The 67,158-nt window shown below is 37.4% G+C and overlaps 1 protein-coding gene across 5 annotated transcripts; it reads right to left on the reverse strand.

The window, feature by feature from the left end:
* Positions 1–4,633: 4,633 nt before the first annotated feature.
* On the reverse strand, positions 4,634–53,781 carry FKTN (fukutin). Of its 5 annotated transcripts, none has more exons than XM_087419354.1 (10): positions 52,506–53,781; positions 51,122–51,308; positions 46,477–46,536; positions 41,162–41,365; positions 33,904–34,181; positions 28,575–28,707; positions 22,378–22,504; positions 19,778–19,911; positions 18,148–18,275; positions 4,634–9,273 (listed from the first exon to the last, which is right to left on the reverse strand). In XM_087419354.1, the coding sequence occupies exons 2-10, from the start codon at positions 51,224–51,226 to the stop codon at positions 9,060–9,062; spliced, it is 1,383 nt and encodes a 460-aa protein (XP_087275480.1). In that variant the 5' UTR covers positions 51,227–51,308; positions 52,506–53,781; the 3' UTR covers positions 4,634–9,059. The 5 variants fall into 5 exon arrangements, 4 of the variants coding, with proteins under 4 accessions (XP_087275480.1, XP_004423350.2, XP_087275482.1 ...); XM_004423293.3 differs by having other exon boundaries at positions 22,378–22,507; XM_087419355.1 differs by having other exon boundaries at positions 9,088–9,273; positions 18,138–18,275; positions 22,378–22,507.
* Positions 53,782–67,158: the final 13,377 nt, after the last annotated feature.

The following is a 67,158-nucleotide window of genomic DNA, read 5'->3' on the forward strand; positions in this document are numbered from 1 at the left end:
CGAAAAGACAACCTAACAATTGGGAGAAGATATTTACAAACCATACATCTGATAAGGGCTTAATCTCCAAAATATACAAAGAACTGATGCATCTCAACAACAGAAAAACTAACAACCCAATTAAAAAATGGGCAAAAGACCTGAACAGACATTTCTCCAAAGAACATATACAGATAGCCAACAGACACATGAAAAGATGTTCAAAATCATTAACTATCAGGGAAATGCAAATCAAAACTACAATGAGACATCACCTCACACCCGTCAGAATGGCTATAATTAACAAGACAGGAAACAACATGTGTTGGAGAGGATGTGGAGAGGAGGGAACTCTCATACACTGCTGGTGGGAGTGCAAACTGGTGCAGCCACTATGGAAAACAGTGTGGAGATTCCTCAAAAAATCAAGGATAGAACTACCATATGATCCAGCTATTCCACTGTTGGGTATTTATCCAAAGAACTTGAAAACACCAATGCATAAAGATACATGCACCCCTGTGTTCATTGCAGCCTTATTCACAATAGCCAAGACTTGGAAGCAACCTAAGTGCCCATCAAGGGATGAATGGATAAAGAAGATGTGGTATATATACACAATGGAATACTACTCAGCCATAAGAAACGATGAAATCCAGCCATTCGTGACAACATGGATGGACATTGAGGGTATAATGCAAAGTGAAATAAGTCAGAGGGAGAAGGTCAAATACCGTATGATTTCCTTCATTAAGTAGTAGATAATAACAACAATAAACAAACACATAGAGACAGAGATTGGATTGGTGGTTACCAGAAGGGAAGGGGGGAGGGAGGAGGGTGAAAGGGATAATTCAGCACATGTGTGTGGTGATGGGTTGTTTTACTATTTGGGTGGTGAACATGATGTAATCTATGCAGAAATAGAAGTATAATGATGTACACCTGAAATTTATACAATGTTATAAACCAACGTTACTGCAATAAACAAAAAATTAAAAAAAAAATAAAACAATGGTACATAGTACACATTCAAAAAGAAAACCATAAAAGACACAACTACAGTAATTGGTGTTATCACCATTTTAAATGTTAGCCATTCTAATAGGTGTGCAGTGATACCTCATTGTGGTTGTAATTTGCATTTCCCCGATGGCTAACAACGTTGAACACCTTTTTTTTTAAGTTATATTAATAATCAACATTATAGTCCTCTATCTTTACTTCTTTATTATCAATAACCTTTACATCCTCCAGAAAATGTTTTTACATTTCCCACCTTTGGTTAGCAGTTTATACATAGTTTTAGCATTTGTTACATGGGGGGAAACTTTCTTCACTGGAGGAACAGTGGAAGGTATCAAGTTAGGTTAGAAATAAAAGTAGTAGTAAGTTTCAGTAAAGACAGACATTTTCTTTTTTTTTTTTTTTTTAAAGATTTTTTTTTTAGTTATTCATTTTTTTCTCCCCAAAGCCCCAGTAGATAGTTGTATGTCATAGGTTCACATCCTTCTAGTTGCTGTACGTGGGACTCGGACTCGCGTTGGACGGAGAAGTGGTGCCTTGGGGCGCACCCGGGATCCGAACCCGGGCCGCCAGCAGCAGAGTGCGCGCACTTAACCGCTAAGCCACGGAGCCGGCCAGACAGACATTTTCAAAAAATTTCTGGAAAATAATACATTTAGAAAAAGGAATGTGCTAAAATTCAGTATATTTTGTATTTTCGTGTCCAAAGATAAAAATAAGAGCCAAACAAAGTGTGATGAAGCAGAGCTGAGGCACAGGCTGAACTACCCGGAAGCTCTGATTATAGAGTCACTCCTCATACCAACGACCACACAGAAAATGGTTCCTAATTACCAGCTGAGTCAGGACTGGTTTATTAATATTTACTTCAGGAAGATTTCGTGAGGTGTTCATGGGAGAAATTAAGACAAAGAAAAATGGTAACTCTTTTCCCCTCAGTTTTATTGAGATATAATTGACAGATAACATTGTATAAGTTTAAGGTGTACAACATCATGATTTGAAATATGTATATATGTATATATTATGAAATGATTACCACACCGAGTTTAGTTAACAGCCATCACCTCACATAGTTAAAAATTTTAGTTTTCTTGTGATGAGAACTTTTAAGATCTACTCTCTTAGCAACTTTCACATATACAATAAATACAGTATTGTTAACTATAGTCATCATGTTTTACATTACATCCTCAGAACTTATTTATCTTATAACTGGAAGTTTGTACATTTTCACCACCTTCACCCAATTCCCCCAGCGCCTACCCCCTGCCTCTGGCAACCACCAATCTCTTCTCTGTTTCTGAGCTTGGTTTTTTTAGATTCTGCCCATAAGTGAGATCATACTGTATTTGTCTTTCTCTGTCTGACTTATTTCCCTTAACATAATGCCCTGAAGGTCCACCTATGTTGTCACAAATTGCAAGATTTTCTTCTTTCTTATGGCTGAATACTATTCCATTCTCTATATATATATACACCACATTTTCTTATCCGTTCATCCATTATCAAGATATTTCCCTGTCTTGGCTATTGTAAATAAAGCTGCAATGAACAGGGGGTCCAGATCTCTCTTCAGGATAGTGATTTCATTTTCTTTGGTTATATACCCAGAAGTGGAATTGCTGGATCATATGATGGTTCTATTTTTAATTTTTTGAGGAACTATCCTACTGTTTTCCATAGTGGCTGCACCAATTTTCACTCCCACCAACAGTGCACAAGAGTTTCCCTTTCTCCACATCCTCACCAGCACTTGTCATTTCTTGTCTTTTTGATAATAGCCATTCTGACAGGTGTGAGGTGATATCTCATTGTGGTTTTGATTTGTATTTCCCTGATGATTAGTGATGTTGAGCATCTTTTCATATACTTGTTGGCCATTGGAATATCTTCTTTGGAAAAATGTCTATTGAGTTCCTTTGCCCATTTTTAAAATTGGATTATTTGTTTTCATGCTATTGAGTTGTATGAGTTCTTTATATATTTTGGATATTAACCCCTTATCAGATATATGGTTTGCAAATATTTATTCCCAATCTGTAGGTCGCCTTTCATTTTGTTGTTTCCTTTGCTGTGCAGAAGATTTTCAGTTTGATGTAGTCTCACTTGGTTATTTTTGCTTTTGTTGCTTGTCCTTTTAGTGTCATATCCAAAAAATCATTGACAAGACTAGTATCAAGGATCTTTTCCCCTATGTTTTTTTTTTAGGGGTTTTATGGTTTCAAGTCTCACATTTAAGTTTTCAATCCGAGTTAATTTTTGTGAGTGATGTAAGATAGGGGTCTAGTTTCATTCTTTTGCATGTGAATATCCAAATTTTCCCAGCCCCATTTATTGAAGAGACTGTATTTTCTCTATTGAGTACTCTTGACTCCCTTGTCAAATATTAGTTGACTGTAAATGCATGGGTTTGTTTCTGGGTTTTTCATTCTGTTCCATTGGTCTACGTGTCTGTTTTTATTCCACTACCATACTGCTTTGATTACTATGACATTGTAATATAGTTTGAAATCAGGAAATGTGCTGCCTCCAGCTTTGTTCTTCTTTCTCAGGATTGCTTTGGCTATTGCTTTTGGCTACTTGGTTAACACGTTGAACATCTTTTTAATGTGCTTACTTGCCATCTACACATTCTTACCAGTGAAATGTCTGTTCGTCTTTTTGCCCATTTTCTAACTGGATTTTTTTTAAACTGTTGAGTGGTCTGGTTTTTTATATATTCTAGATACTAGGTCTTTTGTCAGATAAGTAGTTTGCAAGTATTTTCTCCTAGTCCACAGCTTGACTGTTCATCCTCTTCTTGCAGGCTTCTGCAGAGGAGCAGTTTTTAATTTGATGAAGTCCAATTTATCAAATTTTTCTTTTATGGATTGAGCTTTTGGTGCAAAGTCTAAGAAATAACTCTTTGCCTAGTCCTAGATCATGAAGAATTTCTCCTATTCTTTTTCCCTGAAAGTTTCATAGTTTTACATTTTACATTTAAGTATGTGATCCATTTTTAGTTCATTTTTGTATAAAGTATGATGTTCAAGTTGAAAGGTTTTTTTTTTTTTTTTGCCTATGAATGTCCAATTGCTCTAGCACTAATTGTTGAAAATGCTATCCTTCCTCCATTTAATTGCTTTTGCAATTTTGTCAAAAATCAGTTGAGCATATTTGTGCATCAGTTTCTGGGTTCTTTATTCTGCTCCATTGATCTACGTGTCTATCCTGTTACCAATACCATACTGTCTTGATTACTGCATTAGTTTGCTAGGACTGCCTAATAAAGTATCACAGACCCAGTGGCTTAAAACAGAAGTTTATTTTCTCACAGTTCTGGAGGCTAGAAGTCCAAGATCAGGGTGTTGGCAGGGTCAGTTTCTTCTGAGGGCCCCTCTCCTTGGCTTGTAGATGGCCATCTGCTCCCTAAATCTTCACATGGTCTTCCCTCTGCGCCTAAGAATCCTAATCTCTTCTTATAAGGATATCAGACATATCGGATTATGGATCACCCATATGACCTCATTTTACCTTAATTTTAGGAATACTGTACCAGTGGCAAGATTACTATTTTACCAGATTGCTTATGAATGTTAGTTGCTATTATTTCTACTGCAAACTTTAAAAATAAACACAAAACATCTTAAGTGATTAGAAAAATTTTATTCATCATCCCAAACTGGATTATATATTACAAATTCTGATCACAATAATAATATTAAAGGTATTTTCAGTAGTACCACAAATTATCTGTACCTGACGATAAAACCAAATAGTAAACTGGTAAGCATACACTGAAATTTACTCATGTTTAAAATATCACTTTGTTTAGAAAATTTACATACATGTTTTTCTGTTTATGAAGTGGAAGGGACCACAAACAGCACATATGATTTTCAGTGAACAAACACATGAACAATTCCCCATGCACTGAATGAGTCATCAGAAGGCTATAAAATCTTGTAATTTTTTTTAATGGTGCATGAGAAAGTTTATTGTTTTATAGAACAAAATACAGTACTTCTGATCCTCCTCATACTCCCTTTCAGCCCCACTGTGAGAGCTGCTCATAAGTATATACAGCTTGGCTGCCTAACAGGTTCCTACATAATCTCTGTGTTGGGTTGGGTTGGGGGATGGTAAGGGGGGCATTCTAAGCTAGAAGTTCTGAGAGTATAGATGCAGAGGTTTCTCATTAGAAAAATTTATACGTGCCTACTTTAGCACTGGTCCTGTATAAAAACTATCACTATTTAATTGGTCTGTTTGACTTATAAACTAATAATTAGGATTTCAGTCTGATGTGGAGCAGCTTAAAATAGCATCATATACCCTGTTGATTCTTGCCTAGTTGAGACAGAAACACAAATCTGGGGGAAGAAGGTGCAAAGGAGTATTGTCAATTCTCCTTTATTAATACTGATATAGGCATTCATCAGCATAGATAATTAAATGAAACCAAGTATTCCAAATTCTTTCCCTCTCCAAATCATGACTTACATCTGATTTTGGCTGGGCAGAGATTTAGTAGCAAGGAGGTGAGAGTTTACTTCCAGGAAAAGCTAGAATATTGAAAAAGAAGTCCGGGGCAGAGCAGGCACCAAATCAAGGGAGGTACAGAGAATGAACTGCTTGGGACTAACGAACTGGGTAGTATATGGGATAGTATAAGGAGACCATAGAAGACAACGGCTTGACCAAGAAAATGAAAATACAAGCTCTGTTTAGAGAAGGAGGCAGCTTGGTAATATCTCTGAATTCATATACCACACAATTGTCCTTTAACGCCTTGATACAATGAAACAATTTTTTTCCTAAACAAATTTAGTCATGCAGCTTTCTGAGTAAGGATTGTGTCCTGAACCAGGTCCTTCAATCCCATTTGAAGAATAATTAGAAAAGAGAGTTGGAAGTAGGAAAGGGAACATTTCTCGAGTACTTACTTAATCCTAGGCCTGATACTAAGCACTTTATATTTCATTTAAATCCCAACTAAAACTCCTTAGAAGTACGCATCATTTCCCCACTTCACTCGTGTGGAAACTGAAGCTAAGAGGGCCCCCCACCTTAAATCCCACATGATGAAGCTGGGATTCAAACCCAGGCCTAATTCAAAAGTTTCTGGTCTTTTATGCCAACATGTGGCCTTCCCTAAGGGAGAAGTCATGGCACTCTTGAGTTTGGCCTCAGCTGTTTCTTGCTCAAATCACTCCTTTCTGGGATTATTTATTTAGCCATAAAATAAGAGGCTTAGAACGAATGTTGCAGTGAGGCCCTGAACTCAAGAGGGCCTTCAAGAGCAAGATGATTTTCACTTGAGTCTTAACTTGTTTTGGGGAAATGGTGGCAGACGTTCTGTCATCTAGTGGTCATATTTCAGAGTTTGTAGCTACAGAATCAAGGATACCTGCTAACCCACTGCCCAGTTTCTCAGGGATGCTCAATTTGGGGAACTGCCGTTTTATTCCAGGGGCCAGATGTGAGTGGCTGCAGCAGAGAGAAGGACGAGCGCTCCCTGCTTAGAGAAGGACTGAGCGGCTCCCTGGCTGTGAAGTGAGAGGCTGTCAATCTTGCCTCTCAGGATCTCTCTGGGGACATCCCTGGGTGCTTAACTTCTAAGAGGTTTTCTCCTGGTAAGCCAGGAAAACTGGACCTGATAGTGCTTAGATTAGGAGAATTATTGTTGGGATACTCAGGTGAGGAAAGAAAAGTGATCTTTTGAGGTGTTGATGGTGGATCCACCTGACTCAAGGTCTCTGGACACTCAGCAGAGTGCAACTGTTAAGAAGCACAGGATGAAGTATGGCTCGATCTGTATCAGGGGCAAGCCTGGCCTTCAGAGTTTGGGGACAGGCTTTCATTCCCTCAAATTAGGGTAGGACCCAAGACCTGAAGCCTGCGAAACCAGAAGGCAATCAAAAAAAGTATTTCAGCAGCCGGTGGTCTATGGAGGGAAGGATATGCAACTTCTGCCAATGGGGCCAAGATATCTTGGATTTTGGACACTTCAAGACCTTGGACTCCAGGGTCAGATAAAAAAGAAATCATCTAAATAGGGGTAGGTAAGACCCCCTGGCTAACAGTGGGAACCTCAATTTGAAATGGGCAGAAATGTGGAGTGTACGCACTTCTAGATGCTGAGCACAACCAAATGGTCCTCAATAAACAGGCTGGATTTTTCCCAGGAACACTATTATTATCTGTTATATTTTTTTCAACCATGAAAAATGAAATTAGGTTCAGCTACTTAGAATTTGGATATGATTTCTATGGACTGGCTTTCTAAGCAAAGAGAAAGCTGATTACAATGGCCCATCATTTTGGGATAAGTTTGATAATTTTTGAAGGTCCCTGAAAACCTGATTATGTTATTTATGAAAAGACCCAATGATTATGCATGGAGAACTCACCATAAGAGAGGAAGGCCACCGGTTATCATTTATCAAAAAAAATTTTCATTGTGTTTAAAATCTGGAGTGCAGTGGTTGTTGGTTACTTTCCCAAAATTTTGTTTTAGGAAAACTCTGTTAGCGCACTCCCTTAGACTTTCTGGTTGCCATTTCTGACACTCCTATTATTCTCTTGTTTTAGAGGAAAATCTGCCAGTCTGGTCCAGGAAGTAGTCCTAAGCAGCCTAGATAAAACGTAAGACTTAGGTTCCTTTCCCAGACAAAGAAAAAGAGAGTAGTGCTCATTGTGCCTCCATATCCCATCTTACTTCGAATATATAATTAAAGTGACTCTTGAAAAGATGAAAGAGACAGAGCCAGCCCAGCCCACTCAGGGATGTATCTTGAGGGGAAAAAGGAAACTGGAGGGTTTCAGAGGGTGGTACTTGATAACGTGGGGAAGTTTGAGTTCTTGCCCTGTCAATATTCAACAGAAAGAACAACTAGGAATGGACACAGACTTTACAAACACTATGATGTGGGGTGGGAACAGTTGCCAGGTTTGCCATTTATCTTCATTTTGGAGACCTGATGTAGTACTGAAAGAGGAGAAGGGACAGGGAGGTTTACATGCCATTTAAATTGGTTTATAGGCCATAAATGAACGATATAGAGCTGTAATTGACGAATGAATACACTGAAGAGTACATTTAGAAAAATTAGAGGTATTTCTATTAATATTTTAGAGTTAACATTAAAATTGGGAGTATAAGGATTATAAATTCAGAAAATATAAAATGTCCATGAATAGCTCATATTTTTACATAATGGACGGTTGAGAATGTCATGAAAAGCAAGTTTGTGAAATCACAACCCTTTCAAAATCACATCTAATAGCATGGTCTCACTTGAATGATTTGTCAACAAGTGTTATCAGAGGTCAGCGGAAATATTCTCACAATGGCTGGAAATCTAAGCATCACACAAGCACAAGCTCTCTTCTCACTTCAAATATGAAAATAATAAGTGTATGAAAATTTACTTCTCTTTGACAAGGCTAGAAATACACTCTCATTCTTTTATAGAATGATGTCCTATGCTCTAAATCAAGTCCACATCAGGTGGCTTGTAAAATGATTCTGCTAGCATCTTTTCTTGATGCCACCTCAAGTCTGATCACTTGAATATGAACTCAGACTCCACAATATTAAGAGCAGCACTAACACACCAGCTTAAATGCTGAGGACAACTCTTTTTAACTAGTATATCCTTCCTTAGCTTTGCCTGGTGAGCTCATCTTCCACTCCAAACATTATCTTACGTTTTTAAAGCATTTACAGAACATATCACATTCTATATGAGCTCTTCAGAGGGTGGGAGTGTTTCCCTCGAAGGAAAATTGGGGTGCTTACCAAAGGGAGGGTAGGAGAGGCAGGCTCTGTCTCACCCATCTCTGCTTTTCCACTGTAACCTAGCACTGTACCTGGCACATGGAGACTCTTTAATAAATGTAAAATGAGAGAATTAAACCAGATGGCTCAGGAGTTAGGAGTCCTTCTGTATCTTCAAACATGTCGTTTTTCTTTGGCTCCTACTTACATTTGACAAATAGACACGTACCTTTTTAAATAGTTATCTACCTTTGTCACGAGGGGAATTCTACCATTTCAACCTCCTGTCTCAGTACAACTGGATAACCTCATCCCACTCAGAAATAGGCCAGAGGCCGTTGGGCTGCACGTTGGGGGGAGAGCGCTTCCAGTCCCATGTCTTCACAGGAATCTTCCAGGTCTTACCATAGTTGGCTTCAAGGTATTCGATGGTTTCACAGGGCACATGAACCTTCATGTCTACAAACTCAGTCCAGCACAGTGTAAACTTGGGGAACAGGTATCTGTGGCAAAACAGAAGCAATGGGGAGAGGGGTTAGGCTTCACCAGTGGGAGTTTCAGCAAAGGAACCCAGCTGCTAGTGCACTCTTGGCTGAAGGACAGTCCTCTCCCACTAAATAGCTTTCGGGAGAGATCCAATGGCCATTTTGTTGTTTGTGATTGCCCAGCACCCCTTTCCTCTTCTAATGTTAACAGTACCCCAATTTCCCTCCCCTATTCCCAGTCCATATGGTTCAGGAGGGGCTGACCCCACCCCTAAGCTCCAAAGATGGGTAAAGAAGACCCAGGCCTAACCAGTGAATTATAGTGACTGGGTCAGGAATTGAAATACACACAAATTACACAAATGAAAGTCAGCCTTGGGATTTCTGTTGGAACTATGGGGAGAAGAGGTGTTCTTTTTGCTGAGGTTTCTGAGCTGGTAGGACGGAAGCTGAGCGCTGTGGTGGCCAACTTTTTCTATTAGCAGGGAGAGCTGTCTGAGACTGAGGTCAAAGCAAAAAGCTGCCAAAAGATGAAGGAAAATGACAGAGTTCAGAAAACCCTGGGCAAGTGCTTGGATTTGGTGTGGCCATTCCTTAAACATCGCAGGTGAACCAATACGTAAATATCCTTTTTGACTATATTTCTAATACTTGCGATTCCTAATACATGGAAGGAGGCACGTGTAGCAGTGAGAGAGAAAACAAAACCCTCCTAGTCAGCCAGAGAACCGGAATCAATCCTGGCAACGTATGACATTCTCCAACAACAAATCACAAGAGCTTGTGCCTTTGTGATAGGTCATGTTAACTCCCGAATCTGGGTTTCACTGCAGTCCCAGATGGCTTTTGATAACCTACTCAGTTTAGATAGTTGAAGGAGAAATTCCCAGGGTCAGCCAGGGTATTTCTCAGACTCCTTTCCTAACTTACACTGTGGTGAGAATTTCACACCACAATACGCGAACACGGTAGGACCCACTAACCTGGCTTTTTGAGCAAAGCTTCACACTCCCACCCCCTCGTTAAATGCAGGAATACACATCTAATGCTTGGATGTACTGTACTTCAACAATACTGCTCTTACAGGACAGCTATACAAGCTGCCTCTTCCTGCTCTGCCTTTTAGTATTTTACCACCCGCTCTTTTTTATCTCTGTTCTCAGCCCCAATCTTACTTTTTTCTTACTTATTTTTAATAGTTTACACATCACTAACTCCCTATCAAATTCAAACTGGTACTAAAAGAACCTAAGTAAAGAACACTAAAATAAACAGCACACATGTAAGGTGAGTCTTTTCTTTCACAACCTAGACTTTCCAAGGATACAGAGTGAGCATGACTCCAAGACGAATTCCCAGGCTTCCATCCCTCACGTGAACCTACTTGTTAGTTTCTGCCTTTCTTTTGTTTCAAATGCCAAAGAACATCTCTAAGCCAGGCCAAGGAATATTAGTTATAATGAATTTAACTCTATCTGTACCAGAACCATTTCGATTAGTAGGTAAGTTTCAGAAATTAAACCAAAACACGTTTCTTAAAGGTACTCTGGATCAGTGTAAATTAAATTCAATATATTACAAAGGAAAGCTAAAACTACCAGGTTTGTTAGATTTAAGTTTATATTATAGCCCTATATTCTGTGTTGGTGTTTTCTGAGAAATGTTTCTTCTCTTCATAACCCGGAAGAACTTTCAGCAATGAGATCTAAAGTGGCAATAGCAGAGATCACAGAAACTTAAAATATCAGAGGATTAAAAAAAAAGCAACAAGAAAAAGCCAGATGTCAAAATGTAATCATATTGTGGAAATGGGCTCTAACTGGGATGTTCTCCAAGGAAAGGTCAGTTCTCATATATTCTGCTCTTGAATATCATGTATTACCACCAGATGAATATAAAGCCACACATGAAAATGAGAGGCTGAACCAATTCTAAAGAAAGCAACACAACCCTTCTACCTAAACCAATGGGTGCTGGCAGTTAATGGACAATCCCAGCTGGCTCCTGTGAAAAGATGGACACAGCACATCTCATAGCTGAGGAAGGAATAAGATACAGCATAGCTCCACCATCTGCTAGTCCCAGTTTTACTCTGCACTCATATTCATGGAATTGCTTATTTTGTCATTAGACATACCCATCCATCACCAGCCTCCACCCTCTCCAATCAGATGCTGGTCAGCAGAATGTCCACCTGTCCCATCCTATCAAGATGACACATTGAAGTTGAAATGAGGCAGAAATCACGGTCTATCTAGTAACATGGGCCAGGAAACTTCTCTCTCTTAAATATTAGCCTCTAGAGTCTCATCAAAGAGGTGAAAGAAAGAAAAATCATAGGTCCAGGATAGACAGGTGGATGAGAATACTACAAATTTTACAAAAGCAATGTTTTGAAAAATGAAAGATTAAGAGCAAAACCAAACCATTTTAAATATATAAACAATGTTAAAATAACTCAAAGACAATTTAACTCAAACGTTAATTTTTGTTCCTAAATAGAAACATCCCTAAACTCTTTTAGGGTTTTCTTTTCACCAAATAACTTTCAATCCATTCAGCAAAAACAAAATTCCAGCTTCCTAGCAGAAGAAGAAAGATAAACAAACAATAAAATGTGGAAACTGATTGTAAAATGGGATTGTGGAGAGGAAGACGGGGGTGTGTGACACAGAACAGCACATGCCATGTATCTGTCCAGGTTACCAGTAAATAATGACTAAGACTAAAGTACACCATAGGTCTGCAATGTTACCTTAGCTTTTAAAGCCACAATTAAGTTCAGCTAAGCAGTTTGTATTTTAAAGCTCTGAGAAAGGATCCAAAATGTGAATAGATTTAAATTCAAACATATGGCAGTCTTAAAAAATATAATTCACTTCACATAAATGAAAAGTCTGCTATTTATTCATGCTGATGTAATCTTCTCTTAAAAAAACAAACAAACAGGGCTGGCCCGGTGGTGTAGCAGTTAAGTTCTCGTGCTCTGCTTCGGCAGCCCAGGGTTCACAGGTTTGATCCCGGGCGCGGACCTACGTACTGCTTGTCAGGCCATGCTGTGGTGGTGTCCCATATAAAATAGAGGAAGATGGGCATGGATGTTAGCCCAGGGCCAATCTTCCCCAGCAAAAAGAGGAGGACTGGCATCGGATGTTAGCTCAGGGCTAATCTTCCTCACAAAAAAAAACAAAAACAAATAAACAAAGCTAACTATATAAATAATCATTATTATATAAGTATCCAATTACCGTATAATATGCATTCAAAGCTCTTCCCTCAATGACTCAATTTTGTACCTGCTACTCACGAGAGCTTTGGAGGTGTAATTAAGACCTAAGACAAAATCTATATGTTGTAAAATGTGAATGCATAAACAGAGTAGGAAATGTGAGCTCATTTTTAGAAAAGCCAATGTTTCAAATATACTTATTTAAAGAAATTATTCAAATTTGCCGTTTTAGCTTTACAGCTAAGTACTAAAAAGACAAATGTGTTTTTTGAGAGCTAAAACTATAGGAACATAGTATCAATCTATGAAGCTGAGAGAACCTATGAGTGGAGATTCAACAACTAACTCTAGTCTTTAACTTCTTGTGAAGCAGAGTGACTGAAAACTGGGGTGACTTGACTTTATGGCTTTGATTCTCCAAAGGTGCTAGGTTGGATCAAGTCATCAATCTGGTGTCACCCTATCATCTTAACAAAACACTAGACTGCACTTTAGAAGACCTGATTTTAGTCTCATGCAGGGCTCAGATCTCACTCAGCCCGACGGATTTACCAGGCCTGAATCTATCTATAAGTCAGAAAGGACAGACAAATCAGCACAAGTACTCAAATAAAGCATGAAAGGGGTATAGGGGGAAAAAAATCTACGGAAATTTAGAGGAAGGGGAGATTATTTCCAGTTAGAGGTACTGAGGAGCAACTTCAAAACAGAGGTAGCTCAATGCCCTTGAATGAGCAGAACCGGGAAACGTGGTGATGTATAATAACCTGGTACTATTAGTGATGTGCTTAAAATCTTGGACTAAACTCACATTTCCAAAGGCTGGGTGTCTAAGTGCAATGTGGTATCTTGGGTTAGATACTAGCACAGAAAAAGGTCATTAGTGGAAAAACTGGTGAAATCCAGATAACGTCTGGAGTTTAGTTAATTGTAACGCACCAATGTTGGTTTCTTAGTTTTGACAAATGCACCATGATAACAATATGCTAACATTAGGGGAAACCAGGTGACTGGTATATAGGAACTCTCTGTATTATCTTCATACTTTTCTGTAAATCTAAAATTATCACAAAATAAAAAGTTTATTTTAAAAAATAAGAAAAAAAAGGCAGGTAGAATAAAGCATGCTGACAAGAAAGATTGAGGAGGCCAGTACAGCTGCTAAGAGCCTTAAAGAGTCAGAGGAAAAATAAGACATTGAGGAATAAAATCTTGTACTTTTACTGGTATTAGAACATTGCCCACTTACCCCTCTATTTCTCAAACAGCACAAACAATAATAATAATTCCACTTCTGGGAATCTATTCAAGGAACAATCCCTAACAAAGCTTTTACTTTATGTACAAAGATGTTCATATAATTATTTTAATAACAAAAAAATGGGAAAAATCTAAATAGAAAAATAATTAAGTCAACCTATTATTAGGACTTTCTCCAAATTCCTACTAAGTCTGCCTAACAAACTTCTCTATTTTTAAGCCACACTTCCTTGCCATTGAGTCTAGGTAGAGTTGATTTGTATCTCAACTATACATGACATATTTCAATTACTGTACTGCTGATAAAGTACTTTAGTATTTATTTCATGGTCTAGATTATGAGATCCTTGAGAGCAGAAGCTCAGTTATATTCACATCAGAATCCTTAGCACATAGCAGTTAGCAAATAAATTTTGCAGAAATGAAATGTTAAATTATATAGAAGTCACACTTGGCTGGGAGTCTAGTCCCACAGAGGACAAATCCAGATTTTCTGAAGATCTATAAAATAAGCAGAAGCTGCAAATATCACAAGGTACAAGGAACCCGCTACTAGCCCGGGGGTAGTAGATTTCCTATCAGAGAATACAGAGGTAGCTGTATTACTCTGACAACGTCAATAAACAAAAAGGCTATTTCCATGGAGGGAGTATTAACAGTATGATAGAGATCGTGGTGACACTAACATTGCGATGGATAAGAATATGGGCTCTGAAGTGACACGGCCCTAGGTCTCAGTCTTAGCTCTGCTTAATTCCCTCATCCATAAAATGAAGGTGACAATAATAAAATCTCCCTTATAAACTTGTTGTGAGGGTTAAATGAAATGATGCATATAAAAGCTTAGCATAGTGCCTAGCACATAGATAATATTCAATAAAAGTTAATTTTTATTATTACCATTATTATTATTACCTCTCAAACTTCTGGCCTCTATTTACATCAGTTGATTCAGATGGGAAGGAAAGAAACAAGCCAAAGAAATCTGGGCAGCATCTGTAGGAACTGTGAAGGGGTGGAATAAAAACTTCACATCCTAAAGGCATAGTTATTATACTCATCACTTTTTATTACTAGTGATTGGGACTCTGGAGAAGAAAAATAAATATAAGAAATCCAGACAATCTTTAAGAATGGAATATAGATTTTAGGTAAAAGAATGGATTTAGATTGAGAACTAAGGATGGAATGAATATGAGACCCGGGAAGAAAATGCTTGGCCAGAGAATAACTAATCCAAGTTACCACTGTGTTGAAGGTGCTATGCTTTGTGCCAGAGCAACACAGTAGTAGTTACAGTAATAGTAGTAATAATATAGTAATGACAGTAGCAGCAGTAGCTAATACTTACATAGTAGTCACTATGTGCCAGGTATTGTTCTAAATGCATTATTTGTATTAACTCATTTAACCTATAAACTCTTAGAAGAAAGCGTTTAGGCTTAAGAATCCAACAGGTCTGGAGTTAAATCTTGGCCCTGCCATTAATGCCCAGGTAACCTTGAGTAAGTTACTTCACTTCTCTGAGCTTTAGTATCCTCATATCTCACCGGGAGTGAGAACACCTAACCCACAGAGATAATGTGAGGGTTATATGAGATTATAACATACGTCCCATAGCGCCTGATACATAGCAGATACCCTGGTAGCTGTATCTTTATTACTGCTGTTAACATTATAATTATTATTAAGTCTTAGGACCAAAAACATCATTCTGAAGGTATGCAGAGTAAAGTTTGGAAGGGGGGAACTTTTTTCTTCCTTCCTGAGTTCCTCTTCCACCTTTTAAAAAATGGTTCAGCATTCTACAATATTGTTAAGCTTTTCTCGGAATAAACTATACATGAATACAAAGTAGACTATTATAAAGGCAAAAAGACCCTTAGGCTAGCTTTAAAGGGTTTTTTTTTCCTCTAGGAATAGTAGTGGTGAAAATACTACAGTTCCTTAAAGTAAATAGTGCTGAAAAGAATGAAAATGGCATATGGCTGGGGGAATCTTCCCAAGAAACTACTCTACACAGCCATCCCCTGTTCTTTTCTCTGCCTTTTAAGGTCACGGTAACATGATAGAAAATCTGGGACTCACACCATCTGTCCAGACAGTTCTATCACTGCTCATTTCTCTTGTTAAATAATCAGAACGCTTCACACTTCCCAAACACTGCTACTATAAAGAGCAGTTAAAGCAGAACGAAAGAAGCTCTTTCTATCCAGAAATGTAGTGGTTAGAAATAAACAGTTCTTTTGAGGCTTGTGGGTTTCAGATCATGTCAGGAGAAGAAAGAAATTCAAGCCTTGGAAGGAAATTTAAGAATAACAGGATTATAATAATGGCTGTAGAAATTATCTTTCTTAGATAAAACGTGACATTCTCATATGAGTTCTCTAAGAATAGATGTGGCAGTTTAATATTGAGATAATTATACAGGTTTCTAATTTGTAAATTTCCCCTAAGACTAAGAAGAGGAGTGGTTTTCTCTACTACTGCTGGTAGTATTGATAATAGCAGCTAATAATTACTCGGCACTAAGGACACGCTTAATTCTCTTCAAAACCTTTTTGTGTATTAACTCAATCCTTAAAACCACTCTATGTAGCAATTTCTATTATTATTCCCATTTTACACTTGAGGAAACTTAAGCACAAAGAGGTTAAATAACTTGCCCAAGGAAATACCGCTGGGAAAATGTAGAGCTGGGATTCAAAAGCAAGCAGACTGGCTCCATGCCTTTAATTTCTATGCTACACTATCTTATAATTTTAAAAAAATCCTCTAAATTATACATTAAATTTGGCATCTTTATCATATTTTGAATAAACAAACTACAGCTGAATGTCAAAAACACTTGACCCCCATTCACCTAGAGAAGGGAGAGTATCAATTACATATTCATTAACTTATTAATTTGTCTTATAATCAGAGCATATCCAGCATGAAGGTGTTTATTGTCATAAAGCAAAATAATTTTTATAATAAAAGTTTCAAGAATTGCTCTGGGGTCCATGCCAATTCGGGAATTTTTTATGACTTTGAGAAAAGGTTTTGGATTACTCTCAAACCTCCAGAACAAGTTTAACCTTACATGAAGACTCCTTGACTGCAAATAAAGATTCAGTAGGGTATATCAACGTACCCAGGAGAAACCAGGCTGAGCCTGGAATTCCTCTTCCAGGAATTCCAGAACATTCACCACTGTGCCCAATGGCTCAAATTTATTCAATGATAGAAGTCCCAATCTCAGCTAGTTGGTGAGGTAAATTTATGCTACTGGTCACATAACTGCCATAATAATGACAGTACTGATAGTAATCACATTGTAATCATAATATTAATAATATTAAATAATAATAACAATGACAACCACCATTTACCGATAACTTAATGAGTGCTAAGTATTATGCTAGGTGCCTCATATGTCAGGTGTATTAGGGATCAGTGGGGAATAGAGGTAAAAAGCATGAACTGTAGAGACAGGCTGCTGTCTGACTCCTTCACTTATTTGCTGTGTGATCTTGAACAAATTACTTAAATTCTCAGTGCCTCACAGAATATCTACTTCCTAAGGTTGTTGTGAGCATTACATGTGTTAACACATGTAAAATGTTCATAGTAGTGCCTGACACACAATACTATGACCCAAATTGAACAGATGGGGAGATTAACGTTCAGAAAAGCTAAAGGCCACAAATTAGTTAGGGTATACTGAGGTTTCCAGGTCTGCCTGACTCCAAAGCCCACGCTCTTTGGGTTCTCGTTCCTATTCATTGTCTCTCTCTCAGAAATGAGAACAGGCCAACTGCATCATAAAAGAGAGCATAGTTACTCTAATGTTATTTTTGTCTTTTCCCATCAAAGAATATGACTATGGCAGCATTAAAAAACAAAGAGAGAGAGGGAGAAATGTTAAAAATGCCAATCTAACATACTGCATTCCATCAATTCTGAGACACTTTCCCCCCAAATTTTTCCATCTGTCAATCATGTGTCTTACAATTATAATTGGCAGTGTTTTTTCTTTCTTAGTAGCACATAAAATAACGGCGCATCTTCCAATCAATATCATCTTACATTTGACAAAATATGGTAACTGTTAAGCCCAACAAGTATCCTCTAAGGTTTTGTGTTCCTTGTTTTGGTTTTCCCTTTCTGATGACTCAGTGGCTTCTAATCATAATAACTCTTTGGACTGACAAACCCAGGGGCACTTCCTCCTCACAGCCTGTCCTTATAGGTGGTCCTCACTTTGCGAGCATAAGTGGGCTCTATGGGTAAGCTGAGAAAGTATTAGCTAACAGTGGAGCCTTAACAGTCTTTTTTTTTTCCTTCAGTTTTTTTCCTTATTTCTACCTTTCTGAAGTTATTTCTATAACCCCTTTTATAAGTACTTAACTGATTCATACTTAAATTTTTTGCCTGTTTTGGCCTGAGTGCCTCCATTCCACATATGGTCAGTCTCTTCATAGAAGAAAAAAATGTCAAGTTTTACATCATCTTTTCCCTGGAAAGATAGTTCCAAGCTGTCTTCTACCTAGGGGGAAGATGAAAACCTTCACAGACTGAAACAAAAGAAATACAATTTTTTAATTAAAAAAAAAAAGATTCCTATGTGTTACAGAGAGAGAGTATTGATTTTCAGACACACGTTTTTTCAGGTTGGAGCACCTGTGAAATCAGGATGCATCAGTAACATGCCAAGGCTTGTTTTCTGTCTTAAATGCAGATAAAATAATGTTTCTTCTTACAACTGATGATGACTCAGAGTAAATCACTTACAGTAGTTAAGGTATCACTCAGCAGAACATCCTGTTCCTGAGCCCCTTTCTGACCAAAGAAGGAACCAAACAGAAATTATTCTCTTTAATAACCAAGTAAAACTATCAGGAAATAAGTCTCTCATCACAATCAACAATCAATAAATAGGTACTTAAGTAAATGTGGTATTATAGAAACTCATAAACATACCATAGATCATTACATTATGTACATGAAAAAAAAGAAGAAATAAAAGTTAAAGGTACAAAGAATTCTGAAAGCATTTCCCTAAAGAAATTTATTCTACAAATAATTATGTTCCCATTGGATTTGGTGCATCTGTCTGTTATAGCACTAATCACATAATAATTATTTATGCATTTTTTTCCTCCCAGTTAGACAGTGAACTCCTCAAGGGCAAGGACTGTAACTTATTCATCACTGTGTCCCAGGCACAGAGCACAGTGCCAGGAAGAGAGTGAGTGTTGAGTAAACATTTGCTGAATGACTAGAGTTCTATTGCTTTGACTGTGACCTCAGGAAAATATTTTATTAAATTTTTTAATAAACTAGAATGATTATGACGAGGGAAGTAATTTTTCAGAGACTAAATATACTCTTACTTGCTTTCTAGGACAACATGTCCCTGGGAACAAGCAATTTAAGAGTAAGGTGATTGCAAGGGATCAAGGGCTTGGGGCATAGCAGTCAAATTGTCTAAAAGGAGATTTCATCTAAGCCACGATGACCTACTCCTAGCTGACCTCTGAGAAAACTGCTATGATGCAGGACATGTGAAATCAACAAGAAATTCAAGTACTGTTTGAAATGATTCTATATTTCCAACCCTTAGCAATCAATGGAATGTTTCATGTTGATAATGACATCCATGCCTAAGTGAACACTGAAATTAAATGACTCATGAGAAAAAATGTAACTTCAGGTAGGGTAGATGGGATTCTTATTTATTATATTAATTGTATATTACATGTTCTATTAATTATATATTATATTGTTGCCTAATTTTATGGCAATAAATTCATCTGCAAGAGTCCAAGATCCTTCTCTCCTCATTGTTAACAGAAAGCCAGATTTTATAATTTTCCTTTAATAGTGCAGAAATCACAAGTGGTAACAAGCTTCTGCTGAACTCATCCTGGCCAACACTGAGTGACAAAATGATGAACGCAACGTTCTTAAGCATCTCTGAGTTGCTTAATATAAACTTTACTTTTGAGACATGTTACTTATGAAGTAAAGCAGATTTTTATTACTGACCTTCCCAAATTTGTGTTTGAGTGGAAGTCCTGCCTCATGAAATGCTGAAATAATATCAGATTTGTAATCCTGTATAAAAATTCCTAGGTCAACATCTTTACTATAAGGAATAATGTTGCATTGCCGATACCATCCTAAAAAAAAAAAAAGAAGAAGAAAACTTTTTAAAAAAATTACGTTTGGAAAAAATTAGTCGTTATTATAATGGATGATCTTTGTAACAGAGGATTTTATTTCACAGGATAAAACTTAGGGTGCTTTACCAATATTACTTGTTAAAAAATTAAATCCCAAACTAAAATTGTGGTTACAGGAGCCACCTGTTGAAGAACCTTTCCTCCCTCCTTCCCCCACCTCCCCCCTCCCTCCCTCCCTCCCTCCCTCCCTTCTTCCCTCCTTCCCACCTTCCCTCCTTCCTACTGGTCTGAGCACACAGCAACCTCAAAGGCTGCCTTTAAGATATGCTAAAAAATATAATTTAATTCTTTTGCTTAACCATTGTCCCTTTCCTGAATGATAATTTGTAGAACTTAACAGCTCTGAACGGCTCATGTCTGATGGGTTATATGAAAAAGAGGAGCAGTATCAGCCTCAATTTTCAGCATGCTGTCAAAATATATTTCTAGGGGGGCCAGCCCAATGGCATAGTGGTTAAGTTTGCGTGCTCTGCTTCGGCGGCCCGGGGTTCCCTGGTTCGGATCCTGGGCGCGGATCTACACACTGCTCATCAAGCCAAGCTGAGGCAGCGTCCCACATAGAAGAACTAGAAGGATCCACAACTAGGATATACAACTATGTACCGGGGCTTTGGGGAGAAAAAAAGTTTGTTAAAAAATATATATATATTGGGGCTGGCCTGGTGGCGTAGTGGTTAAGTTCACGCACTCCATTTCAGCGGCCTGGGGTTTGCAGGTTCAGATCCCAGGCACGGACCTATACACTACTTATCAAGCCATGCTGTGGCAGGCATCCCACATGAAACAGAGGAAGATGGACACAGATGTTAGTTCAGGGCCAATCTTCCTTAGCAAAAAGAGGACTGGCAAAGATGTTAGCTCAGGGCTAATCTTCCTCACACACACACACACACACACACACACACACACTCTATATATATATTTCTAGGTATTTACTACGTATCTACTTCTCAATTAGGTGCTATAGTACTTTCTAAAAAAAACAAAATTTATACCTTAATATTACTAAGGGCTCCTGGGTTTCCCCTATTATCCTTCTAATCCTTCCCACCAGATTATTCAAAAAGTAAATAAAAATCTACGATTATCTTTATAGGCACTGCTATGGGGCAATACTCTTTGGAATTCTAAACTTTAATTTCATTTCAAGACAGATTTTTTGAAGCCTAGGATGAGGTCTCACCTTTAGTTTGAGAAAAATCTACAATCCACATCTAACAAAGAATCATAAACTATTAAAAATGGAAGGCTCCTTAAATATCATCTAGTCTAACTTCCTCATTTTATAAATTCCCTTAAAGAAAGACAACCATGGGACTAAAAACTCAAAATAAACCATGACAAACAATTAAGAAGTATTCCTGATGACAGTCTATAAAACAATATTACTTCAAAAAGTTAAACCTTAAAGTATATATCACATAAATGTGTAAGATGTACTCTTTTTTTGGCTTACTCTAGCTGTAAGATCCTAGACAGAAAGAACCATATGAATCTTCCACAAAGCCTAACAGATAGGAAAACCACATATCCCAGTTTACACCTGTTGTACCAACATAATTATTAATGGCACTCCCTTTCGCTCTCAAAAATCTCTTGAATTGGACAATAAATTATATGGTAATCCTATCAAAGGAGCAGAATTAATTTTTGTACAAATACAGTTATAATCAAGAAAGAACAAATACAGTTATAACCAACTATAGTTATAAACAAGAAGGAATAAAAACAGCAAAATTTAAGATTCTAAATGATTCTAAATTCAAAAGAAGTTTGATCTAAGGTATAGTGCAAAGAGATCCAGAAATCTTTCTCAGAGTCTAACAGCAACTTGCCTTTAGACTCCAGAAAAGTCTACGTTTCCCCATCTCAGAATGAATAGAATGTGGGAAGGCAGTGAGGCCCCATCACTGATACCATCAATGACCTGGAAAAGGCTGATGGAAAACCTTACTACACTCCCTTCAACATTCCTCTCAGTAGAAACTTTTGGTGCAATGCAAGTTGTTCGTGTGGTGTGTAAGTAAAGAAACAGAATAGAAGGGTTTTTTTTAAAGCTAATAACAATCTTTGGGACGGAAATTAAACGCTAATCTAAAGATTACCTGAGAATCAAATATAGTCTACATGTTCTGATATAAATTTTATAGGCATGACTTATAAAGTAAACACATGTGTTTACTTTTGGTAAACACAAACATGGCCTTCCTAATTCTCTTTTATGTTTCTGAAATTAATTTCTTTAAAGAAATCAATAAACCCTTGCTCCATGCACTATGTTTATTCTGTCCATAAATATGACACTTTGAATATCACTAATATTTTGTCATCTCGAGCAGTCATCCCTAAAGCCAAAGAGGAGGAAATGATAAAAAGACAAATGAAAAGCAACGAGAGTTTTACCTAGACAAGTCCCACTGCTCAGCCAGAACCGCACTCCCAATTTCTTCAGTGTTTTGGCTGCTAGTTGCAGCAATTCCTTTGCACTCTTCCGAAAGGCCATAGCTTCCGCAGTGTTATCATCAAGGTACTGCTGCAGATATAATAAATAGTCAGCTATTACAGCCATTTCTAAATTGCTAGAAAGATCTAAATTAAATTTGAAAATTAACCCCATATTATATATTTTTCTATTATAAAATCAGAGTTCCTCGTTAGTCATACATTTATTTTATAAAATAAGACTATAGGAGTAGATTCTAGGAGAGGCAAGTTAAAGGAAAAGGAATATAACCAGGATTCCCAAAGGATGAGACTTATGCCTTTATCAAATCCCTCTTCCACATCACAATTGAGCAGATTGGGCAGTTAGGGGAAAAGAAGGCTTTTATGAGAGCTACAAGCATATCCGAAGCAAAATGCATTTAATGACATTTTCATCATTTGCTGATACAATTGGTCTTTAGAGACTGTACAGTATAGCAGAAAGAGCCTGGGATTTTGTATCAGATTATCTGTGTTCAAGTCTAGCTGCACTTCCTTCTAGCTGTGACTGTGGGCATATGACCTCAGAAGAATGTAAGCTCTGAGGATTTTCATTGATCACTGTACGTCCAGTGCCTAGAGTAGTGTGTGAATATCTGCTGAATAAATGAGAGAATGCAACAACAAACTTCTTTGAGATATGATTTCCTCATCAGCAATTAAATGATAATAATTACACTTTTCAAGATTGCTGTAAAGATTTAATGAGATAATGGATGACAGAAAAATGTCTCACAAATCATGATGTTCTATACAAACAATTATCTATTTAGTCTTCTTGCTTTTCCGATTTTCTTCATTTTTAGGGTGTTCTGGGACTGAGGAAAGCACTACAAATTCTTCAGTGATGTTTCACTACCCATGGGACAAAATCCAAACTTCTTGGCATGGCAGACAGGACAGCTGTCTTCTGGTCCCTGACTACTGGTCCAGCCTCATCTCCACCCTCTTCATACTTCATATTACAGCAATAACTTGTAACTCACCAAATATACCACACCTTTTCAAACCTCTGTGCCATTTTATACATGTTGTTTCCTTTCTCTGAAATGTCCTTGACTAACAAAATCTTTCAAGTCTCGGTCCCACCCTCTGAGAAACACTCTCTGATTTTCCCAGGAAGACGTATGTATTTATTCTCCCACTGCTCCTCTTCAGTTCAACATTTAGAGAGCACAGAATTATGTTTGGTACTAGATATAGACAAAGACAAATGAAATAATCTGTTCAATGAGCTTATAATAGTTACCACCTGTATACACTTTTACTATAATTCTTATCACATTTAATTCTAATTGTTGATTTTATTTAGATTTCCTCCACTAGGCTAAAGATGTAAAGATGGTTCCTTGAGGGCAGTTACTGAATCTCCATCACTGTATGTACAAATTTCGAATGGTGCCTGGCACACAGTATGTAAGCAAGACATATTGATAAATGAAAAAATGAATAAATGATTGACTAAGCCTCTCCCATGCCTACAATATCCTAAAATATTCTGTCATTTTTTTCACAGTACAGTAGGAGCAAACATAGTTCCTATAAGGACTACAAGGATCTTAAGCAAAAAATATCCCTAGGAAGAAAGTGGGGATCCTGAAAATAAGTAGCCTTCTCCAGGATATAGAAATTATACAAGATTCCTTCAAGATGAGAACATCCTCAGAGCAATAACTTCTCTTAGAACACAGGATTGGAATGAGAGACGCATGTTCTTATCCGTGTCGTAGTGGGAAAAGCCTGCAGCTAGGAGACCCGGGATTTAGTCCATGATCAGCCAATTATGACCGTGTAACTAACAGCTGGAAACCTCAGTTTTCTTACTAGTTAAAGGCAAATACTTGCCTTATTTCAGAGTGACTGAAAAGATCAAATTTAATAACAGATAGGAAAACTCTGTGCTCTACAAAAACATTACTCTGGTAGTTACATCCTACCAAGGCTGCCCACTGCATGGACATACTTCCACCTTTGACAGACATACCTTTCCTAACACGACACTCCCAGAAATTCCATTGCTTAGAATTGACCCTCATATGTATTCAAGTATATACATGTATATACCTGTATACCTTATACATCTGTTATAGACTTTACAAATAACAGTATACATACTTTTTTTAAATTTAAAAATGTCTTATATAAAGCTTGGGATTACCATGCCTCTAGAAAAAGACAAAATCCTAATTGAAATATCATGTCACTTTGATCTTTCCTGTTCAGGCAACCTTTCCCCCCACCTTCCGCCAAAATATAGATTAAAAATAATAAGGGGACAGAAAGTACCCACTCGTTTTATAGATGAGGAAACTAAGGCTCAGAAATCTGCCCAAAGTCTCAGAGCAAATTCGTAGAAGAAGGAGGATAAGAACATAGCTTTCTAGATATTTCTAGGCCAGGTGTCCAGACATTTCCATATTCCCCTCTGGTTTTTCACCAGAATTCAACAGACTGAAACTCATTAATTATTTTTTGATGGTTATTGCTAAGACAAAATCAAGTTCAGGAAAATGTATATTATCCTAGTTCTAAACTTCTTAGTAGATTGAGAAAATAATTAAAAGTAAATAAAGTCAGTCAGGAGAGCACTTCCCCTTCTCTTCCCCCTCCCTTCCTGAACTATTCAAAACTAGAGCCCTTAGTGAGGCAGAGCATGAAAGTGCACAGCGATGGCCTGGGATGGGCATCACAGCCTGAGCAAGGGATGAGGGCACCACATGGAGGGGGTGTCCAGTGTGGGCAGTCAGAGTCTGAGCAGGGTGAGAAGTCTGTCTATATGGGGGCAGCCCAGGAGGCGACGGGAACGCCCAAGCAGGGTGAGGTCACCATCCACGTGGGAGACAGGGCAGCAGAAACAATGGAAGATTGAACAAATAAATAAATATATTAAGGATAATAGGAGTCAGGTTTCTCACTGTTTGAGAAGGGAGTCACAAATATGGAAATGAACCCTATGCTGTTTAACTGAAACATAAATTAATTAGACTAGAGATATCAATGTGAATTCATGGATCTTGATGGATATAGAAATAAATGCACACACATAAACACCCTACTCCTGTCACGGAGAGGGCCTGTGTGCAGCAAAATCCAAATGGCAACGAGCACTCCTGGCAACCCGATCATGGCTTCTAAAAGGAAACAGAACTCAGAGAAACGGCTGATTCCAGGGTTACGGCAGGGAAATTGTAAGATGAATCTAAAACATCATGTGCCAAAAAGCAAGAAAATGATCAAAAAATGATGGAGACCTGTAAAAAAGACACAGAAGCCATCAACTCACTAGCCAAATATGGAACAATTTGAGAAGCAAAATAAATAATGAAAATAATGGACTGTAACCCATTCAATAAAACAGGAAACCATGAGTTCGTACCGATATAAACAAATAAATACATTGAAAGTTTGATGAGGATACTGACAATATATACACAGTCTTAAGGTACCTTCATGCCAAATACCTATTAATTACAAAGGGAAAACACAGAAACTTCACTGGGGTGAAGCTAGCAGACAGCACTTTACTCAAGTGATCAATGTGAACGTCAACAGTAACAGGACAAATCAAAACCACGGAGCACCTGACAGGACGTAATGAGAAGAGCACAGCATCACTTCTGTGTTATTCCTACTAAATGTGTACAACGGAACTAACATGAGGAAAAAACAGACAAACCCCAAATGAGGGGTAATTGATCAAATATGTGGCCTATAATCTTCAAAAGTATCGAAGTCATGAAAGTCAAAAAAGGACTGTCAATCTGTTCCAGACTGAAGGAGACTAAAGAAACAGGAAAATTAAACACAGCATAAGATTCTGAACTGAACCCTTTTATTATAAAGGTCATTATCAGGGCAGTTAGCAAAACCTGAATAGAGATTAAGTGGTAATAATCCATGTGTTAATTTCCTGATTTTCATAGTAAGACACGTAGGAGAATGTTCCTGTTTTTAGGAAATACTAAATTATTTGAGGTTGTGGGGTATACGTTTCAAGAAAAAAATGATTTGTATTGTATTTGTCTCTGAAAGTTTGAGAATGTTTCAAAAAAATCAGTATTAAAAGAAGACAGTTCAGAGGCTGCTTTACAAGATCTATTAGATTAACTCATTGCTTGTTTTACACCAGGCATTGTATTTGAGGCTGTTTGGCGCCATCAAGTGGTCAAAAGTATGTATGTTCATCTTAATTTGAAAACAGACCTTGCTGGTATTTTTAATCATGGTTCTAACATAAGAACTGATGAAGAATGAAACATGTAAGAGAATATGGATAAAAATGGTTATCAATCCCATTAGGCATTCTATAGCAGCAATACCAATACATTAGCAGAAGAGAAAAACAAATTAGGGATCACAAGTCTGTCTTGCTACAAGTGAAGGAGACGTTTAACTAACACGATGACGAATGAATACAAAGCTCCACCTGATGCTGTTATGGCTATAAACGTCCATACAGCATTACAGTCTTGCTATGTGAGGTACTCTAAACACCAAAGCCATGAGGCTATGGAAAGCTGGTAAGCCCTCTGAGCATCTGTCATCCATATTCTTCACTCAAATGCTGACTAATTGAGTGCTTGCCCTTAAAATTTCAAAAGCAAGAATGAAACACGGAAGTAAAAAAATATGACAGCATCCTCATGATTTCTCAATATTTTGAAACATTTTACACTGCCTTCCCACAAAGATCAACAAAATGGATCTGGAGAAATGCTTGCTAGGTAATGGAGTAGCCCGAGTAAGTGTCCTTAAAAAAGTCATTTGACTTGGATGACCACCTTAGTCTCCATGCATTTTTCCATAATTGTAGAATCTTCTCTTTGTGCCAGGTACTGTGCCAGACACTGGGGCCACAGAGGTGAATACAATCAGATGGCTGCCATCAACAAGTTCTCATCTTCTAGTGGGGGACAAGACAGACATTCACAGCTCACTGTGATAGCTGCCATGACAGAGGTGGTAACCAGAACCCCCTTCAGGCAGGAAGAGTGAGCGGTTGAGTTCAAGCAGCAGCCTGCATCTCTCCTGCTTCCTGTTCCTCTGTGGTGGGGATGTGATGGCAGCACGTGCCCACCAGAGCAGGCCCATCCGCACACAGTTATTCGTCCAGCTTTTCATCCATGAGGCTGACCGGGTATGTCTCACAGCTCCGCAATTAGGTTTAGGGGAATAGGACTAGGAAGGCCCACTTGGGCTGTCAGGCCCAGGTCCCGGGTGCCAGCACAGCCTACCAGAAAAACCTTGAATTTGTGGGTGTTAGGCACCGGGCCAGTGATGACACAGCTGGTACTTCATTTTCCCATTCTGACCCTGTCCTTGTGTATACAGCTTTCTTGGAAGGGAACCCCAGAAAACAAAGGGCAAGCGGAACGATTAGGGTACCCAAACCCCACTATAAATCTGACTGTTTTCACTGTATCTCTGTTTCATGTCGTCTCTTAGAGCTGAACTTTCATGCCCTTCAAAGCATCCTCATATCCCCAGGGTTAGCAGAGTTCCTGAGAAACAGGCTCTCAATAAATGTTTATTGAATTGAAAGCCAGAGCAGCAGAATAAAGTAAAGTTCAAAAGCACTTGGTCTTTGTGTAGCATTTATCTTCAAAAACCTTCATAAACACACAAAAAATTCATATTCAGTGCCAATCCTCTGAGAAAAACTATATTTTCCACGAAATCTTTGCTAAATCCACATGGCCATCTTCTACAAGCGGCTTCACCCTACTTGGATTGCTTCAAGAACAGAATACACCATCTTTTATCAAGTTTATGGGCTATCCTAACTGAAAGCAGAGGCCGTTGCTAAACCTATCAAAGTCTATCCAAATAAAATAAGGTCTCCATAAATACCCAACCATTCAACTAAGCAAGAAATAGTTTCTTAAGGTTAATGTTTAATCTACTTTTTACAAAATTAAAACAAAACAAGCTAGAAGAAAACAGATGAATCGAAAAAGATGTTTTCTTACCTATTTTCCATAAGTCCCTTCATTTCTCCCCAGAAATATTAAAAATAAACACACTTCCTTTAATTTAAAAAGTACAATAAACCAATGTTACTGCAATAAACAAAAAATTAAAAAAAAAAAAAAGTACAATATTTGGTTATCTCTAACCTGAAAGAATGCTCGAGCTTCTTTATACCTACACTCAATAAACCTAGAGTGTGGTATTTCTTCTAGAAAGTGCACTGGATCTTTTGGAATGAGAACGTCTAGTCCATCAACAGTAATCTGTTGTAACGCTGGCCTGAAAACAAAAGTTAAAATTTATTATAAGGACTTAACCCAGAATACTGGCAGCCTCTTTAAAATATACAACATAAGCAAAATAGCTAAACATCAAGCATATTTTCTTCAATTACCTCAGATATCAATTAGCCTAGGTCTCTAATTAACCTAGGTCTTCAATAAGACTGGAAAATCGGATATCAAACAGCAATTGAGTTTTAAGTATTTTGGTTAATGTATTTTAAAACGTTTTTGCACCTACTCATATATACCTTGGCATTTAAAGCAAGGAAAGTTGTGACATAATTTTAAACTATCAATATACTTTTAGAGAAGTAAATGTTCTTAACACTTAAGACATATGAGTAAATTACAACAGCCTAAGAGAGAGTCTCATTAGTAAGCAAAATGCAAATCCAGAAATTAGTCTTATTTATTTAGGATCCCATATTCCACAAATATTCTTGGAGCATTTCCTATTCCTCTTTATATAAAATTATATAATGTAGAAATGGCTTTTTATCTAGGAACTGGCACACATATATTTAATAAGTATTGACTGACCAATTTAAACTTTATTGAATTATTAATTAAACTTTGAAATAAAATTTCAAGGCTTTAAAAAACTAAAAAGTAATGTCTTCCTAAAGAAACTTATTTAAAATACAGAATGAAAAAAAATAGACATAAAAGTGGTAAGAGAATAGTGGCTATTAAGATTTTGACTAAAATCATTAATAAAAAGAGCCAATATTAATAACAAAGTATTTTTTCCACTCTTTACTTTTTTTTGGTGATAACATTTCTAAAATTTGGATTGATCAGAAAAGGTTTGACTTGATATACACAAAAAATAGAAGGCTCCAGTTTTGAATACACTTTTCAGTTGTTTCTCAAATATGTGATTTTAAGTATTAATAAGAAGGCAAGAAGAAACATACTCTTACACTTCTCAAGTGTAACAAATAAGCAATGTCTCTCAGGAAGTTGCCAAGAAAGAGTTTTCAATATAAAAATTCTTGCAAATATGGTAAACTTTAAGGCAAAAGAGAAATGTTTACTGCTACCTTCACATCAGATTCTGGTATTTAAAGCAGACTGTAACATCACTACTAATGACTTCAAAAGGGGAAGAAAAGTACTCGGTTAGAAACGTCATACTCAATATCTAACTTAAGAATGTCTTTTTCATCTTGCAATTGTTAATATAAACTATAGCTAATCAAATTTTACGAGTCCCTTCAAATAACTGTATAGCTAAGGATATATTTTTGCACATAGTTTTTAAAAAATATACAGGAAAGCACATAAAACATGCAGGCACAAAATAATTATAAAGTGAACATCCGTGCATCCACTAGAGAAAGTGAATTTTGTCCGTTTCCCTGCAGTTTTCTGTGTGTCCTATTCATCACACTCTCCATTCCCCCTGGAGATAAACCCTATTCTGTCTTTTCTGGTATCTCTTCCTTACTCTTTTTTTTTTTTTTTTTTTTTCAATCTTAATAGCTAACATGTATTGAGCACTTACTGTGTGTCAGGCTTTGTTTTATTTTTATTTATTTATTTATTAATATGATAAATATATTGCTTTTTTTTTTTTAATTTCAGGTGTACATCATTATACTTCTATTTCTGCACAGATTACATCATGTTCTCATGTTCACCATCCAAATGCTAATTACAATCCATCACCACACACATGTGCCTAATTATCCCTTCCGCCCTCCTCCCTCCCCCCTTTCCCTCTGGTAACGACCAATCCAATCTCTGTCTCTTAGTGTTTGTTTGTTGTTGTTATTATCTACTACTTAATGAGGGAGATCATACGGTATTTGACCTTCTCCCTCTGACTTATTTCACTTTGCATAATACCCTCAATGTTCATCCATGTTGTTGTGAATGGCTGGATTTCATCGTTTCTTATGGCTGAGTAGTATTCCATTGTGTATATATACCACGTCTTCTTTATCCATTAGTCCCTTGACGGGCACTTAGGTTGCTTCCAAGTCTTGGCTATTGTGAATAATGCTGCAATGAACACAGGGGTGCATGTATCTTTACGCATTGGTGTTTTCACATTCTTTGGATAAATACCCAGCAGTGGAATAGCTGGATCATATGGTGGTTCTATTCTTAATTTTTTGAGGAATCTCCATACTGTTTTCCATACTGGCTGCACCAGTTTGCACTCTCACCAGCAGTGTATGAGAGTTCCCTTCTCTCCACATCCTCTCCAACACATGTTGTTTCCTGTCTTGTTAATTATAGCCATTCTGACAGGTGTGAGGTGATATCTCATTGTAGTTTTGATTTGCATTTCCCTGATAGTTAACGATGTTGAACATCTTTTCACGTGCCTGTTGGCCATCTGTATATCTTCTTCGGAGAAATGTCTGTTCAGGTCTTTTGCCCATTTTTTAGTTGGGTTTTTAGTTTTTTTGTTGTTGAGATGCATGAGTTCTTTATATATTTTGGAGATTAACCCCTTATCAGATGTATGGTTTGCAAATATCTTCTCCCAATTGTTAGGTTGTCTTTTCGTTTTGTTGATGGTTTTCTTTGCTGTGCAGAAGGTTTTTTGTTTGATGTAGTCCCATTTGTTTATTTTTTCTATTGTTTCTCTTGCCCGGTCAGACATGGTGCTTGAAAATATGTTGCTAAGACCGATGTCGAAGAGTGTACTGCCTATGTTTTCTTCTAGAAGTTTCACAGTTTCAGGTCTTACATTCAAGTCTTTAATCCATTTTGAGTTAATTTTTGTGTATGGTGTAAGGTAAGGGTCTACTTTTATTTTTTTGCACGTGGCTGTCCAGTTTTCCCAACACCATTTGTTGAAGAGACTTTCCTTTCTCCATTGTATGCTCTTGGCTCCTTTGTCGAAGATTAGCTGTCCATAGATGTATGGGTTTATTTCTGGGCTTTCGATTCTACTCCATTGATCAGTGTGTCTGTTTTTGTGCCAGTACCATGCATTTTGGTTACTATAGCTTTGTAGTATATTTTGAAATCAGGGAGTGTGATACCTCCAGCTTTGTTCTTTTTTTCTCAGGATTCCTTTAGCTATTTGGGGTCTTTTGTTGTTCCAAGTAAATTTTAGGATTCTTTGTTCTATTTCTGTGAAAAATGTTGTTGGAACTTTGATAGGGATTGCATTGAATCTATACATTGGTTTCGGAAGTATGGACATCTTAACTATGTTAATTCTTCCAATCCAAGAGCATGGAATATCTTTCCATTTCTTTGTGTCTTCTTCAATTTCTTTCAGCAATGTTTTAATAGTTTTCAGCGTACAGATATTTCACCTCTTTGGTTAAGTTTATTCCCAGGTATTTTATTCTTTTTGTTGCAATTGTAAATGGGATTGTAGTCTTAACTTCTCTTTCTGCTACTTCATTGTTAGTGTATAGAAATGCAACTGATTTTTGTATGTTGATTTTGTATCCTGCAACTTTACCAACTTTTATCACTTCTAAAAGTTTTTTGGTGGATTCTTTAGGGTTTTCTATATATAAAATCATGTCACTTGCAAATAGTGACAGTTTCACTTCTTCCTTTCCAATTTGGATCCCTTTTATTTCTTTTTCTTGCCTGATTGGGCAAGGACTTCCAGTACTATGTTAAATAGGAGTGGTGAGAGTGGGCATCCTTATCTGGTTCCTGTTCTTAGAAGGATAGCTTTCAGTTTTTCACCATGGAGGATGATATTAGCTGTGGGTTTGTCATATATGGCCTTTATTATGTTGAGGTACTTTCCTTCTATACCCGTTTTGTTCACAGTTTTTATCATAAATGGATGCTGTATCTTGTCAAATGCTTTCTCTGCATCTATTGAAATGATCATGTGATTTTTATTCTTCATTTTATTAATGTGGTGTATCACATTGATTGATTTGCAAATGTTGAACCATCCCTGCATCCCTGGAACAAATTCCACCTGATCATGGGGTATAATCTTTTTAATGTACTGTTGTAGGTGATTTGCTAGTATTTTGTTGAGGATTTTTGCATCAATGTTCATCAGTGATATTGCCCTGTAATTTTCTTTTTTTGTGTTGTCCTGGCCTGGTTTTGGTATTAGGGTAATGTCAGCTTCGTAGAATGAGTTAGGGAGCTTCCCCCACTCCTCAATTTTTTGGGAGAGTTTGAGAAGGAAAGGTATTAAGTCTTCTTTGAATGTTTGGTAGAATTCACCAGGGAAGCCATCTGGTTCTGGACTTTTACTTTTGGGGAGGTTTTTGATTGCTGTTTCGATCTCCTTACTGGTGATTGGTCTATTCAAATTCTCTATTTCTTCTTCTTTTTTTTTTTTTTTTTTCCTCTTTCTTCTTATTCCAGTTTTGGAAGGTTGTATGATTCTAAGAATTTATCCATTTCTTCCAGATTGTCCAATTTGTTGGCATATAACTTTTCATAGTATTCTCTTATAATCTTTTGTATTTCTGGTTGTCCGTCTTCTTTACTCTTTTTGATTTTAATATCTGTATTATATTATTATTATATATATTGGGTTTTTTTCACTTTTTTCCCCCAGTTTTGAGATATAATTGACATATAGCATTATATTAGTTTAAGGTGTACAAGATAATGATTTGATATATGTATGTCTGTGAAATGCTTACCACAATAAGTTTAGTTAATATCCATCAACTCACATAGTTGCAAATTTTTTCTTGTGATGAGAACTTTTAAGAACTATTCTCTTAGTAACTTTCAAATATAAAATACAGTAATATTACCTATAGTCACCATGCTGTACATTACACCCCCAGAATTTATCTTAATACTGGAAGTTTGTACATTTTGATCACTTTTACTATGTAAGTATATATCTATGAACATACTTTATCCTGTGTTTGAGCTTTTTATAAACCATAAGATTTGTGTTCTTTTATGCCTTGCTTCTGTCACTCTACATTGTAGGATTCATCTATGCTGCTGCACAGGGTACCAGCTCACCCATCTCCCCGCTCTACAACACTTCTCTGTATGAATAGACAATGTTTTGTTTGGGAGCATTAGAACATTACTATGAACATCCTTATGTACATTTCCTGGTGTACATGTACATGAGTTTCTTCCCGTTGAATATTTACATTTTGAAACTGATTTATGCAAATTATATATTAGGTTTCAATGCTAAATGTAAAAAAGAGGGAGAATTCATGAGTGGATAATATAGGTTTCACATTTCCCCTTTACATCCTGAACTTACCTATCGAAAGCTCCAGGATAACGACCAAATTGTAACTTTCGAAAAGGAACAAATTTCCTGTCAATGTGTCCTTTGAGTCGCAGATGGCCATGCCAGAGGTAGTTGCCACTCCTCTCATGAAAGACCACCAAGTGGATGGCATGAGTGGCCAATCTGCAGATGTAGTGCAGGGGGATTTCAGTTCCAGAAAGCGAGTCTATCCCATCCAGCCGGGGATCTTTGCTCTCGATCTTTAGGCACTGAAACCCCATATTTTCAGCTATCCGAAACCAGCCTTCCTAAAACCAAAGAAATATCAAGCTTGAATAGACAAAACCAAATATTAGTAGCAAAACTAAAGTGATTCTTACACTGAATTAAGCCATACATATTTTTATGCTAATCTGCTCTTTGACTGAAGATTTAAACATGAGGGTGGTGAGAGGAAGGTGGTGGTGGGAGATTAAAGCAAAGTACCAAAAAGAGAAACTACAAAGCATGGAAGACACCTTCCAAGACTCTCGTCATGAAAATTAATACAAATTTCTTCCTTGGAATGAGAATGCTCATTTTAGCATTCTCTGGTTAGTATCTATAAAGTAAATGGGGTTTTTTTTGTGGTTTTTTTTTTTTTTATAATTTTTTATTTATTTATTTTTCCCCCAAAGCCCCAGTAGATAGTTGTATGTCATAGCTGCACATCCTTCTAGTTGCTGTATGTGGGACGTGGCCTCAGCACAGCCGGGGAAGCGGTGCATCGGTGCGCGCCTGGGATACGAACCCAGGCCGCCAGTAGCCGAGCGCGTGCACTTAACCGTTAAGCCACAGGGCTGGCCCTAAAGTAAATGTTAATATAAGGACAGCACTTAAAATTAAACTTATAATTTTCAATTTAACTTCTAAAAACCTTTATCTTCAAAAGTGTTTCAGAAAAGTAGTGCTTTCATCTCATAGTTTATATCCCAACACCTTAAACTGCTCGTATAACAGAAGCCCATCACAATGCAAATCATTAGAAAACAGATTCAGACATACAATAAAACAAAGTGCATTTTTCCACCATCATTAGTTAAAAGGTAAATCTCATGTAACAAGATTAATCTATATGATAGATTTTTGGTCCTAATCTCAAAAACCAGTACCATAGATGATTAAACAGTATTAATGATTAAGAACACCTTACATTTTAATAGGAATTTACAATTTCCAAGGAACTTGTATAAACATTATTGCGTTTACATATGACATCTGTCTTATAAAATAGTAGCACAGGTCTTATAGATAAAGAAACAGACTCACACAAGTCTAAAGAGACAAAATTAATAAGAGGCAAAGCTGCTGCCAACATTTAGGTCTTATCCAACCAAATCCAAGGTTCTTTCCACTCTATAACACTACCTCTCTAGTCTATATTTACATAGCATGTGCACAGCTCATTCACATTCATTATCTCATCTGCTGCCCACAGAAACTATGTGAGGTCAGCAAGGAAGATATTATTAAGTCTAGTCTACAGTTATGGAAAATAAAGCTCTAAGTGGTAATATCAGACATTAATGTTATTAAATGATGGATCTATGTCTGGAAGTTTATCTTAGCATAGTATTCATAAACGTTTTTCAAAGGTACTTTATTCACATCACTTATCGCCTTTGAATGTTGTCATTTGGATCAGTTGTATCCTCATCTATGCTATCATAACATTCACAGTCCTTTATCAGAGTATTGATTGTACTGTTTGTTTGTTTTTTTCCGAGGAAGATCAGCCCTGAGCTAACATCCATGCCAAGCCTCCTCTTTTTGCTGAGGAAGATCAGCCCTGAGCTAACATCTATTGCCAATCTTCCTTTTTTTCCCTTTTTCTCCCCAAAGCCCCAGTAGATAGTGTATGTCATAGTTGCACATCCTTCTAGTTGCTGTATGTGGGACGCCACCTCAGCATGGCCGGACAAGCAGTGCATCAGTGCACATCCGGGATCCGAACCCGGGCCGCCAGTAGCGGAGCGCACGCACTTCACCGCTAAGCCACAGGGCTGGCCCCTGATTGTCCTGTTTTTTAATTGTCTGTTTAAACTCCATTAATAGACTACAAGTTCCTCAACCATAAGAATCAACAGAGTGACTGGTATCCAGCAGGTGTTCAATAGATATTTGTTGTTGTTGAGTTTATATTGTTAAATGAGAGAAAGTGATAATTCTGGTAGAGAATGCTAACTAGTAGCAATAATAACTGTCTTCTCCTTTCTGAATATAGAGCTAAATTGTGTTCTGGTCAAGGAATGTGGACAGAGTATCATATACCACTTCCAGACCTGGCCTTACAATATCCCATAAGATCTTCCACGTTTTCCCTCTTCCATCTGCATGTAGGAAAGCAAAGAACTCCAAGGTGGGAAAGCCACACAAATGAAATAGCTTGTATCCCTAAGTCACTGCTTAGAGGAAAGTCATCCAGGAATATCGCTGACCAAGAATATCCACACTGGATTCCGTGCAAAGACAATTACTCCTTTCTTGTGCTAAGTCAATAAGATTTTAGGGTTGTTTTTAATAGCAACTAATGTAACTTACCCTAGCTAATACAATTTCACCTTGATTTCCCTTATGTCAGAATTATCAACCATAGGATTCCCCTTTTTCTTTTACTTTCTTGGTATACCTAGGAGATGGAAAGTACTGATCGAGGGTGAGGGTGGCCAATTCAGAGAAGAAATCTACCATATATGATGAAAGAAAGGCATTATAAATTGGAAAATCCAGGAAAAATTTAAAAGGCCAGCCAGAACTTGAAGAGGAATCAGACCTTGGGTTGTGGAGGAGAGAAAGACTGACAAACAAAATAGGCAGAACTATGAAACAGCTTCCCTTCTTACAATCACGAGAGAGAAAAACTGAAGAGCAAAGTAGCTGCTCTGACCAACAGAGCAAAGGCCTGGGTCAAGGCTGTAGAAATCGACTCCCAGTTGCCTTCCTGGTGGCTTGCTTACTTGATGGTAATGGTATTAATAAAGAAAAATCACAGGTAAATTAAGTCTACAGTAACTAGATCTAGTGGTCTCATTAGCTCTATCTTGGGAGAAGGTTTAGGGAGGACTATCCAAGGGCTCTGTATGATGTCATATGTATAAAAGGACAGATGTGAACCTGTGTGCTTATTCTGGGTATTGCTGCCCTTCTGCTTCTCCCACTGACTCTGACCACATCAGTTTTGCCAATTGTGGCATATTCCCTTTCTTCTAAAGTACTGGTTCTCAAAGCAAGTGGTACTATACCCAAGAGACATTGTAGAAATTTGTGGGGATATTTTTGGTGATCATAATGATTGAGGGGGACACAACTGGCATTTACAGGCCTAGGCCAGGAACATCAGACATCCTAGAATCCAAAATACAAAAATCTATCCTGTGTTCTGCATAATTTCAAATGATGTATCAGATAATCATGTAGTAAAAACTTTGTTTATAATTATCTGAGCCTCCATTTCCCAGGAATACAATAGCCATTTTAAAGGAGAGACAATTTTACTTTTTTGTTGTTGGAAACTTGTTCACTGTTTTGTAAAATCACATTACTAACAACAACATCATTCATAACATGAGTCTCTCTTTGAAGCTATCACATTCAGTGATCCTACTGATAAGTGTAAGATCTGAATTATTTCATTACGTCTTCTAGTGCAGCCTAGCCTGAGCATTTACACGTGAAATGTATGTTTCCTTTTATTTCCACTTTATATTATAGTTAAGACATTATATTGATTTGGGGGATTATATATGCAGGTAGGTTATAATTTATAGGAACTTCATTTTGGGAAAATAAAGGAACATTATAAAATACTCCTTGTAAAAAAGGTTTATAAACGTTGTAGGCTTTTTCTATAAGGAAATCAAGCAGTCCGATAGGAATGACCTACAAATACTGACATTTAGGAGTCTCTCCAGTGAAAGAAGCTGTTATTCTCTTATTATCCTGGAGTGAAATCCACCCATTATTGACGCCTGAGCATAGTGAAAAGCTTCCAGTTGGTTTTCAGTGCCTCATTCTTAAATATGAACAAAGATCAACAAGACTGTAGAAAATTTGTATCATGCAAAACAGACAAATAAAACAAATAACCATATCAAAAAACAAACACCCACAAAAAAGAGATTTAGAAAAAAAAATGTAGCAGGGAGCAAAAAACTTTTTTAAAAAACCAAAACTTTAAAATCTGCAGATCAAAAAAGACAGAACTATACCTATGAAACAAGAATGCTATTACAAGAAATAATCAGAGCACACAGAGCTTTCAGGAAATAAAAACGTGAAAATTTCAAGGAAAAATATGAAAAAAATCAATGGCATTGTTCAAGATTTTGTTTAAAAGTAGAACAGTTAAAAAAATAGATGGAAAAATACAGAGCAAAGATAAGAAAATGAAAGGATGAATTCTGAAAGTCTAACATCCAAGTAATAAAAAGCTCAGAAAGAAAGAACATTTTTATTCAATACTATCCTGTGGGTTCTATGCAAATCAATAAGACAAGAAGAAGAAATTAGGTTTAAGAGTTGGAAAGGAAGAGGCCAAACTGTCTTTTTGTGCAGAGAATACAATGACCTATACTCAAAGAGAGAAAGAGAGAGAGAAAAAGAAAGTGAGAGGGAAGGAAAGAGAGTGGGGAGGGGAGGGAGGAGGGAGAAACTATTTGAGTTTATTTTTAGAGTTCAGAGTTCAGTACAGCTGCTGGGAAACAAGATCAAAATACAAAAGTCAATAGCATTCTCATTAACCTATAATAATGAGTTGGAAATAGAAGAGGAAAAATATCCCCATTAACCCCCGTCCCCCCACATACACACACAAAACTATAAGGTAGCAAGAAGTAAATCTTACTAAAGGTGCATAAAATCTGTAAAAAAAAAAAAAATTAGAATATTCTATTAAAGAATATCAAAGGACACCTGAAAATGTCATGTTCATTGATAAGAAATCTTACCACTTTAACAATGTCAAGAGACCTTGCATGTTGCTTTCTTGGACTAGCCTGGACTAGCCTGGATGATGAGAGACACATGGCCCAGGCACCTCCACTGCCCCCTGACAGCCAACCATGTAAAAGCAGCAGAGCTGCCACCTGACTGGCAGCTGCATAAGGGAGCTTAGCTGAGACCAGAAGAACTGCCCAGCTGAATCCTATGAAGTTGCTAAGTCACAGAATCATGAGCTAAATAAATGGCTATTGTTTTAAGCCACTAAATTTTGGGGTGATTTGTTACACAGCAGAAGCTAACTGCTATATATGCCAAATTAGATATGAAATGTGCAGGTAAAAAGAAAGATATTCAGATATGCAAAGTTTCAACCTCCCATTGACCCTTTCTCAGAAGGGAATTCCTAAAATGTTGTGAAGGGGAGTTACAGAACAGTATCTGCTCAGCAGATCGGCCTGTACTAGGGCAGAAAGACCAACAGCTCTAGGAGGGATGTCCCCAAGGAAAAAAAAAATGGAACTAAGAGATTATCTGATGTGTGAGATCCTACCAAGAGGTTTATGTTTTTGTTGCAGAGTTCATAGATAGATTATTGATAAATATATAGAAAACTAGCAAACAAAAACAGAGAAAAAAGAGTTGTATAAGAAGAAGAATATAATCAGTGTAAAGTAGGTAGCATCCATGTGATTATCTATATACTCATAATAAAGTAAACACTGATTTAACTACAAAATGTGATACAGTCATCTTAGGATGACAATAAGAGTGTGTGTGTGTGTGTGTGTGTGCGCGCGCACGCATGTGCGTGCGTGTGTATATGTATGAGCCAAAATGGATACAAGAGCTAAATTCTCATAACTCATAATCTAAATATGAAACCTTAAAAAAGAGAAGTATAAACATTTCATTTATAAATGAGAAGATAAACAGGGTAGAGGGAGTTGAGAGCGGCTGGCTCTAGAAGCGGGAATAGGGGTGGGGAGGGGAAAGGCAGATGCTGCCCTTTTTCATTGTGAGCATTGCATTACTATCTGACTTTTTAAACTTAGTACTAGTATTATTTTGATGAAAAATAAAAATTAAATTTAAAATACCATGTCCTAACTTTTCCATAAGTTTAAATATTTTCAAAATATAAAACTGGGAGGAAAGAAAACACAAGTAAGCAAACAAAAATCTTGTACTTATATATACACATCATCTGCTTCATCACCTGCATCACTGTCCGGAAAGAGCCATAGGCCAGAAAAAAGTCAAAGCCCATTCTCTTGAGGCCCTGCTTAAGAGTCTGGGGCAGTCAAGGAGACGTGCAGCTCACGCTGCTTTCCAAGACCACACCATCACCCCGGAGTGTAAGCCCCCCCGGTAGGGTCAACACAATGAAAACAGATCCCACTGCAGAACTAGTGTTCATCTATCACGGGGGGCTAACTAACTAGTGTGTTCATTTAATCTGATGCTAATTTTCTTACTCTTACTTGAATAACTTCAGAATTAAAAATAGTGAAATTGGGAAGTTAGATGTATTCCAACTAAAGAAGTAAACAAATTTTTGACATATTTGGTTGAGAATTTTTTTTTTTTTTTAACTACTGTCTGACTTGTGCCTGTAACCACTAAGCAGGATGGAAATATAAGTTTGAATTTTTGGATTCACCTAAGAAGCACTCTACTCGACTATCAAACAAGTACTGTGCACTTCCAAAGTGGAAAGAACAGTGCGACAGACTAGGGAGACTACCCTCACATATACCTTATGTGGCAGATACCAGAAATTCATCACCAAATCCCTTCCTACTTGCCTGCTTACACTGATTGAAGTACTAAATACCTGTCTTTTTAGCCTCCTTTACAACAAGGAGACATAGGAATACAGTTCTGGACAGCGAACTATTGGCTGTTTACCAGAAGCTTCTGAGAAAACTTTCCTTCAAAGGATAGATAGTGTCACCATCCCTTCCTCTCATCTTCCTGCCCTGAAGATGGATATTATGCCTGGGAGCTATGACAGCTACCTTGCGATGATGAGGGATGTGAAAAAAGAACTTCAGTGATGTAAGCCCTGACATTAGTGGGCAGCTGAACTAATATCAACCTTTTAACCTCTTGTTATACAAGAAAAACAAATCCTCTATTTGCTTAAGCCATTATTAATTCTGTTCTGTTACTTATAGCTGAAAATATTCCTGATACAATTTATAAAAAATTTTAAGAAAATTTTTAAATGTTTTATATTTTAAACTGGTTTAATCCCATACTATTTTGTAAAAGACACGTTCCATTTTCCGAAAGCAAATCCTCTTACCTCATTCTTCCACAGGTGATACTGTAGTGCAAACACAGTAAAGTCTCTTGGAGCACAAAGAAACTTGCATTCTGAAGTGGAGCCATGAGAAGTATTTTTGACTTGTTCAAAGTTTTTATTAATCAATTCCAGAATCAAAGGATCAATAAGGAACACCGGTACATTTTGAGTGGATGTTAGCATAATAAATTTTTTGACTGCACGCTGTTTGAGAGGAAAAAAATTCCCTTAATTCTACTAAACCAGTACAACAATCTATCTTATTAAATTTTTATCCATTAATTTTATGAGAATATATAGAGTGTTTACTCAACAGATACCATCCTTATTATTGTGCTAAAAAACAAACTAATAAATAATACACAGTCCCTGCTCTTAAGAAATACACAGTCTACTGAGAAAGATGAACAAATATTTACAATATAAGGTAAAATATGCTACAGTAAAAATATATGCAACATATTATAAAGTAACAGTAAGCTACTGATTAACCATACATCAAAAAAGAAAATCTTCAAAGAGAAAATGGTATCAGAGATGACAACTTTAGGCTTGCAAATTATTCCCTTGGTATTAGCTAAATCTTTTCAAGCAAAAGTACGAGAAGAAATACCAGATCTGTCAGCTTTTAAAAATCAATCGTGTCAACCTTTTCAAAACCAAAAATCAATTTTATGTGCCACTTTTCTTCCTATTTGTAATACTGTTTAATAATTTTTCTAAGCAAAAGACTCAAACTAAAATACATTGTCTGTTTGACCATTCCCATATATAGTTTGATTTTCTAATAATATTGCAATATTTTTCAATACAATTCTGCAGGACAGTAAGTAGAGTCCTCTACCAAAAAAAAAAATTTTCAAAATTAGAGTGGAAACAAACTAAATTACACTTAGGAGTAAATAATACTTAAGAGTAGCAAAGATAAATAGAATAATTGGTATACATTATTGCTTAAAAGCCTACTTCAATGAAAGCAATTATGATTTCAAAGGGATGTATGTCCATCAAAAAGGTGCTTCATGGACTTAAGGATAAATTCTTATTCACAAAATCTGAAGGAACTTCAGAAAAACATATACAAATAATAAATAAATAGACAAGGATATCAAGAATTATAAAGATAGAAAAAAATGAGATAAAGCTAGGAATCAATCTCTCATTTGTTTTTAGTGTAGAGTATTATGCATACGCCAAGAATACAATAATCTCTGCTCTAGAGGGGTTTATTATCTCTTAGTGAGAGAGACAGCTAAGTAAAAAGTTAGTTAGAATAAATAACTTTATGCCAAAAAATTCTACAACTTTAGATGAAATGGACAAATTTTTAAAAAAATACAATTAACAAAACTATCACAAGTTGAAACAGGAAATCTGAATTGCCCTATACCTATTAACAAAATTGAATTTGTTATTAAAAAAAACAAAACAGCCTGCCCTCAAAACGACAACAATAAGAAAAAACTCCAGACTCAGATGGTTCATTACTGAATTCCATCAAAGATCTAAGGAAGAAATAATACCAATTCTACAAAAACTCTCTCAGAAAACTGAGGAGGAGGAAATCCTTCCTAACTCATTTTATGAGGCCAGTGTAATCCTAACAGCAAAACTTGACAGACATTACAAAAGAAGGACATTATAGACCACCAACCCTCATGAACATAGATGTAAAAACACTTAACAACATACTAGAAGATTAACGCCAGTAATTTAAAAAAAGTATTATGACCAAGTAGGGTTTATCCCAGGAAAGAAAGGTAGCATTTGAAAATCAAAGAAATTCATCATGTCAAAGAATAAAGGGGGAAAAATCTATGATAATTTCAATACAGAAAAAGTATTTGACAAAATTTAATACTTATTCATGATTAAAAACTCTCAGCAAACCAGGAATAGGATACTTCCTCAATTTGATTAAGAGTATGAACAAAAAATCTATTATTGAATTGTAGTTGTTTATTTATCCTTGATACCAGTCTTGTCAGATACATATTTTTTTTATTGTGGTAACACTGGTTTATAACATTATATAAATTTCAGGTGTACATCATCATATTTCGATTTCTGCATAGGTTACATCATGTTCACCACCCAAAAACTAATTACAATCTATCACCACACACATGTGCCTAATTATCCCTTTCACCATCCTCCCTCCCCCCTTCCCCTCTGGTAACCACAATCCAATCTCTGTCTCCATATGACTGTTTGTTGTTGTTTTTATCTTCTATTTATGAGTGAGATCATATGGTATTTGACTTTATCCCTCTGTCAGATACATATTTTGCAAATATTTTCTAGTCTACGGCATGTCTATTCATTTTCTTAATGGTGTCTTTTGATGAGCAATTGCTTTAAATTTTGAGAATCTAATAAATTTTTTTTCTTTTATGGTTATTGCTTTCTGTGCTTTACCCTAGGAGAATAAAAGAGAAAGAAATGGTTTTGGAAGATGAGATAGACACTAGTACATATAAGGTGCTTAATAAACGTTTGTTGAATGAATCTCTTTCAACTTGCTGTTAAATAGAAACATGATGAACACATTTATGGGTTCACTATAATTATTAATATAAATACAGATTAGGGCAGGGTCAAGGAGAGATTCTATAACTCACCTTCTAAATATGCCTTCCAGGTTGTTATCAATGCAATTGTCAATGCTCCTTGGAAACACATGTCCAATTGACTCTAAATCCAATTAATTCTAAATCAAGATGACTATTATGATCCGGCCTTCAGTAATTCATTTCATTTACAAGAGAGAAAAATGCCTTGTTGAAAACAGGATACGCTGAGACTGTAATGGCCTATTCACCTGTCAGTGTATTACAATTTTATCGGAACCTAAAAGGGCTCGGCAGGACTTGTTCTTAACAAAAGGCTAGTTCCTAATCATCATTTTCTTTTCTAAGTGTGCTCAAGTCATCTGTTTAATAACTCATTATGGAATTTTATCAGAGCTCAGTATCACACTTATTGATCAGATTTCACCTTTCATTCCTTCAAAAATATCAGAACAAAGTATTTTAGTACTTCTCCCTTTCCTATGATTTTTTTTTTAACTACTATAGTCTTTGTTTTTTGTTTTTTCGGGTTTTTTTTGTGAGGAAGATCAGCCCTGAGCTAACATCCATGCTAATCCTCCTCTTTTTGCTGAGGGAGACCTGCTCTGAGCTAACACTATTGCCAATCCTCCTTTTTTTTTTTTTTTTTTCCCCAAAGCCCCAGTAGATAGTTGTATGTCACAGCTGCACATCCTTCCAGCTGCTGTACGTGGGATGCGGCCTCAGCATGGCCAGAGAAGCAGTGCCTGGGTGCGCACCCGGGATCTGAACCCGGGTCGCCAGTAGCGGAGCACGCGAGCTTAACCGCTAAGCCACGGGGCCGGCCCCTCCCTTTCCTATGATTTTACAAATATTATAAAGATTGATTTTTAGTACCGTGAAATGTAATTAACAATTACATTGTTAATTGTTTTCTGAACAATTAATAATTTCAGAGAACTCACTGAATGTAGTAAGCTGCTCTTTCATCTTTTGCTCATTTACCTTGGAAGTAAACTCTTTTTAAAAAATTCTTTATTTTCTCCCACGTCAAGGGTCATTCCTTGAATGAAAAAGATGGGAACACTCTACTTTTCTCTGTTATTTTAAGCTTTAAATGATACACAAATTCCATTTTAAATATACCAGTGAATCTGTACCCGCACTGACTGCTTTATGTACCACAGGCTTCGAGAATGTTGTCAGAATGTTATCGGTTAATCCAGACAAAGTAAAGGCTTCTATCCCACTGAAGCTATTACAGCTTTAAAACTTTTTCTGAACATGCTCTTTCAGTGCACACATGAGGACTCTCAACAAATGGCAAATTTGAAAAGTTTACATTATTAATGTAAGTATCATCACATTTTAGAGTGTTAAAATTTGTGACAGAGCACTCCCATTACGTTCAGACGGGTGTATTTCCCAGCTGTTAAATAGTGAATTTCAAATCTCAAGAAATTATTTCACACACAGGACAATAAATCTGGTCCAAGTGTTATGTGTGTGTGTTTCTTAAGGGTGACAGAGCAGAGCTAGAGAGAAGTGCACAAAATGTGCCTTTTTATTGAATCCACTAGAGTCTTTATAATTGTGACTGGGGAGTACGAATTCCAAGTGTATCATACTTCCCTTTCCCCTCAGACTACCCTAAGTTCACAGAGTAAAACATCCACTATTTTTAATAAATTAAAGTTCACATTGATTCTTCTAGACTTCAGAGTTGAGGAGTCTGATAATAGGAAATCCCAGACTTTACCTTTTAAACAGTAGTTCAAATCCAATTGGTGTCAGTAATGACCTAAAATTATCACTACTTTATTGCTGCTTGGTGATTTGAAACCCCACTTCTAATCTAAAGCCTTTCATGTCTCTGGTTAAAGAGAAGCCGAAGATTGAAGGGCATCTACAAGAAGTATTTGGTCATATCCAAAATGTATACTAACAGAATAAATGTAATTTTTTATTAGTAACCTAGATTGTTTTTCCTTCGAAATTTAGTTAGAAAAGGGTAAAATATGTTTTATAAATGTGTAGGCTCTGAAGTTTATAAATCAAAACAGGGCTATATTGTATATATTGCTAGTTTCTCTTATGTTATAAAGGAAACATGTTGAACAGATTTTTATTCCTAATCATTATTTTCCCTTATTCACAGTTTAATTCTTTTTTGTGAGGAAGATGAGCCCTGAACTAACATTCGTTGCCAATCCTCCTCTTTTTGCTGAGGAATATTGGCCCTGGGCTAACATTCGTGCCCATCTTCCTCTACTTTATATGGGACACCGCCACAGCACGGCTTGATAAGCGGTGTGTAGGTCCACGCCTGGGATCCGAATCTGCAAACCCCGGGCCACAGAAGCGGAGCGCGCAAACTTAACTGCTACGCCACCAGGCTGGCCCCTCATAGTTCAATTCTTATTCACATATTTATTCATTTGGGGAAGCACCATAGGTCAGTGAATGAGGGTTTCTGAGGCAAACACTTAGAGTCTACTCAGACACTTATCAGCCAACTAATCTTAATCTTTCTAAGTGAATTGAGGATAACAACATTTACCAACTTAAAGTTTCCATAAGGACTAAATGAGACACTGCATGTAAAGCACGCAGCATAGGGCCTGCTCCTCTCCCTCTACCACCTACCTCCACCCTCTACCAAGGTAGCTATTACCATTGTCATCACTCAACATACACTTACTAAGCAATAAACAAATGAACTAAATGAACATGGCAATTGAGGAATTTCTCGCGTATTGTACATACCCACTGTATGCTATCAAATCCAATTCGGCTTCCTTTGGATTTTGATAAACCAGCTCCATTCTAGGAAGATAACAAAAGAACATTTTAGTAAATTCAAAGCCCAGCAAGCAACATTACATTTAGGGTAGGCATGAGATTCAAACTATATCATTGGCTCATAATCATCAAAAAGCATTATCCAAATATCTATTTTCATATAGTCATGAGCTAAGAATTCTACAATTATACAATATAACTACCCAAGATGGAAAACAGTGACAGAACGCAGTAAGTTAATTGAGTTATGGAACAGTAAGGTATATATACGGCCAACATCTCTGAACTAATTAATTTCCATCAACGAATAGTAAACTCTTTGCTATCTCTTTGGAATTAGGGTTAATCTATTTAGTTCCATATCCCTAACTTCAACTTTTCTCCACACACTGAGATAGTGTTTGCAGACCTTGGCAAAGTGATAAGAAAGTAAATAATATTTATTGAGCAGCTCCTAAGTATACTGTGTTTGACATTTCCACATATGAATTATGTATTCTCATCTATCCTGCATAACAATCCTACAAAGTAAGCATCATTATTTCTGCTTTGCAGACAGCTCCAGGGCCCACACTTTTCCTAACACATCATAATTTCAAACGTTGCGGGTTTTTTAAATAACATTTTTTAAATATTCAGGTCTAGGGGGCCGGCCTGGTGGTGCAAGCCGTTAAGCGCGCGCGCTCTGCTGCGGTGGCCCGGGGTTTGCCAGTTCAGATCCCCGGCGCGCACCGACACATTGCTTGTCGAGCCATGCTGTGGCGGCATCCCATATAAAATAGAGGAAGATGGGCACGGATGTTAGCTCAGGGCCAGTCCTCCTCAGAAAAAAGAGGAGGATTGGCATCAGATGTTAGCTCAGGGCTGATCTTCTTCACACACACACAAGAAATTCAGGTCTAGAGAATCAGCAGGAAGAAAGCATTATCAGTTTTCATCTGATAAGCTCCAAAATACATTCTTCCTCTTGTGTCTAGACCATCAGACATTCTTTCTCCTGATACTTTTGAAGTACTTTATAAGTTCATAAGGATACTATAATTGAATATGATTTTATTTATCAAACTCGAATGTAAACCTTAAAAGCACCAGAAAATGTGAGCTATTAACAGCTACGATCTTCTGAGTATCTACCATGTATCAGACACTACATTAGATGCATTACATATGTTATCTCAACCAGCAAAGTTGCTATCAGCCCCATTTAAAGAAATTGAGGCTCAAAGAAGTTAAGTGACTTGCTAAAAGCCAAACAACCAAATGAGGATTCAAACTCAGGACTATCTAGGCCCCAAACTCAGGAGCTACTGCTGTTGCTACTTCTATCAAATTATGAGTTCCCTGAGAGTAGGACCTGTGTTCTATTTATCTCTGTACTCCTGCAAAGTGCCCTGTATATAATAAATAATCAATAAATACAGACTGAATGAGCACACAGAATTATAATCACACTATCCTGTTAAGTGCAGTAAAAAACAATGAACAACTGAATATTCCCCAGAGGGTCCTAGAGACATGTCCTTTCATTTGTGGTGTGACCTGCAAGCCAATTACTTAAAAGCCCATAAAAAATGCTCATGAGGCCACCACACTACCAGAGTGTATTTCAAAGACCTGGTGGGCTGTTCTGGAATCTGAAGAGTCAACTCTACCCATCTATGGAATTTTAGCAGACCCAACAGATATAATATACTAATTCCTTATCTTCAGTGCTATCAGATAACTAGATTATTCAGACCTCATTTAGGGGATCATAGAAAGGCTGAACTTGTCTAACCAGCCAAGGCCAAAAGGGAATTCTGTGGTGAGGCCCCAGAAATGGACAAAAGTAGGCTTCCTTAATTCCAAGATAGCGAATACCTCTTCTTCCCTGACCAATGACAGATACTGGAGTACTCTCTCCTGAAGAGGCTGAAAACCTTTGCAGTCCTTCTCAACATTTACTACTGCAGGCATTTACTACTATTAGATGTGGGGTGGGGCAAATATAAAACCCATTTTTCATCCTTGCCCTGGCTCTAATACATAATCTCAAGTGTCTTTCTAAATCATCCTGAAGTTCAAGGACAACCTAGAATCATGGTTTTTATATTGATGATGCTGACTTATAATTTAGTACTGATCAAGGCTATTATTCTGTACTCTTCTGCTAACAAATCAAACAAATTTAACTGAAGTAGAAATCATTTTTATTTGTGTGAATTTTCTTTATTTATCTAAGAAAATCCCACAAAATGTTGTTCACTGAAAAAACAAGATATGCAGTTTAGATAAATCCATAAACAAAGTTTATAAAATTCTGGGTTCTCTTCCTACATCTGGAGAAACTATATCAGAATACTTCCCTGAAGTTTGAGTTCGAAAACATTGCATATAAGTGAGATCTTGAAACTTAATAAAAAGCCAAAAGTTTAAACATTTTCCTCAACAAAACTGAAAAAATTTTAAAAGTTGGTAGCTTCAGCATCTATTTGTTTAACTACCCCTACTATTTTTAAATAAAGCATTTTTTTTCTTGTTGGCATAGAGAAACTACTTGTATTCCTTACAGATAGTATCTTATCTTCACACTAATAACATACAGGAAGCATCTATACTTCCAAGGGTTTTTGAGGTAGACTCCCTTGGTTTAAATTCTATCGTCCCCACTTAGTAATTTTGTGACAATGAACAAATTAATAAATCTCTCCAAACCTCAGTTTTTTCTCTGGGAAAAGGGGGACAACAGGATCTACTCAATTTGTTTTTATTAGAATTAAATGTATGTAAAGTGCTTAGCATAATGCCTAGCCTATAAGCACACCAAAAAATGTTAGCTGCTCTGGCAAACACTGTAGGTAAGTTGACTGTCCAACACCCACTCCCAAACCCCTTCTCCTTTGCAATCTCTATTATAAAAGCTGGAAAAGCTAAATAACAAACAACAACAACACTAACAGTAAAACTTCTCTTTCCCAGATTCTTTTACAGATGGGAATCTGCTAGCTAATGTCACAAAAGTAGAAGCCCACTAGAATGTGCTGTTTCTTCTTCCAGCCTTGACTGTAGCACAAGGAAAACATCAAGGAAATTTTAAGAGGCTCTGGACTTAAAAGTATAAGACACAAATGATCCTTTATTTGTTTGAGCTAGTATTAGTCAGCCCCAAGCATCTCTATCTGATACAGATGCCATTACTATTGCTATTGTTGCTATTATTCCCACATTTGGAAAGGGTATAGGAAATCAGGCACACTACTTACCCCTATAAAAGGTAACTTTGCAACAGGTGATAAAATCTAAAACGTGCATACTAGACCCAGAAATTCTACTCTAGGACTTTATCCTAAGAAAATAATCAGGAAAAGGCTGAAGATGTCACACATTCACTGAATAAATAGCTAAGATAGCTGGTAACCTCAGTAGTTGTCAATTATTTTAAAAATAATATAGCCTGGAAGGAATGGAGCTGGGTATAACTGTCAGCCCTGCATGTTAGAAACTGGTTGATTTGCATAGGTAAGTTATCTACATCTCTGTTAAGAGTTTTGGTTTCCTCGACTGTAAAACGAGGTCTAGCGATCCCATGTAACAATGGTGCATAATAAACTTCCCCCAATCTTAAAGACTTACAAGCATTTATTTTCCCCCTCACAGAGCCGTGAGTCAGCTGGGCAGCTATGCTTTGGTCTGCTCCATACATCTCATTCAGGGCCCAGGCTGAAGGGGCAGCATCCACCCAGAGCATGTTCTTCTCCGGGCAGGTCAGGGCAGCACAAAGAGCGAGTCAAATTATAAGAGCCCATCTGAAGTCTCTGCAGATGTCCATAACATTTTACCAGCCAAACTAAGTCTTGTGGTGAAGCCCAACTACAGCAGGGAAGCATCCTCCCCTTTAGTGGGAGGGAGAGGGAAGTAACTATTTCTGAAGAATAGTTCTAACTATCAAATGAAGATTAAAAAACAAAAACAAAAAACATATTTTTCCCCAGGGTTGTTTTTAGGATTAAATCAAGCATGGAAGCATCTAGCACAGTTCTTAATAACGGTAGTTATTATAATAATAAACCCCAGTAGGAGTGTTGGGCAACCTTTCACAATTTAGGAATGCCTTCTCAACTTTGGACTTTCTCATCTGGACCACAGAAATATATTGTGTGATCTTCAGAAGCTATTAGTTTCCAAACCATTGTCTCTACACCTTTATACCTATAGATTTATAATAAAGGTAAGTTATACCCTTACACTTCCCTGATAGATACTAAATTAAAATATATATTGTACTAAAATAAACTAATTTTGATATTGTATCAAAGTTATTTATCATTGAGTTCTTTTAAATGAGGGATGATCTGTTTAGAAGAATAACAATTTTTACATAACTATATCAGAAAATTTCAATAGATTAAACATCAGTGAAACTCAGCACCTTTGACTTTCAGTGTATTATAATAACATTTAACAATTTTGAATTGCTTGCCCCACCCCACAAAAAAAGAATCTCAGTAAGAAATTTTTCTGTAAGGATTTGAAAAACTGTGATTAATTTTATGTACTGCAAAAGGGAAGTATGTTAGGAAAGTATACAGCTAAAATGAAGCCTCATGATGAGAAAAGAGAAAAAAATTACCTTTGCTGATAAATAGCGCTTGTAGTAGTACAATTGAAACAGCAGAAACGCAGAGCTTGTCAAAGTTAAAAGCGCCAAAATCACGTTCTTATTGATTCTACTCATCAGTCTGCGGTGCTCACGTGGTTGTCTTGTGAAAGGAACCCAGTCGGTTGCATCTTTTTGGATGAGCAGATAATCTTGTTTTCTGTGAACAAAAACGGTATTTCAAAAGAGACAAAACCCATTTTTAATTTTTCACCTCTAATAACCAACAACAGAACAAAGAAAAAGTTATCTAAAGTTCTACAGAACATTCTTTGATTTGGTAATTTCCTGTCCTAAAGAAATAACCAGGTATGAGACCAAAAATGAAAGAATAAAAATGTTTATCACGGCATTCTTCACACTCGCAAAAAACTGAAATATAAAGGGGATATTAATAAAAACTGACCAACAGAGATTTTTTCCCCCCGTTTCTGATTCAGTAGGTCTGGTGTGGGGTCTCTGAACTGGCATTTCTGACAAGTTCCCAGGCGATGCTGCTGCTGACCATACTCAGAACCGCCTCCATGGAAGAAAGCCAGAAAGTTTTTGGTCAAGGAACACCATCTGTATGATAGTTCTTTATTGTTTTTTGAAATTTTTTTTGGTGTGATCTAGGATGTGATGAGTTTTTATAAACACCCCATGTATGTTTTCTGTTTCTTGCAAGCGTAAATAAAGAATGCCATGATGAAAATTGTTGTTCTTTCATCTTTGGTCCCATCTCGCATTATTTCTTTAGGACAAGAAATTTAATATAGTTCTCCTTCTTCTTACCTCCTCTCCACTGTTTGATTTTGGTTAAACATATGGTAATTAGTTCTTCAAATGTTTATCCTTATTCCTTTAAATACACTAACACCTCTATTACCTGATGTCTGAACTTTATGTCTTTTGTTCTCCAGCTATAAAATAAGAAATTAGCAAATTTATATGACTGCCTGCCTTCTCTCTTCATTCAATCTTGACTTTTATTAGTTATTTCTACCATGTTATAGTTCTATTTTACTCTGTAACTACAAATCTCAGTTATTGTTGTCTTATTCCTACAATGTTCCCTGCCAATCCTTTTGCAGTATCATCTCTGTTCATCCACTGGATGGCTGATATTCATCTTCTCATAGTTTATCAAAAAGAACTTTGAGTACCATCTACCTTGAGTTCTTGGACTGTTCAAAAATGGTTGTCAATTGATAGTTTGGCTATGAGGTCACAATTTATTTCCCCGGACGACTTAGAGGCTTTGTACCATTGTCCTGTAATGCTAAATATTCCCTTGACAATATCTGATCCCCCCACTGCACTCCCCTATAGGTAAGATAATCTTTTTAATAGGATGAGCAAAGAATACATTCCTCACCTTTGACATCCAATTTTTTAAAAAAACTAGGTTATATAATGATGTTGATGACTGTGTATTGGTTTTTTCTCATTACGTGCCCTTTCAATCTATAGAATCAAGATTTCTTTTCTTTGTGGGAAGTTTTCTTAAGTTATATGTTTGCATATTTTTCTGTTCTAATGTTGAATCCTCTATTTCCAGAGCTACACTTAAGCATTTGTTTCATCTCCTTTCATTCCCATTTCACTTTGTTCAACTTTCAACAGTCTGTCATCATGTCCTTTACTGAGTTTTCAACCATGTTAATTCTCCTTTTATGCTTCCAATGTGGCCTTTTATTTCTCTGATTTTAGTTTTCTTTCTTGAGCTCTGTCAGATTATGATTCACCATATACTGTTCTCTTACTATTTCTTCCTGGTTCTTGGACCAATTAACTTTGTCTATGATTCTGAAGAAGTGATTATTTTGTTAAATTTGTTAGGTCAATATAGTTTTCTCATGGGTTCTTCGTCACTTGTTTTTCCTTGTTTCTTTTTTCCTTCTTCTTGTTGAATTTTTTGTAGATACTGTGCTCATTTCCTTTTTATTATTATTTATCTTTGAATGACGTGAACTCCACTCAGATCAGTATTTGCAAGAGGACTGTGGAAGGAAGAAACAAGGCTGTGTTCTGCACTAGAGGGTAGTCTCTCTGGAATACAAGAAAGCTCTTTAAGAAAGATTCTTTTGTGCATGTGCATGTGTGAGAAAGAGACAAAGAATGTGTGTCAAAACAAGTGAGAGAAAATTGTTTAGCCATTATTTCCTGCCTCACCAAGAGTGCTTCCTGCAAAGATGGCGTATCTGTGTGTTTACTCATGTGCTCGTCTTTTCCTGCTAGTTCATGCGGCCTAACAATCCAAGGAAGCTTCTGCTGCCATAGTTCCTATGTATCCTGATCCCACTGTAAACAGACCATCTATCTCTCATTGCTCTGCCAGCTCTATCTGAGACCTCTTTCTACCAGCACCCTCTTTTAATCTCTTCCTGCTTACATTTGACAACAATTTCTCAAACATTTCGATTTGGGGTTACAGGACATACAGTCTCACTGAAGATGTAATTACAACTCTGTCTCTCATTCTCGTTGTTTCAGGGTAATTTCAGACAGAAGAGGGCACAAATGTCTTTACTCAGCCATCTTAATCAGAAATCTTTTAAAATAATCCAAATGAGCTTCCAAAGCTGAAGCCTACATAAAGCAAACACTATAAGAAATATAAGTTCAACAAACTCAAGAGAAATGATATCAACAGTGATGTGACTAATCCACTTGATCTACAGATAATATACAAAGATAACTAAATAAATCACAATCATTTTCTATCTCCTAAAACTGAAAAGTAGCAACATAAAACAACATTGATGATGGTATTATTTTTTGCTGTCAGCTAAAACCTGCTAAAATAAAACACTCAAATACTCTGATAAGGGCAGCTCACAAGATAACAAGGAGAATACCCTTCATTTTTAATATTGAGGCTAAGTTTCTTCTCCTTGTATTAAGCAGTGCATCAACGTATCATATACTGATTCCTAGTGAAATCGAAAATAGCATTCAGTGTGCCATAGCTCAGCCTCTTCTACGTCTGAATTAATAAATGGGAAAGAAAGCATAAAATGCCTATATAAACCATTACAGAAACATAAAGTTGAAATTAATATCTTGTTCTCTCTTTGGATACGTCTCTAATCTACAATTAATGCTTACATGAAATAAACCTCCAAAATCAATCACTTAACTACGTTTTTATTATCAAAATGATATCCAATTAACTTTACTTCATTATTTTCTATAAATGCCAAGGCAATTCAATTGCAAAGGGAGGAATATTAGCATGTCAAAACATTCATTTTTGCTAGCACTATCTCTTCATTAGGAACATAGTTACCACTTTAAAACAAAGAATGGGATATTTAAAATAAGAGAGGCCAAGGCTTGTTGAGTTTACCTCTAAAATTATCTCTGGCATCAACTCTCTTTCTTCACTGTCACTCCAATTTAGACTCTAATTGTATCTAATGTCCTAATTTTACCTGACGTCCCCGTCTCTACTTTCTACCTACTCATCATCTTACCTATACATTGACAGATATATCAAGTTGCTGAGAGATGAATCAAGTTATGCCACAATCAAAATTTTTCAGTGGTTCTCTACCACCTACAAATAAATTTCAAATTCCATACAATGGCAGTCAAGGGTATTCACAATCTGACTGAACATGGGCAAGTTTTCTAAGCTTTCTCGCACTTCACACAGTCTATTGTTTTTGCCCAAGTATTCCTGGAATACATACCAACGTTCCTGCCTCTGCTTTTGTTCAATCCCCCTTGTCTGAAATGCTCTCACTCATTTCCATAAAACCAGTTCTACACCTCTTTTCACAGCTCCTCTCATGTGACCCTTCTTTTATGAAGTCTTTCATGCTCTTCCAAGTCAGAAGTGATCTCTCCTAGCATTAAACTCCTAGTTTTACCCTCTTTCAGGGAATAAATATTTACTGTCTACCTTAACAGGCACAGATGCCAAAAAAATGCTAAACACCAGAGAGAAAATGATAAGATCCAGTTCCATATCTTCTAAGTTTAGAGACGAGTATACGAGTTTTCAAAAGGAGAATGGTGGAGCTAAGAACATACAATGGAGAAAGGAAAGTCTCTTCAGTAAATGGTGTTGGGAAAACTGGACAGCCACATGCAAAAGAATGAAAGTGGACCATTTGCTATCGCCATTCACAAAAATTAACTCAAAATGGATCAAAGATCTGAAGGTGAGACCTGAAACTATAAAACTCATAGAAGAAAATATAGGCAACATACTATATGACATTGATCATAAAGGAATCTTTCCAGATGCCATGCCTACTCAGACTAGGGAAACTAAAGAAAAAATAAGCAAGTGGGACTTTACCAGATTAAAGAGCTTCTACAAGACAAATGAAACCAGAATCAAAATGAACAGACAACCCACCAGCTGGGAGAAAATATTTGCAAAACATATATCTGACAAGGGGTTAATCTCCATAATATATAAAGAACTCACATAACTGAACAACAAAAAAACAAACAACCTGGTCAAAAAATGGTCAGAGGAAATGAACAGACACTTCTCCGAAAAAGATATACAGATGGCCAATAGGCACATGAAAAGATGTTCAACATCACTAATCATCAGGGAAATGCAAATCAAAATAACATTAAGATATCACCTCACGCCTGTTAGAATGGCTATAATCACCAAGACAAAAAACAACAAATGTTGGAGAGGATGTGGAGAAATAGGAACCCTCATACACAGCTGATGGGAATGCAAACTGGTGCAGACTCTATGGAAAACGGTATGGAGATTCCTCAAAAAATTAAAAATAGAAATACCCTATGATCCAGCTATCCCACTACTGGGAATCTATCCAACGAACCTGAAATCAACAATCAAAGAGGCTTATGCACCCCTATGTTCATTGCAGCATTATTCACTATAGCCAAGAAGTGGAAGCAACCCAAGTGTTCCTCAACTGATGATTGGATCAAGAAGATGATTGGAATACTACTCAGCCACAAAAAAAGGCAAAATCGTCCCATTTGTAACAACATGGATGGACCTGGAGGGTATTATGTTAAGTGAAATAAGCCAGAAAGAGAAAGACAAACACCGTATGATCTCATTCATATGTGGAATATAAAACAACACATAGACAGAGAAAACTGTATGGTGGTTACCAGGGGCAATGAGGGGTAGGCACAAGGGGTGAAGGGAGACATGTATATGGTGATGGACAAACAAAAATGTACAACCAAAAATTTCACAATGTTATAAACTATTAAAACACCAATAAAAATAAAAAAAAAATAAAAAAAAGGAGAATGGTGATGGTCATGGTGGTGGAGGGTGTGATGTACCTAAAGAATAGCATGGGAAGTTTGTTCCAAAACGCACAAGCCCTATCCCTTACTACCCACACATCTATTAAGAACCACTGCTCTAGTCTGTAATAGGCTCTATCAGAGACGAACACAGAGGCAATATCAATAGTGTAATAGCTATGAAGGAGTAAGTACAGGTTACCATGGGAGCATAAAGAGAGGCAACTAACTCTAAAGCTTTTACTACTTTCTGTTTTGAATTACAGTTATTAGTATACATGAATCCCCTCCCCCACCAGCCTAAAACTGGCAGAATTAATACCAAGCAATAATACATATGCTAAGTATACTCCAAAACACTGCACAATGCTCAAGAGTACACAAAACTATTTCTTAAAGTTTTTATTTAAAAAAGTTCTCTGTCCTACAGGAACTTTTATGACAAAACAGAATATGAAATATGACAAAGTGATTTTTTTTTAGTTTAAAGCCCATACTTGGTTCCAACTCGTGAACAATAAACATTTAAAAATAACATGGAGAAATACAGCATAGAACCAAAATAAAAACAGTCTTTATGTATATATTTCTTTTTATATGTGACATTTTAGCTATCATAAAAAAAATGTTCAGGAGGATAGGTAATGTATTTTCTTACTTATATATAGGCAAAACTTCCCGAAGAAGAGAGCATATCATGTCTAATGGAAAAGAAGAAAAGAGTGCTGCAGAGATAGTAAGTTAAAATAAGGAGGTAAAGAAAAAAAATAAGATGGAAAATGTTTTCAGGGAAAAAAAAAGATGTAATGGGGACACTAAGGGGACTTATGAGGTTTAAACAGCCCAGGTACCTTCACATTCCAATGAAAATATGCGAAGGTTAATGTAAGTGTGGTATATTACAGCACAGAGTTAGTCTTAGATGACATGTAAGCAGGTCACAACCAGTGCATGAACTGAGATTTGTCAATGAAGAAACAAGGAATGGGTGGATCTGCTTCCCAACTGAACCTTTAAATGGGTTATGGGTGTCAGAGCTATCAATCCTCTCAGTCTTTGGGTCTGGCGTAGCTAGAGCCCAAGACTGGTCACCTCCAGCCCAAGAAGAACAAACACATTCTTTTATCCTTTCTTTCATCCCTTATCATCAATTTCACTGTGTCAAGACATGAAAAGCGTTAAAAAAAAAAACTGGTGGTAGATAGATGAAAGCCATACACAAACGTGAAGGAAAAATGTACAGATTGGAAGTTAAGACAGTTCTTAGGCTCTTTCCACAGCCAAGAGCAGCATTTCCTACTCTTTCAGCTTCCCACTTGCCCTTTCACGGCATCATTTGTTCTCTGAAGGTAACGGCAGAAAGACTTGGGCACCTGGCTTACCCTGACATCCCGCCACCACCACCACTCGTTTGAGAATTAGCCGGGTAGGGATCTGTTTGAAAGAATGTCTAAATGCCAGCCTTTTTCTTTCCACTTCTCCCCACTCCTGCCTTCTGGATCACCTCTCTTGATATCAGAGGCCTGTGGATAAGAAATGACAGCCTGACACCTAACCTAGGTTCATAAGATGGTGTGTGCTAGCCTGCTCCCCTCCACGCTGCCAGACCCAACTTATTCAGAGACATTGGGGAGGAAGAGGGAGGCACGGGCAGTATGAATCAGACAGAACTGAGATTCAAATACGTGCTGCACTGCAAAATAAAATGGGAGGCTAAACTACAGAGAAGAAAGAGGGTGGTCTAACTAGGCAAAGGCATGGAAGAGAGATGAGGTAGCAGACTGGGAAGCATGAAGAGAAAATGCTTCTGAAAATGTGTTCAGAGTGAACACGTGAAAAAAATCAACACTTTCAGCTGCTCTAAGCCAAAAAAGGCCCAGTGGCAACACATGCTATCCATCTTCCCTAAACACTGCTGGACCTCCATGTTGTTCATGTGCTTCCCTATCACTGCTAACTTCTCACAAGAGTGTCAGTAACCTGGAAGTAAAAATTAGACTGCGAGGGGTTTTAGAAGTCTCTTTATCTGCTAACCACCCATTCACTTCTTAACCCTTTGCAATATAACCTCTACCTCAACATGCTGACACCCGAAGATAAAAAATTAGTCTCTCCATCTGATGCTCCAGAAAAATCATAAATATACAGTGACTCCTTTCCAAATGACTATGGAGTAAGGAAGTTTTGGAAAGAGTGTCTAAATCATAGACCCTGATAAGAAAGGCTAGATAAGAAAGGAAGTGAAGTTAGGAGGGGACTGATAAGATAGAGGCAAAGTAAAAGGGTAAATGAAGGGGTATTGCTTAATATGCTCACTATTCTGTACTTGATGTAAAATCTGGGTGGATACTCTCTTTACATTCTCTTGCTGTTAATCATTTTATTAGGTATCTACTGGCTAATTACTACTTATAAATACTCCAGCTGACTGCTGGATATGTCCTCTTGAACATTCCAGTAGCACCTAAAACAAATCATTATCCACCTTCAAACCAGAGTTCTTTCATGATTTGCCCAACTATTCTTTTAATGATATCTCTATTTTCTCAATTACTTATGTTCAAAACAAAATAGATTTTGTAGGGGCTGGTGGTGCAAGCGGTTAAGTGCGAGCGCTCCACTGCGGCAGCCTGGGGTTCACCAGTTCGGATCCCGGGCACGCACCGACGCACTGCTTGTCAAGCCATGCTGTGACGGCGTCCCATATAAAGTAGAGGAAGATGGGCACGGATATTAGCCCAGGGCCAGTCTCCCTCAGCAAAAAGAGGAGGATTGGCAGATGTTAGCTCAGGGCCTATCTTCCTCACAAAAAATAAAAAAAAAGTTTTTGTAGTTCTAACTCCACATCTAATGAGTCAACAAACTGTGTATATTCTTCTCAGTGCCTCTAAAGGCTGTCATTTCTTTTCCATTTCCAGTATAGTTAGCCTAATTTAAGGCCTTATTACCCCTGCTTAGATAGAAAGCCTCCTACATGAATACCCATCTTAGGGACCAAAGTCCAATTTCTAAAGTACCTCTTTGTGTCACTTCCCCTACTCTAAGACCCTCTGTGGCTTATTTAGTACTACTCCCCTACATGAACCCACTCATGCGGTGCTGCTCACCCCAGTGCCTTTGTCTATGCTATTTCCTCTATCTACAATGCTTTCTCCCTCCAGCCCCTGGCCCCCTCACTGCCTATTGAGTAGGTAAGAGTATAGGCTCTGAAGGCAGACTGCTATGTTCAAATCCCACTCTACCATCTGCTGCCTGTATGACCTTGGGGAGGTTACTTAATCTATGTCCCCATCTTCATTTTCAAGGTTTTAACTACCACCCCTGAGAGAAAACTTATTATTTAGGTTCCAGCCTATGAACTCCATCTGCCTATATTTCCAACTCTATTCCTACACTTCAAATTTAACATGTTCAAAATTAACAATTTTATTCTCCATCAACTATCTCCCTCCTCCCTTCATAAGAGAGTAGTTTTCCATCCTCACAAATTCATGTTTTACAGGTCTTAGAGAAGAGAGAACACCTAGTCTGACAACATCACTTTACAGAGGAGAATAGGATCTGGTAGAATTAAATGACAGCCCAAAAGGTTAGTTATCTGCAACACCAGAATCGTTACACTCTAAATCTCCTTCCTCCCAGTACACTATCGCATGCTGGAATTCTGACAGAATTCTCATTTTGATCAACAGTACTTAAATTCACTTTTTAGAAACCCAGGTTCAAAATATCAATCACCTAGATCCAAAAAATCAAGTCCTGTATATTGTTGACATTTCTCTCATTCCTTTTTTCTTCCTTTTCAGAAGATACTGCACTTCTTTCCACTTGGGGGTTCCTTCAACATCCAATGCCATCCTTCCCAAATCCTCTATCCTCTCAAAACCTACCTCCACAAATAGACTGTAAAATATGAATGCCTATTCCTGCCTACTCTCTTTATCCATGATGCTCAACATAGATGGTTCCTGATGATTCAAACTCTATCCATCCTCAGAGTACACCTCAATCCCAGCCTTTTCTACTGGGCTTCCCTCTTTTCCCAATTCCTAATGCACTGCCCCATCATTTACTTTGATATTTGTTCATAGGCTGATGTTTATTCTTTGGAAACCTGCTATCTTCAAAAGGAGAAAGAACCTGATATCACCTAAGTCCTCTTTTTACATCTGAGAAAACTGAGACCCAGCCAGAAGTGACTTGCCTTATGTTACTTGAGAAATTGGTGATGGTGATGAAACCCGAACTCAGTTCTCCGGACTCCAATTCAAAGCTTCTAACAGTCACCTCTACACATATGCTATCTTTCCCGACATCCTCCAATCGATAACGCAAACAAAAGGCAGACGTCAAAGCCATATGAAGCTTTATTTAGTATGGCTAGCTTTATTTAGTGTCCACCCAATTATTAAGCACACAAAGGGGGCGCTTCAGTAAATACTCTTCCAAATGAACTAAAAGTTGAACCCCGGGGGAAAGCATCAGAAGAGAAAGGGATGGTTAATTAAATGACCCCCTCTCTATAAGGCTGCTTCGCACCGCCCACGGAAGAACGCCACATTCCTTCATAGGGCATCAAGGTCCTTCCCAGTTGAGACTCTACATTAGCTCCGGCACATTCCTGGCCTTCCCTTCCCCGCACCATCCCTCCAGCCATTACCCTAATAATCAGTGCTGCGAAAACCTGCCAGTTCCTTTCATGCTTCGGCACCTTTGCACACACCGGTCCCACCACCTGCAATGCCCTTCCCCCCCACCCCTCATCTTCGCCAATCTCCAGACGGCTCTCACGACCCTGCTCAAACGTCAGTACCCCAACCCGGGTCCTACAAGGGTCCCCATCGCCCTCCAAAACTGCACCTGTCCCAGGATGAGGATTTTACTTGCTGACACGCCCGGGAGCCTGGGACGCACTGCCCGAGTGGGCGTCTAGCACCAGCTGCTCGTAAACTGACTCACTGAGTACCCCCTGCTCGGCTCGCCCTCAACCTGCGGCCGCCGAGGGCCAGGGCAGGTGCCCAGAGTGCTGGGGGATGCCCAGTGAGGGCACGTAAGCCACCAGCGACACCTGTCCAAAGGTGCCCAACCATCCCTGGCGACCGAGCTGAGGCTGCATTATCTTACCTCACTCAACAGCGGCGGCAACTCCGCTTTACGGCACTCACAGAAACCGCTGCAAAAGGCGCCGTCAAGCGCAGAGCCGCGGATGCCGCTCTGGTTGGTCTTGGAGACGTTCCCATGGTCCTGACCCGGGCCTCGGCCTGTGCACGACTCCTGCCTCATCCCCGGCGGTTTCCTCGCTTTTGGAATCTAGCCACTTAGCCCTTTCATCTCTTGCCTGAGTTACAAGTACAGCAGCGCACTGAGGCGACCAGATTGTAGGACGTGGACCAAGAATTGGAGAGGCACCTGCTAAGCTGTTTCCCAAAGCGTGTGTTTGCCAGATAAAATAGAGGATGCCAGTTAAATGTGAATTTCAGATAAACATTTTAGTGAGTAAGCTATGCAGAGGGATTCAGAATAACTCCCTGAATTCTGGTTTGGGTACCATCAAGTGAGATGGGGGATAGAGTGGGAAATAGCAGCTGTGTTTAATATTGTTCACGACGTTGAGGTGCCTGCGTGACATCCAAGCTCCAGCGGACTGTTCAACTCTGGTTTAGGTCTGGGAACATACAGACATACAATTCCTGACCTGGTTCTTTAACGTGTGTGTTTGTGGAAGATTAGCTCTGAGCTAACATCCGTTGCCAGTCCTCCTCTTTTTTTTTTATACTTTTTTTTTTTTTGAGGAAGATTGGCCCTGAGCTAACATCAGTTGCCAATCTTCCTTTTTTCCTTTTTTCTCCCCAACGCCCCAGTAGATAGCTGTATGTCATGGTTGTACATCCTTCCAGTTGCTCTATATGGGACGGCGCCTCAGCATGGCTTGATGTGCGGTCTGTAGATCTACAGCCAGGATCCCAACCCAGGAAGCCATGCTGCAGAAGTGGAGCGCACAAACTTAACCACTATACCACCAGGCCAGCCCCTGGTTCTTTAACTTTTAACAATGTAATCCATAGGATTATTTTTAAGGATCAAATCTAAATCAATTTTGACATGAATTTTGAAAACTGTAAAGCACTAATTATTGTAATTTTAAGTTCTACAAAAATTACTTGTTATCAGCCCATAGTAAAAATTGAAAATGCTCTCCTCACAGGTGAGTTGTTTTCTAAACTTTCTTTGGAAAAGTATAAAAAGTCTGTCTTTCTCATTTCTCAGGAGTTATGATTCTTAGCAGTTTGTTTTTCCTTCCAGAAATTTTCTGTGTACATACAAGCTTATTCTGAAGTCCTAATTTATTACTTAGAACTAGTTCCTCTATATACTTAGAACCAGTAGTTGGTAAGTTAATGAAAAAAAGTAGGTAACACCCAGAGGAAGGACGTTATCAATGATTAATGGGATCATTGAACACAGGTGCTTATTTGAGGGACCTAAGATGGGAGAATTTGAGCATCAAAATGAAGAACTGCCATTGATTGAAACACATCAAAGATATAAAAATTCTTGACTTCATAATGATTCCTTAACAATGAAACTCATTAGTCATGATTGAAGGTTGCCAGCGTACCAAAATCACTATCCTGAAACTTGATAAAGGGAAAAACATCGGGCATTGATCCGTCCTTTCTTGTATGAGCTGTATTTCAGTGTACCCAAAATGCTAATGAGAATTCCAACTAATAAATGAAGAATGAATGATAGAACAATCACCATTTTGCTACTCTTAATGAAATAATACAAAGGACACTTATCAATAGATGCTAAAATTAAGGTCAAATGTTGATGGGGAACTTTTTAATAGATGGATTAAGCTGGCACCACCTGCGCCCACGGATCAATCTTATCAAGTCTGGGACAACCAGACATTACGTATTTCCTGATGTGATGCAACAGAAAGTACCACCTGTGAAGGATTCTTGCCTAAAAATTGAACCTGCATTTAATCAGAACTCCAAATTTAACACAGGATATAGAGATCAGCTAAATTCAGATTGTGGGACATTCTGCAAGACAAATGCCCCAGTTTATGAATGGCATTTAAAAAGGAGTGAGGGAACTACTGCAAAATCAGAGACTTAAGAGACATATAACCAAATGCAATGTGTGGACCTTGTCTGGATCCTGACTTGAAGAAAGCAACCGTCAAGACATTTTTTGAGACAACTGAAATTTTAATATGTACTGAGCCATTAGATGATACTAAGGAATTGCTGTTAATTTTGCTAAGAATGTTAACAGAATGTGGCTGTATTTAAAAGAAAAAGTCATCACTGATGTATATTGCAGTACTTACAGGTGAAATTTTTTAAAACTTTAAAAAAAGATGACACAAACATAGCAAAATGTTAATTGATAAATCCAGGTGATGAGCATAAAGATGTTCATTACTAATAGCCTCTCTACTTTTATGTATGTTTGAAAATTGTCATCACAAAAATTAACAAAGGAAAAATTATCAGGTTCTTAGAAGTAAATACTTTTCAAGTGCATAACAAATCTTGTTCCACGTAAACCTAAAAAAAAGGCAGTTATAGCAGAGGATTACACTCGCCAATCTTTTGATTTGAACTAAGGTCTTTTTAAGTATGGATCAACTGATTAGAGTTTCTCACATAAACCACAGACATAATGCATCTAGAATTTCTAGTTTGTTTCTTTAAAGTGGACCAGGAACTTAAAGACACAAGTGAAGGAATCTGAACTCAGAGTCCTAGATTTTATTTTTATTTTTTACAATTCTTCCCTATCATTTACAATGATCTCGAACACAACTAACTTGTCAGCAACTTTTTTAGCTTTTCATCTCTAAAGTTTCCCCCACTTACAAGTAACTTTTCATACTCGTATTTCATTGGTTTATGTAATATTTAAATTATATAATTACAACAGTGACTGCCACTGGCATAAACAGGTTTGGGAACAAACAGCTAACTGGAGGTCAACATACAACTGGTGGGAGCAGTACTTCTCCAGCATACCAGAAGGAAACCCAGCGGTGAGCCTTCAGTTCACCGTGAATGAATGTCAGTATGTTTTAACCTGGTTAGCCAATCCAGTTGGAGGAGGGGTACAAGGATGGGTAAAAACAGCCTCTCTCATAAGCAAACATCCATCTTTGAAAAATCACTCAGATGCAGGAACACACACACATCCTGGCCCACCCTAACACTGTGGAGCCTGGGGCAAGAGTATAAACAGAGGCCAACCCTGACATATTTTAAGTGTCTAAAGAGGTAAGAACCATCAATCAATCAAAGCAATCTCTGTAGATATACACAGATAGATAGATAGATAGATAGATAGATAGATAGATAGATAGATAGATAGATAGATCGATCCTTCTACCGTGACAAGTATTTCTTCTCAAGGAACTGAAATCTAAGTTCAAATTTGGAATTCTCAGATATGTGCTGGAAAGTGATAGCCTGAGAACTAGGCTGGTTCTTCCGCTAAGCCCCTGGGTGTGTCTCCTTTTACTTCTAGCTTTAGCTTGCCACAGGGGTCCTGGTATGCATGCATGTGGACACCCCTGTCTGCACATCCAAGCTCCATCCACACTCCTTACAAACTCCCACCCCTCGAGTATAAGGGTATATACACCTGTAGTGCAGTCTTTCTTCAGGATGGACTTGGGGAGGACTGCATGTGTTCTGGAAGCAAGCTTTAGGGTGGTCAGGCAGGGAATTCTGGGGTGCTGGCTATCTGGTGCATAGTCTACAACTGGGTAGAGGAAGACAGACTCCAAGTGGATACAATCCCCTGGCTCCTTCAACTTTTCATTCCATGGAGAGAGGCACAGCCAGAGTGAGGATCAGGGCAGGGACCCCTCTTGCCCAAGTCTAAGTGCACATACACACCCATCATACTATATATACGGCTGGACTTGCTTTTTCCATTTCATAATATGAATACCCTTCCATTAATAGCATATTCTGTAACAGCTGTGTAGCGTTACTTGGAAGCACCACAATCTAATCATCCCGGTGACCTTGCGCAAAAGGGGCATAAATATCTTACCAGTACGATGCAGTGTAAATGTAAAACAGGGTTTAGAAAGGGAAACACCTGGACAGAAAGGCACACAATTTCCTGGGCTCTTATCCCAGAGATGCAGCCAGGCACAGTAGGACTGGTATACCAAGGAAAGGGCTCTAATGGAAGCCAACTCCCATAACAGTCTACATAACATTTATTGGGGGGGGGGGGCGGGGTAACAATATACCTAGACAACTACGTTAACAACGGTAGCATACTGGTGCAGCAAGTCAGAAAAAGGGGAGCCTTCGAAATTCTGGTAGCCCATTCTTTTCTTCAGTTAACAATTAGGTTGCCTGTATTTTGCTATCATCATGCTGCAATGACTATTGGCTTATTTGTGAGTATCTAAGAGAAATACCTAGACATGGAATTATCTTTTCAAAGGTATGTGTATTTAAAATCTTGATATTGCCAAACTGTTCTCCAGAAATGCTGCACCCATTCACACTCCACCTTCTATACAAAGGCACTGGTTTTTCAGTATCTTTGTCATGCTCCTTTATCTGACTCAAGACTATCCGGTCAACCTTCATTCTTCTCTTGGTGAAAATGATCTTAGTTACAGGAGCTCCAGTCTCATCTAGTCATTGATTGATTTTTTTTTCTCCTAAATTATTTTCAAGTTAGAATACAAATTTTAAAAAGGCTTAGGTTCTGGTTCTGATTCTCTTAGCTATCATCTACCAAAATGTAACCCAAGATGTGACAAGCTCCAAAGACAGAAACTAAGGTCCTGATTTATGTAATAGTTACAGCATGTTTCATCTTCCATCCATAGCTGCACTATACAAAACAGCAGCGATTAGCAAGATGTGGCTCTTTACATTTAAATTACAATAAAAAATTTAGTTCCTTAGTTGAACTAGCCACATTTAGTGCTCAATAGCTGCCCGTGGCTAGTAGCTACTGTGTTGGACAGCACAAACAGAGACCTGTCTATCATTGCATAAAATTCTGTTGAACAGCACTGCTCTAAAATGTAAGCTTTTGGGCAAAGAGAGGAAGACTTTTTTATCTTCTCATCCCCAACAGGACATTGTAGATATTTAATGAGGGGTTGGTAAATGCAAGCACTGAAGCAAAAGAAAGCAGGAAAAAAGTTTAATTTTTAGATGAGATATTCCAGGTGCTTTTGTAAAAACTTAACGCAGTCATTCCATACAGAACATACAATCATTTAGACATACAAGTTACTCCACTTTGAATATTCTATTTTAAAGTTAAAAAACCATTTAAAAGGCTTTGTCTTGTTTCCAAGGAAAATGAGGCAATCTGCTTATTAAAACATTAGTTTGCAGCACAGAGTACATTATAAGTAGATCATTAATGTTTTTCATCCGTAACTTACAGGTTAAACCTGAGGAATTAGAATTTTTATCATCAGACTGCATAGCAAAACCATGTTCAGATGATAGACATACCAAATAATCTGTAGATCAAGATAACCTGTAAACCACTTAATAAATCCAATTTAAAGCAAAACAAATATGTTAGGAGAGACACTAAATGATATGCAGGTTAACCAGGTTTTTAAATGCTTCATCATATTTTTAAAAAATGAAACACAACAGAAGTTGTCAAATGTTAAGTGGGCAGGTACACCTTACATCATTCATCTAATTACAACAAACTATTGAACCATTTGGTTGTTTGGGAATATTTAAGCCAAATTCAGT

Source organism: Ceratotherium simum, chromosome 29, assembly GCF_057802395.1.
Source record: "Ceratotherium simum simum isolate JZ-2026a chromosome 29, ASM5780239v1, whole genome shotgun sequence".
Classification (NCBI taxonomy): domain Eukaryota; kingdom Metazoa; phylum Chordata; class Mammalia; order Perissodactyla; family Rhinocerotidae; genus Ceratotherium; species Ceratotherium simum.

Bases quoted from the DNA above. Each gene is read 5' to 3' on its own strand.
- FKTN (XM_004423293.3), bottom strand. From the start codon at position 51,226: ATGAGTAGAATCAATAAGAACGTGATTTTGGCGCTTTTAACTTTGACA. The intron at 46,537-51,121 runs GTAATTTTTTTC...TTATCTTCCTAG, and splicing joins AGCGCTATTTATCAGCAAAG to AATGGAGCTGGTTTATCAAA. The intron at 41,366-46,476 runs GTATGTACAATA...CCTCTCAAACAG, and splicing joins GATTTGATAGCATACAGTGG to CGTGCAGTCAAAAAATTTAT.